The sequence below is a fragment of the Rattus norvegicus genome, chromosome 8 (genome assembly GCF_036323735.1).
Source record: "Rattus norvegicus strain BN/NHsdMcwi chromosome 8, GRCr8, whole genome shotgun sequence".
Taxonomy (NCBI): Eukaryota; Metazoa; Chordata; class Mammalia; order Rodentia; family Muridae; genus Rattus; species Rattus norvegicus.
This window is the reverse complement of record NC_086026.1, coordinates 43,618,518-43,679,465: the sequence shown is the minus strand read 5'-3', so window position 1 is coordinate 43,679,465 and position 60,948 is coordinate 43,618,518. Positions and strand designations below refer to the sequence as shown.

The window sequence follows — 60,948 nt, the reverse complement described above, 5'->3', positions numbered from 1 at the left end:
GTTCACCAGGCAGCTTTCTTGCAGCAGAAAGGTTGGTCTTACCTGTGGTCCCAAGGCTCAAGTTCGCTCGTGGGGTGCTGCCCACGGGCTCTCTGCAGCGGCAGCAACCAGGAAGATATGCGCCGCCCCTTCCGGGAACTTCAGTGCACCAGGGTTCCAGATGGCCTTTGTTGTTTTCCTCTGGCGTCCGAGATGTGTATGCAGAGTGCAGTCTCTTCTGGTTTCCCAGGCGTGTCTGCCACTGTGAGGGTTTAGCTCTCCCTCTCACGGGATTTGGGTGCAGAGAACTGTTTATCCGGTCTGTTTCCTTAGGTTCCGGCAGTGTCTCAGGCAGGGGTCCTGCCGCTCCTGGGCCCTCCCCCACGGGAGCCCAGAGGCCTTATACAGTTTCCTCTTGGGCCAGGGATGTGGGCAGGGGTGGGCAGTGTTGGTGGTCTCTTCTGCTCTGCAACATTAGGAGTGCCCACCTGACCAGGCGGTGAGGTCTCTTTCCCACGGGGTCTGGGAGCAGAGGGCTGCTGCAGGCCGGGATCCGCAGGTGTGGGCCTTCGGTAAACACAGGAAGTGCCGGGTCCTAGAGGAATTCTGCCTCTGTGTCCCAATTCCACCAGGCAGCTTTCTTGCAGCAGACAAGTTGGTCTTACCTGTGGTCCCGAGGCTCAAGTTTGCTCGCGGGGTGCTGCCCACTGGCTCTCTGCGGCGGCAGCAACCAGGCTATATTTCTTTTATATCTGCCTCTCCTTATTTATCTGTCTCTGGTTCCCTCTCTCTCCTCTCCCTCTCAAACTATTCTTCCACATCTAGATGCTTTATTAAATCTTAGGATTATTCTTGTCAAGTTAATTGTCTTTTCCTTGTACCAGAACAACACATCATTCCTAGTACAATACCTATACCTCTGAATTGGACTTTTCTATTTTTAAAGAATATCTTGTTGATTTTGTCACTCATGGTAATCTCAAATCCAGATATTCTCCACCCAAGGATCACTGTCTAATAAACTATCAAGTAGACTGTAGTTTCCACCTCCTTTTTCTGCTCACTTATTGTAGGTGTGTGGTATTATTCCTTGATTCCTGGTCTCTAAAAAACATTCATTAGCCTTTCCCTTCTGAAATTTGTCACGAAATCAACTTGCGTATACTTTTGAATTAAAAAAAATCACAACAGAATTTTGAATCTTGTTTCTGGAATCTTCAGGTATAAGGGGATATCTCGCCAGATTGACAATTGCGTTTATAATCTGGGTGTGCTGCCTTGTGCTAAATTTCAGCCAGAGACATTATAGTACACAACTGTTAGAACAAAATTTGAGTCCCACAGCATCTTCTTACCTGTTGTAGCTTAAGAATAAATCACGTTGCTTTTTAAGAGCTTTGAACAATGCCAAACACTTTAAATATGTATGATTATGTTGATGTAGATGAATGTGCATATATATGTATATATATATATATATTTAATGATATGACTTCCATTACATCTTCAAATCCCAAATAACATAAATAATGAAAAGTATAAAATTTTTGACCTTCTGAAAAATAACTCGGAATAAAAATTAGGGCACTGTACTGTTTATTTAACATTCATTAGGAACTATGCTGTGCAAAAGATATTGAAATGACAGGTTTCAAGTGCTGATATAAAAAAAACCATCACACACACACACACACACACACACACACACACACCTACCTTGCACATATGTCCGCATGCACGCACACACATACAACACCACACCACACACCTTCAAGGACTAAAATTGAAAGCTAGTAAATATAGTTTAGGCAAATTAAAATTTTACTAAAGAATCAGAAAATGAGATTATAAATTCAGTGTTTTTGAGTACTATAAAAATGTTAAAGAAATTCAAAATATAGGATACATGTAATATAACACCAGATCTTAATTGAACCTAAAACATAAATGGAGAGAACAAAGTATGATGATAAAATGATAATGAATGTATAAAACACTCTTTCCCTCATATTTATTTGCCCCAGCTGATAAATTCTTTTACAAAGGTAGTGAGGACTTAATAAGAGATTTGTTGCACAAAAGTTAAACACATGTCCGTTGCAGAAATAATAGAGGGGAGGAGTCAACAAGTTTGCTTCATAAGCATTTATTCCCTATGAATCATGTAATAATTAAAGGAAATTTGTAATAGTTTAAAATTTCATATAGTAAACCCCAAGTATACTGAAATATAATTTGTTAAATGGGTATATTTAGTTTACACAGTACTGGAAATGAAATAGAATCACAAAACCTTTATACCTGATACTAAATAAGACACTAAAAGTATCTATATTATTCTACAGAAAATGGCAAAGTGTTGTAAAGGTGGTGGATTTTACTTTTTTTATAAATATTATTAACTTATTCTTTTATCTGTGTACCATCTCTCTTGATCTTACCTACCCCAGTTTCCCACACACTTAACCTGGAAACCTCAAACAAGTCATTATCTAAGTTCAATGTACCTTCACTGACTCATGATCTCCTTGTCCTTGTCATGTTCAGAAGACAGCAGCCTCCAGCACCCATTTCACTTCTTTCATTTTATCTCTCTTTCTCTGGTTTTCCTGAACCTTACAAGGGATTTATAGATACCTTACTTATGGATGAGCATTGAACATTCAATCTGAGCATTTGGACCAGTTATGAGACATTGCATGTATTGATGCCCACTGCACATAGAAGTTTTTATATCCAAAGTGGAGAACACTAATGTACATGTACAAACATAAATATTTAAAAAACAGATTGACAGCATGTCCTTAAAAAATCAAACTCCACTTAGATACTCCCAAACCTTCAGCTCTAACAGCTTCTCAGCCAATTTTTTTTTACCAAGTTTACATTTCCAGCCATGAATTCTTTTACTCTTGTGGTACAAGGTTCAAAGCTACTATAAATGGAGATTTTTGCTCCCAGAACATTTTTGCAATGATTGCACACGTATACAAATCCTGCCTGGCAAATACGCATTACAGCATTCAATATACCTTGCTGGGTAAAACTACTGATAACTTTTCTCCCACAGTAGACTGCACATCATGTTCTAAGACAATGAAAAGTGCCCAGCAGGAAGGAAATTTTCTAGGTCATTTCCAACATGCTTTCTCCATATGCTACAGCCACAATGAAATTTGTCTTCAGATATAGTGTCTTCTTCTTTGGTTCAGGGAGACAACCAAGAGCAGTGGAGATATTCTTTATGTTTTAGGATCCCCTCTGGCATCCTTGAGTCATAGGAAAATATCTCACATTTGGCATTGAGTTTTCAGTTATCATCCCATATCTTATTGGTGAAACATTGTCTTCCATGTATGGTACATGTCACTAAAGACTTCTTTCTCATAAATATACCTTTTAAATATTTGATTTGATTTTAATGTCCTTGTCCAGGTATGTAGTTAAGCACATGGATTCAAGTGCCCTCTGAGGCTAAGGCATCAGATTCCTTGATCCTGAACATACAGGCAGTTTTATGTCACACACATGGATGGTGGAAACCAAACTTTCATCTGCTATGAGAGCACTATGAGACTTTAACCACTACGCCTTCTAAATAGCCACTACTACACTTTTAAATTAGTGTGCAATGTAGTAAGGTCTGAAAATGATAGATTTTTTTTTATTTTTTTTTGATTATTCAAACCTGACACATCCTTATATATCATCATTCCTTTCTGTGCTTAGACTTTTATCCCCTACTTTCATAGCACATGTATTCTATTAATACTCTCACCCCATAAGACCTCTGACCTTCCTATTCTCATAGACTATTTCTAGCTTTCTAAATTTGACAGATGCTCCAAATTAAATTGTTGAGTCTAAAAAGTTAGAAAGAGATGAAAAGTGGTAACTTTTAATCAAATAATATTGATATATACATTGAAATATGGCATATTCCATTCATAAGCAGAAACTAACAGGTTGTGTTAAAACTATGATTGTGTATATAAGTTAAAATTAATTATATATATATATACACACACACACACACACACACAGAGAGAGAGAGAGAGAGAGAGAGAGCTTATCATGACATTGACCTTTAAAATGCAGAGTTCTACATTAGCTTAAGAACATTAAAACTGTCTCAGAAAATGAAAGTTAATACATGGAGTCCCATCCCTAGAAACAGAACTGTAAACAAGTAATAAGTACTCAGAGGAGGAGAATTAGCATCTTCCAGGAATGAATTCCCATACAGTTGTACTATGTAGAACAGTAAGCTCTCAAATCCTATATATACAAACAAAATAGCCTCAGCAAGTTGTGCACTTTATTTAAGATTTATTTTATTTCCTCTACCTTAATAATTTCTTTAATATATGTATATATACACATAAGAATTTAATTTCCAAGTCATCTAGTAACATTTTCTTTACATTTATTTATTTATTTATTTATTTATTCATTTATTTATTTATTTACACATATGCATATCCCCACTTGGTACTTTTTGTAAAAGGCACATTTAGATGCCTTCTGAACCATAAAGAGGTACTTAATGACAAATACACTTGATCTGTAGTTATAGGTGGTTGTGATTTCCCTGAAGTAGATCTTGTGATCTAAATTATATCCTTTATCAGAATGTTGCATGACCTTAATAACTAAACTAACTTTCTAACTCATAATATATTCAAGTTACCTGTCACTTTTTCTTAGAACTACTGAGGAAGGCCTTTTCAAATGTGTGGTCATTAATTACTTACCTTCTTTAAATTCAATAACAGTTTTCTCAATAATTTTTAGTAGAAGTTAATAAAATGTTTTGATATTTTACCAGTTCAGATTCCAACACAGGGATCCTCTGAAACCAGGTTTGAGAAATTCCAACCATCCAGACTACTGGTTCACAGCAGAGTTCTTCATATTTCTATAATTGCTTTCTTATAGGTTAACAAAAACTGCTTCCTCTAATAGTTAGCATATATAATAAAAGAAAAACATATAGCATTTGGAACTTGCCGAAGCAGCCTCAGCCTTTAATGCAAAAACTTGCATCTGAGAGGGAAGGCATGAGGTAGAGATGTAGCAAGATAGCTTCTGCAGAGGTGGTGGTTAGACTTGGTCAGAAAGACAGATGTGGAACCCTTTACCATGCTGTAATCTCAAGAGAAGCACTTGCCCCCGCCAGCGGGGAACCAGTTATTTGTGGGGGTAGAGGGGGGCCCATACCTGCGGGAGAACGGGTGAGAAAGCGGAGCTAGACCAAGCAGTGTCCTTGTCAAGGTCTGTTTATTGAGAGTAATATACAGCATTTAAAGCTCTGAAGCAGGAATTGAAGCAGGAACTGAAGCTTAGGGCGGGGGGAGTACTGGGAAGTGCACAAGGACATAAGGTGAATCATTAAACCGCAAGACATTCTCCTTAGACAATGAGACAACAGTCTTCCGGGGACATGTTCTCTCTTTAAAAAGGTCAAGCCCTTCTCAGGCTTTGCCTAGTCAAGCAGTCCTGTCCCCAACAAGAAAGCACATAGTTGAGTCTGTCATGGATTCATTCTGGCGCCTCCTTTAGATTTCTGTGGAAGAACCAGAAAATAAGCAAACCCTCCAATCTCTCCTATATCCCTGATGTGATAGCAGCATTTTATGTCTCAAATATGCTGAAGATATGAGGATTCCTTGGAAAGAAAATTGAGCTGGAGAGGGCCTTTAATATGTAGACAAGGTAATAGGAGATTAAAAGGCCTAAAATTCATCATGTACATTATCAAGCTTAAAAGAAAAAATAAATTAATGGGGCTGCAGAAATTATTCAGCTTTTCTTTCAAAGACCATGACTCAAGTCTTAGAATCCATGAGGTGGCTGATTCTAATTAGATAACTAATTCTAGTTACAGGGAATAAAATAATAATGGTGCTGAGGTTACCTAGAAGGGAATGGGGAACAAGAGACATGAGGAAGGATGCCAAGATAAGAGTCTGATCAAGGCAACAATTTTATTTTTTCTTAAGGCTGAATTTATACCATAACGGGGGTAACAGAGGGAGAGGGGAAGTATGAAACATTTAATCAGGCCAAGGACACGGTATTCATGTGGTTAGGGAATTGGCTGATGTTGATAGGATGTTAGAAAGGCCACAGGTTTGTCATATCTATTGGTCAGCAGGATGTTGTTTGTTCAGAAAAGTTGCAGGTCATCACATTGGGTATCTTGACGTCAGATGTATTTCTCAGCAAGGTCACAAGGTCATATCATTATTCATCTTGACCACCATATTTCTATTAGTGTTCTGCAGTTGGCTGGGGATTTTTCATGAACCCAGTCATACTTAACTAGCCATAATAATAGCTTCAATATTGGAGGGTTTCAAGACATCGCTTCCAGCATCTCCCCCTTTCTTATAATCATGTGAAAAGGTGACCAAATGGCTGTGCTGTCCTGGAATGAGCCCCTCAGGAACTGCTTCTGTCTTAGGTTGGAGTGATATTTGTCACATGGCCAAGAGAACCTTGTGGCCAGGGTCTGTCATGGGATAAGGCAGCAGCTAATGGGAGCCTTCCTGTCTTAGGACCTTTATTCGTGTATATATCACTCTCTTACCCATCATTGACTGTCCAGTTCAGCACGCAAGGGTGACAATTCATTGACTTTTCAGCAAAAGCATCAGGACATCAGGTAGAAAAGAATGTTGGCCTCATTTGGCTGAAGGACAAAAGTGTCCTTGCCTGGGCTAGGAGGGGATGTGTAGGTGAGCTTGACCCTCATCAAAGGCATCCTCAATAGTTAGCCTATGATAATATACCTGAATAGGTTTTGCTGCCATATTATCTACCTGTTGTTTAATAAAGCTGGTCAAATGATTAAATGTTCAATGGCCAAAAGATATAAGCAAAAGAAGGCCTATTAGGGGGTCCAACAGAGAGGGAAGCAGGGTGGAAAACCAAGGGGAGGTGGCAAACCAATTTTGATACCGGTTCTCAGCTTTTTCTCTTTGTTGTTTTCTCTTTTCTAATCATTTTATGACCTATTTCATGCTCTCTTTAACCATATTCTAACACACATGAAGTATACATTCACTGCCTTTCTCTTACAAACCAGAATTCAGTGTGATTGCTCAAAGTTGGGAAATTAAAAGTCAAAAGCCAATCAGAAAGAAGTAGATTTGTTAGCCTGTATGTTTTATGTAAAAGAGGGACCAGACAACTGTTCTTTCTGATCAACCTCTGCCCCTTAAAGACAGTATAGTTCAAAATTAAAATAGTCAGATATACTTAAAACTCTGCTCTCTTTTAGATAGATGTGGAAATTTAAAAATTGAGTGAATTTATATGATTGTAAATGTTTACCATGAACTATCATAGAAGGGATGCCACCAGGCAGAGAATTACAATTTTAACTGATATTAAACATCTCAAATAATTTGGATAAACCTCAGCATTGAAGTATAAACATATAATAAAAAATAAAGACATGCATAGGTATCCCGTGCATGTCATATAAGAAATAAGCAAACCCCATGTAAGTACAGTACAGCATCAATGACTGAAAGTTAATAATATGTTGATACATAGAAGGAAAAGATAACATATTGAGTGCCATTGTTGAAATTCCGAAAATGATGTTAATACCCAATTCAATTTGGGTTCCTACAACAACCATAATTGCATTATCTAAAAATCCAAACCCTATGAAAGGTATCTCATTATGGAAGAATACATATCTCATCTGTCCTGGACTGGGTGGTAGAGCTTTCAATTCTTCTTGTGCAATGGCAGTGGACTCGAAGTGGTGCAGTTCTTCGAGAAAGTACCTCGTCTCAGTGGAGTGCAGGCTGTAGATGAAGTTGCCTGTGTGCTCTGTGCTGTGTTCAGTGCCTCCATGGGCTTCTTCTTGGGATGAGTGCCAGGAGCCAAGGAGTAGGAATGTACAGACTCTTTTAACAATTTTATGGTAAATATAATCCCTGTGTTGGCACCCGATTGAAACATTTTATGGCCCCAAGTATATCCACGTGTCCAATCCTGGTTTCAAATCGTAGAGGTAAATTTAATATTTAGGGGGAGGTACCATCCCCTTGTTTTAGAATTAGAACTTTCATAACAGGAATCTGGGACATGTATATTAGCAGGGCAGGTGATATTGTAAGTCAAACAACAGTGTATTTGGTGACAAAATTCTTAAGAACAGAGGAAAGGGGCCAGGCAAGAAAGCTAGGGGTTGACCTGCTGAGAGCTGGTGGAACAAACAGATCAGGTGACAAGTAGCATTCAGTCACACAGCTAAATGAGGAAGCTTTCTTGGGACAAAAAGACCATTGCAAACATAAGTGCAAGCCTTGTGCCTATAAAACAGAAAGGCAAGCAGAGGGGCAGGTTATCGGCCGTCTCTCTGGACTTAGACTTTCCCTTAAGGAGTACCTCCATTCAGTGTCAGGTTAGTGGCTCTGCCTTTCAAGAGACTCAGCCTCAGAATGACCCTAGGATTCCAGTAAGAGTTACAAAAGGATGGAGAGATGGTTAGGACCTGCGTGCTAGATGCCAACAGACTGACAAAAGTATTGTATGGCTTGTTCACTTTGGGGGAGGGTCGTCCGGGCTGTCAGACATGCCTGGTGACCTTGTGTCAAAAGACCAGGAGAAGATAGTTTCTGAGTATTGAAGGAGGCTCACCCAGGGGGGTATGATCTGATTGAAGCCTTGGGTATCAGAGTGCAAGCTATAGTTAAAGATAACTGGTTATAAGGACTCTTTCTACTGACATACCTGAGTCAGGGGTCACAATTCATTGGGCTTCCTGCCTCTTACAACCAATAAAGAGGTTGCTAACACTGGAATACTGACCTTTAATAGAACTACAGCCCTCCCCCATACCTCTGAATTCCAGGACTTCAATATTTGCCCTTCATCAAGCTGTCTCACTGGGTTGGAGGGCCATGGAAAAGAAAACATTGATCCTGACCTTGGGCACAGCCTCCAGTTGGAGTAAGCTGAAGAGCTGGTGCCAAGAATTTCTCCTGTAATCATCCTAGAATAAAGCCTGTTCTGTCTGGCAAATCAAAGTTCCTCGCAGTGTGCTGCAGAGTTTCTGAAACTATTTTAGGGGCTCCTGCCCCTCAACCTGTGGCATTTTGACCACAGGGGCAGGAACTAATTATTTCATGGATAGGATCAGAGGCACTCTCTACTTCAATGATGACTAACAGGGAATGTACTTAATGTTGGAGACTGACTCTTCTCTTGGAATAGGTCTAGCAGATAAGGCAGGCTCCCTCAAAAAAACTTCATTTAATGAATGATCTCCTTCTGTGAGCAAGTGTTGAAATTCTGGCTACTGAAGATAGCAGTTGGAATTTCTTTCATGGCTCATAATAATCTTTAAAACAACCACTAACTCTCTATTATCCTTTTGTTGTCAAAGCGCTAGCCCCAACCAGCAGCCCCTTTGCCTTGAGAGTCCTCTTTTGCCAGCTTGGCCTGAGCTGTGCCACTGCCCATGAGCAGCCTGCAACTTGCTTGCTAGTAGGCCTGCTCACCTGCCACCCTTAGCCCCACACTTCCCTACTCTGTGCTGTCCCTTCCTTAGAAGCTGTGAAGGCCTAAGCAAAAGGGACATCCTTTCATCAGGATTCAAGGCAAAGCTTTCAGATTCTTGTAAATGCCTTCTTCAGACATGATCACTCGATAACCTGGAGTCCATACACATGTGTCATGAACTGTTAAAATTAGCTAGACTGGACCAGGGAAGCAAAGGGAGAGGCATTTCTCCTTGGGGAGGAGGCTCAAGAGAGAAAGACAAAACTCCCAGGTTGAAAATAATTGCTCTCAAGCAAATCATTCCCAAGTTAAGCACCAAGAGGACCAAGTAAAACTCATTGGCAAACAACACAAACAGTTCCATGATTTCAAACACAGTCTTAATTCCATGATTTTAAACACAGTCGTCAGTGCATGATTTCAAACACAGTTGTCAGTCCAAGTCCAAAAGTGAAACAAAAGCCAAAAGATTCTCGACTATATCACAGAAATCATACTAGACAAACAAGATGAAGACAATGCATCCTATATGCAATTTCCACAGATGCCTGATGCATTCAGTTCATGGCCCAAATATCAGCTTAACCTTAGCTGCTTCTGGAATGAGGTGGACTGTCTGATCCCACCTCCCAAAGGGATTCTATAGTTTTCTCTAGATTCCTTTCTCCTCCTAGAGCATCCTTTAGGGCCTGTGGCCTGTGACAACTAACATGTCCTCCTGTCACAGCCGTAAGCCCGTCACAGGACCCACAGCATCCACTGAGGGGACACTAACCCCTCTACAGTAGAGGACTCAAGCACCCCTCTGAAGGGCCTCAAACACTCCAGACAGCAGACACAGACAACATAAGACAACATGAAACAATGAGGAGACAACATGACACAGAGACAAAACAGAAATTAACACAGAACACAGACCACAGATTTGCTCGAGCTTACCTCTGATCTCTTGGCCAATTGTGGTCTGGGGGAGCCCAGTTCCAAGCTGATGCAACAAAATGTTGTAAGAACCCATTGTGGCCTTACACCAGGAGCACCACCCACAGAGCACAGATTGACAAAGTGACTGCTGCAGTAGCATGAGTGTATAAGGTTTTCAATCCACGTATGTGGGGTTGCTCACCAATGCAGGGAGAGGCAACCTTGAACCCAAAAAGCATGCAACTTTTATTCATTACAAAGGGCAGACTTCAGCAACAGGATTAGCTGGCCCATAAAACAGTAACTAACTCTGCACTATCTTTTGTGTCAATTGTTCCCTCCTGGGGTAACTATGGACAAATATTTCCTACAAAGTATAATAATTTCTTTAAATCTTTTTCTTAACCATATTCTTCGTGTCCTGAGTGACTCCCTGAGTCCTGTCACAAAAGGTGACTGTAGAATGCTTGTCTCATCTCTCACCACTAAGATCTGTGTTGTCCGTGGAGAAACACACTAAGCTTCTTTTTTTTTGTTCTTTTTTTTGGAGCTGGGGACCGAACCCAGGGCCTTGCGCTTCCTAGGTAAGCGCTCTACCACTGCGCTAAATCCCCAGCCCCCACACTAAGCTTCTTAACCAAGGTCGGGCACTCCATGGTTTCCACAAGCAGGGGAGCAAAGGCTCCAAGGTGGGAAGCAAAGTCTCTGAGGGGAGCAAAACCTCCTAGGGGTCAAAAGCTCCGAGGGGGAGCAAAGGCTCAACCAAACAAGGAAGACAGGCCTGTCTACTCATGGGGGACAATGTTCCTCTCCAGGAGACCTCCAAACAGCCTCATGCTGGGCGCCATTGATCAACAATGGTGCTGAGGGTACCTGGAAGAGAATGTGGGGAAAAGAGACATGAAGAAGGAAGCCAAGACAAGAGTTCGATCAAGGCAACAATTTTATTTTTTCCCAAGGCTGAATTCATACCATAAGGGGGTAATGGAGTGAGGGGGGAAGTTTGAAACATTTAGTCAGGCTAAGGACACAGTATTTGTGTGGTCAGAAAATTGGCTGGTGTTGACATGATGTTAGAAAGGTCACAGGTTTGTCATATCTATTGATCAGCAGGATGTTGTTTTTTCAGAAAGGTTGCAGGTCATCACACTGGGTATCTTGATGTCAGATGTATTTCTCAGCAAGGTCACAACTTTATCATATCATTATTCATCTTGACCATAAGATTTGTATTAGTGTTCTGCAGCTGGCCAGGGATTTTCATTTAACCCAGTCATACTTAATCAACCATCATAATAATATCAATAATGGAGGATTTGAAGGGCATTACTACCAACACTTCTGGACTCTAAATCCAGTAGGTTTACACATGTTACACAGAACATGGTTTTTGGTAAAATACCCATATGCATTTAAAATACTTTTTTGAAATAATAAAAAGTAAAGTTATGAAAGAAATTAATTAAAAATTCTAAGCATAGTGGCTTTGCAGTATAATTTCAGTCCTTGTAAGGCAGAGACAGACAAGATTTGTGAGTGATCGATAAGCCATGTCTATATGAGAAAATGCAGGTTACCAAAGGATACAGTATGAAGTCTTGTCCAAAATTTCAAAAAGGAAATAACAGAATTTGCCTGAGGTGAAAAGAATGGTAGGATGAGAAAGTTAAAAACCAATGAAAGTGCTTGGATAGATATGGAAGCTGATCATGGGCATATTTATGAAATGCCCCTCCTTTATTCTAGTCACTTCTGCAAACACCAGAGAGGAATGATTCTATTCCTCAGACTGTAGGACTTTTCTATCCTAGTAAATTACAACAGATTATAGTTCATTTAGATTCAGAAACCAAGCAGTGGAGTAACACTTAATGAGAAAGGCAACTACTTTCTGTGTGGCTAAGACCTATATGTAGCCCTAAAACTCAAGAGGGTGCCATACTTAAGATATTTAGAAGATTTCCCATCCCTGATTCTTTTCTCCATCTGAACTTCTCTAAAGAAGAAATTCCTATGTTTAGTCCCTAGCAGAAAATATAAGAAAAACAAAATGTCTGTAGCTCTAGGCAGAAACTGGTCAGAAGTGGGCAACTTTGGAATAATCACAGAGAATTATTTTGGTCAAGGATGATCACAGCTGCAAAAGTTAATATTAAGAATTACCTTTCCTATCCCATAACCTAGAAGACCACAGTCTCTACTAAAGATGTACAAACAACGCCTCAGCTCTTGACAGAAATGGTCCTCCAAAACAAGAAAAACCCTAGATAACCTTTCTGCAGAAGTCAGACCTGTATATGCCCTTATTAATGAAACTTTTTTGTTTCTGCATCAATAATTCAAAAGAAATAGGGGGAAAAATCTCGGAAAAATCAAACAAAAAGATTAAACCTGACAGTGTATAACTCGGGAATTAGTACAGATCTTGTTAGGACAGCTTTTGGGTACCTTTTCTCTGTTAGTTTAGGCTCTCTTTCTTCTTATTGCTTCTTTTTTCTTAATCCTATTTTTCACCTTCAACTTACTTAATGTTCAAGTACAACTACTTAACAATGAACATGGACCACATGTTGATCACTGCTGCTTGAAATTTTCCAGCCTATCAACATCACTGATTCTAGATCACATCATAATTTTACTTTCATCTTTGATGATTCACTATGTGTTTTGAGAGTTTCCTAATCCCTCTGGCAAATTTTGTATGGGCCTTGGTAGACCATGTGAGTATATACAACAGCTATCTCTATAATCAAAATAATTCATTGGAAAAAACTTCACCATTGTGCGACCATATAGTACTATATCTCTGTCTACTCCTACACTAGAATCCCCAAAACACACCCTTGTTTGCACCAAGAATAGAGAAGGTAAAGATTTATTAACTGAAAGATGGTTTCAGGAAACTTTAAGCATCTGCTGGCAAGGATGAAAGAATATAATCAAGAGAAACAATGAGCCCAGACCCAGAATGTGGGGCCTTGACAGTTGAGGACAAAAGTTCAGTCAATATGTATACAATAGTACCTGTCATTAATTTCCTGTGTAAGTGACTTTCAGGATGAATGGCAAGAACTGATATATCCTACAAGATGCAGATTCTGTTAAAAAGTCTTTCATATACAAGAACATACATTGAAGGATAAGATGGTATGGCATTTGCTTGCCTCAGCAGTACATATACTAAAATTGGAATGATACATCATGGACCCTCCACAAGGATGACACACAAATTCATGATGTGTTTCATATTTTTGAGTTAAGAAGTGCATGCTGAGAGGAGCCTATTACAGTTCTTTCCCCAGAGGCTTAGCCAGAGCATGTCAAATACAGAGGAGAATGCTAGCAGCAAACCATTGAACTGAGAATGGGGTCCCCATTGGAGGGATTAGAGAAAGTATTTGAGGAACTGAAGGTACATGCAACCCAATAAGAAGAGCAATAGCAACAAGCCATAGTTCCCAGGGACTAAACCACTACCCAAAGACTATGCATGGACAGATTCATGGTTCCAGCTGCATATGTAGCAGATGATGGCACGGTTGGACATGAATTGAAGGGGAAGCCCTTGATACTGACACAGCTAAACCCCCCCAGTGTAGGGCAATGTTGTGGTGGGAGTGGGAGGGGGAACACTCTTATAGAAGAAGCAGAGTTGGATGGGATGGGGCCTTATGGCTGGGAAACCAGAAAAGGGAATAAGAATTGAAGGGCAAATAAAAAAATATCCAATAAAAAAAGAAGGTATGGCATATTAGAAAAAAAATAAGGTATCAGGACATTACCTTAGGGAAGGGAATGTAAGAGTAAGGCCCATATTTTAAGACTAAGGCACAATGGAAGGTAATTAGAAAACTACCTAATGCTTATTATGCCACATGGCAGAAAAACACTGCAAAAACACTTGAGATGATGAAAATTTTCTTTATGGGTTTGTTTCTCCGGACTCAATGTTCACTATCTCTGAGCACAGAGACTGACCACAGTGGTGCAGAACTTGTAGGAGGAAGGGTAAAGGGGCACTTTACAGGTTTATTGAACCCTTGAGAACAATTTGAAATTAGATGCTGGCTCAACTTATTGCTTTTCCTTTAAAGAAAAATACTAAAACAGATTTGATTGCCTCCTACATTCTTCATGTTGACAACTGGGGCTAAAATTGATTAAGAGCAGTATGTGGAACGATAGTAGTCTTCATGAAACCATTAAGTCTTCCTTCCATATTACCTATGGCTAATTGTACAAATATAGAATACAAATGTTTAGATTTTTAAATAAACTCCCAACTATCATGATTCACCCTCAGATCATGTCAGTTTTCTTCTTTCACTGACTCCAAACCTCCTCTGTTGGCCGTGAGCCACACTGTAGCTGGACTCAGGCAAATAAGTTACTAAACCTCTTTATGGTGTTCTCTTGTGGATATCAGGCATTGCCAGCAGCATCAGTTAATGACTACTGAGGACTTCTGGACTTCTAATAACAGATCCTGAATACTTGGAGACTGACATTGTGACTTCTAACACTTTCTCTGAATACCTAGGGTCTAACTCCTCATGGCGACAGATGTTTCATCACAAATGGCCAACCTCAGGGAAAGATGAATGATGCTATAAAATATAATACAGAAGAAAGTGATGAGCTACTCATGTCTAGTAAAATCACCATCCCTCATAAAGGACAATCTACATAAGAACAGTAACTTTCCCTTAATGTTAATGAAGGATCACATTTACTCTCATGGGATGACTCATTCATATTCTCTCTCTTTCTCTCTCTCTCTCCCTCTCTCTCTCTTTTCTCTATCTCTCTCTCCCCTTTCTCCTTCCTCAACCTGTCACTGTCCCTCTCACTTTCTCTCTGCCTCTCCTTCTCTTTCTCTGGTCCCTTTCTCTCCTCTCTATCTCACACTGCTCTTCCACATATAGATGTTTTATTAAATCTTATGAAAATTCTTGTCAAGTTAATTGTCTTTTCTTTGTACCAGAACAACATATCGTTCCAGGTACAATACCTATACCTCTGAATTGGACTTTTCTATTTTTTAAGAATATCTAGCTGATTTTGCCAACCATGGGAATCTCAAATGCAGATATTGTCCTCCCAAGGATCAATGTCTAAGAAGCTATCGAGGACACTGTAGTTTCCACCTGCTCTTTCTAATCACTTATTATAGGTATGTGGTATTATTCCTTGATTCCTTGTCTCTCAAAAAGGTTCATTAACTTTTCACTTCTGAAATGTGTCATGAAATTAACTAGCCTACACTATGATTTTCAAAAAAATTCATGACTTATAGCAGAATTTTGAAATTCATTTCTGAATTCATCAGGTCTGTGGGGATATCTCAGCAGATTGAGAATTGTGATTATACTCTGGGTATGTTGCCTTGTGCTAAATTTGAGCCAGAGACATTATAGTACACAATTGTTAGAACAAAATTTGAGGCCCACATCATCTTCCTACATGAGGTAATTTATGAATAAATCACTTTGCCTCCAAGAGTTGTGAACAATGCCAAACATTTTAAATATTTATGATTATTTTGCTGTATATAATATATTTAAAGATATGACATCCATTACGTCTTCAAATGCCAAATAACATAAATAATGAAACTATAACACCTTTGACCTTCTGAAAAATAACTCAGCATAAAGAAAATAGGGCACTATACTGTTTATTTAACGTTCATTAGGAACTATGCTGTGCAAAAGATATTGAGATGCCAGCTTACAAATGCTGACAAAAAATAGCATTCTACAAACACACAAGCACACACATACAAACACACACCACAACCACCACCAGCACCACCACACCCCTTCAAGGACTAAATTTGATAGCTCACAAATGTAGTTAAGTAAAGTTACATATTTTTCTAAAGAATCAGAAAAAAAGATTATAAATTCAGTGTTTTTGAGTACTATAAAATGTTAAAGGAATTCAAAATATAGGATACATGTAATGTAACAACCGATGTTAATTGAACCTAAAATATAAATGTAGAGAACAAGATATGATGATAATGATAATGATAATGAATGCAGAGAACACTCTTTCCCTCATTTTAATTGGCCGAGCTGATAAATTCCTTTAAAATAAGAAAAAGCAGTGAGGACATAATAAGGGATTTGTTGCACAAGAAGTAAAACACATGTTAGTTGCAGAAATAATAGAGGGGATGAGTCAAAATGTTTGCTTCCTAAGCATTTATTCCCTATGAATCATGTAATACTTAAAGGAAATTTGTAGTAGTTTAAAATGTTATACAGGAAACCCCAAGTATACTTAAATATAATTTGTTAAACAGGTATATTTAGTTGACACAGTAGTGGAAATGAAATAGAGCGAAGAATCGTTTATAAACGATTTATAAACGTTTATAAAAAATAAGACACTAAAAGCGCCTATATTATTGGGCAGAAAATGTCAAAGTTTTAGAAAGGTGGTGGATTTTATTTTTTTATAAATATTATTAACTTATTCTTTAACCGTGTACCATCTCTCTTGATCTTACCTACCCCAGTTCCCCACACACTTCACCTGGGAACTTTGAACAAGTCATTATCTAAGTTCAATGTACCTTCTCTGATTTCATGATCAGCTTGTCCATGTCATGTTCAGAAGACAGCATCTTCTAGCACTCATTTCAATTCATTCATTCAATCTCTTTTTCTCTAGTTTACAAGAAACTTGTAAGGGATTTATAGATACCTCATTAGGGATGAGCATTGAACATTCATTCTGAGCACTTGGACAAGTTATGAGTCATGCATGTTCTGATGTCCACTGCACATAGAAGTTTTTATGTGCAAAGTGAAGAACACGAATGTATATGTACAAACATATATATTTAAAAAATAGTTTGATAGCATATCCTTAACAAACCAAACTGCAGTTGGATACTCCCAAACCTTTGGCTCTAACAGCTTCTCAGCCAATTTTTTTTACCAAGTTTACATTTCCAGCCATGAATTCTTTTCTCTTGTGGTACAAGCTTTAAAGCTACTATAAAGGGAATTGGTTGCTCCAAGAACTTTTGTGCAATGATTGCACCAGTACACACATTTTGCCTGCCAAATAGTCATTATAGCATTCAATATAAGTTGCTGGGTAAAACTACCGATAACTTTCCTTTCACAGAAGGCTGCACATCAGGTACAAAGACAATGAAAAGTACCCAGCAGGAAGGAAATTTCCTAGGTCAATTCCAACATAATTTCTCCATTTGCTACAGCCAGAATCAAATTTGTCTTCAGATACAGTGTCATACTCTTTGGTTCAGGGAGACAACTAAGAGCAGTGGAGATGTTCTTTTTGTGTTAGGACCCTCTGGAGCCTCCTTTAGTCATAGGGAAATATCTCACATTTGGCACTGAGATTTTCAGTTAACAACCCTTGTCTTATAGGAGAAACATTGTTTATGTATGTATGGTACATGACATTAAAGTATTCTTTCTTATAAATTATACTTTTAAAATATTTGATTTGATTTTAATGTCCATGTCCATGTATGTAGTGCATGAGGATTCAAGTGCCCTCTGAGTATAGAGGCATCAGATTCCTTGATGCTGGAGTTACAGACAATTTTGGGTCACACACATGGGTACTGGAAACAAAACTTTCATATGCTACAAGAGCACTGCATTACTTTAATCACTCCACCTTCTAAATAGCCACTACTACATTCTTAAATCAGTATGCAAAGTAGTTAGATCAAAATAGATATTTATTTATCTTTTTGTTTTCGTTATCCAAACCCTACAATTCCTTATATATCACCATTCCTTACTGTGCTTACACTTCTATCCCCTACTTTCATAGCACATGTATTCTATTCATATTCTCACTCAATAAGGCCTCTGACCTTCCCATTCTGATAGACTGTTTCTAGCTTTCAAAAATTGACAGATGCTCAAAATTAAACTGTTGAGTCTAAATGTTAGAAAAAGATGAAAAGTGGTAACTTGTAATCAAATAATATTGATATATAAATCGAAATGTAGCATATTCAATTTAAAAGCAGAAACTAACAAATCGTGTTAAAACTAATATGTGTATATAGGTTAAAATTAATTATGTACATGAATAAAAGAGGAGAATAGGCTTACCATGACATTGACATTTAAAATGCAGAGTTCTACATTAGCTTAAGGACATTAAAACTGTCTCGGAAAGTGAATTCATGGAGTCCCATCCCTAGAAAAGGAATTGTAAATATGTAATAACTACTCGGAGGAGGAGAATTAGCATCTTCCAGAGATGAATTCACATACAGTTGTACAATGCAGAGTGGTCATCTCTCAAATCCTATATATACAAACACCAAAACCCTCAGTGGGTTGTACATCTTATTTAAGATTTATTTACCTTTATCTTAGTAAGTTGTCATATGTATATATACATGTATATATTCATATATATATAATATTCATATATGTGTTTATATATGAATTTAATTTCCAATTCATCTAGTAATATTTTCTTTACATTTACTTATTTATTAAATTATATATTTACATATATGCATATCCTCTTGTTACTCTTTTTAATAGGCAAATTTAGATGCCTTCTGAACCGAAAAGAGGTACTTAACTATAAATACACTCGATATGTAGTTATCAGTGGTTGTGATTTCTCTGAAGTGGATGTTGTGAACTAAATTATGTCCTTTAAGAGAATGTTACATGACCTTAACAACTAAGCAAATTTCTACCTCATAATATATTAAAGTTTCCAGCGACTTCTAAGAATTCCTGAGGAAGGCCTTTACAAATGTGTGCTCATTAATCTACTTACCTTCTTTAAACTGAAAAACAATTTTCTCAATAATCTTTAGTAGAAATTAATAAAATGATTTGCCATTTCCCATGGCAAAACAAAAGACTTAAATCCTTCAAAATCATTTTAAAATGGACAAAATTAGAAGACACATTCCTCATATCCATATTCGATAGCTACTGTTGTCCTTGTTCAGTACATGTTTAAACAGTCAAGTTGATAAGACATCATGGGTGTAGGTTCTGACATTGACAGCTCACACAATTTCATAGCAAACTCCAGGATCCTCTGGCTCTTATCCTCTTTCAATTACACCTACAAGATGCCAAATCCTTATGCCCAGTGGTTCTTTTGTAGGTATATCTGTTGTGACTTGACTCTATAACCCCTTTTGGTCTGTTGTTGTTTTATGAAATTGCCTCTGACTTGAACAAAAGAAAATTTTCTCATGTACCCGAAGTTTAGGAAGTATTGCATAAAGTTGGTGAAGATTCAATGGCCTGGTAGGCCATTTTCTGATTCCTAATTGACCCTCTTCTGTGTATTCACACAGAGGAGAAGAAACCAGGAGTCCCTTTGTATTTTTCCTTAATAGAAACATGAGTCGTATCTGTAATAGTTCTATTCTCATGACCTAATGATCTCCCAAAAACCTCACATCCAAGTTTTATTACCTCCAATCCAACACCAGTGATTCACACATCTGGTTCATAAGACTCATAAGTGAAGCTGAAAGTGAACAGTAGTCCATAAGTCACATAAACAGTCTCAACACTAAGTCATTTTCCATCACAATGTTTTATTCAACCAACAAAATGAAACAAGGAAAGATATTACAATTAGTATCTGTTGTTTTGGGAAGAAATTATTGAACACCTAAAAGATTAATGACTAAAGGAAAATATTAACAACATAAACAATGAACTTAAATGAGATAGAGATTGGGAATAGTAGGACCCAGGTTATACAAAGAATAAATCTGGAAAAATTGGAGAGGTTGTTTTTTGGAAATGGTAAAGTCAATGTACTGCTAAGGGAGATGTAAGAAAGTATAAAATAGTGTTGAGGATTTAGCTCAGTGGTAGAGCACTTGCCTAGGAAGCTCAAGGCTCTGGGTTCGGTCCTCAGCTCTGGAAAAAAAAAGAATGTATAAAATAAATCTCTTCCACTGTTTTGGGAGGTAATCCCACTAAGTAGAACAATCTATTTTCAAAATCACAGAAATCCATCAGCTTCTTCTTCTCATGAGCTGGGATTTAAGCTGTGAATCACCATGCCTTGTTATCAATTATGTTGTTCATGTCACACCACAATAGTACCAACATCACGTGAAATGCATGGAATAAGACTGAAAGAATATGCTAGAGGTGTAATTTGATGGAAATACCATTGGAAAATGCACCATAGAAGTAGTCATCAAGTACAGGTGTCAGCTCTTCCATAGTCAATGTTGGAGAACCATCATCTGACTACAGTATCAATTTAAGTCTTCTTGCATTTGTGAAAAAAAAGGTCAATATGAATCCCAGAGTAAAAAGTGTATGTAATCTGTCAATCATGGGGGCATAGAAGGAAGGAAGGAAATCAGTATCTACAAAAGGGTAGGAGCACAGAGGTTGGTGTAGAACACAAAGTTTTTCTCTATTCCCAGCTGAGCTCTCCAACTACCCACACCAGATGCAGAGTACAAGGTGTTGTTAAAACTTGGGCAGTGCTGGAATAGAGACTGAATTGTTGTAAGGGTCCAGGAGGAAGATGAAGTGCTAAGGACTGTCCTTGGAACAGGTAAAGATAAGCTAGGCTAGTAAAAGTTGTTTCACAACAATTTGTCCTTTCAAATTTTCCTTTAATTTGTCTTATTTCCCAAGATCAATGTTTCATTAAGGCACATGTGAGAACATTCTTGGAACACATACTGGATACAGCCACCTGGTGAAGAAGTAAGACAAGGGTCAAAATGTGTGTGTGTGTGTGTGTGTTTGTGTGTGTGTGTGTGTGTGTGTGTGTGTGTGTGTGAATTCAGTGACTCAGAAAATGAGGAGTCAGTCTCCAGTGAGATTGGTCATAGTCAGAAAGAATACTAAGATCACATCTGTAGACATCATCCCTCATACCATAATCTTCTTACAGCCAGGACACCAATCCCAAATTTCCTAAGTAGAGTTTTAGGGAACAAATTTCGTCTACCTGATTATGTCTTCCTAGCAATCCTCTGCAAACCCTTCAGGGACTTACCAAATGTGAAATTTCTCCTTGAGGTTTGCTCCTCTAAGAACCAGTGATTGCCGTAGAACACAGAGAGATATTTCCTCCTTTAACAGGAAAGCTCATTCCCCAAGTTTCCACTCCTATTCCCCAGGGATAGAGAAGTGCACAGCACTTGAGGGAAAGTATAATCCATCATCTTGAGACTTCCTGTCTCACATTCCATAAGAAGCTTCCCTCAAGGTTCAAGGAACACATTTCTTCATTTTTAGTATCACAGAAACTATCCAGTTGGAGCTGAATGTAGTGGACTGGAAGCATATCAGAGATAAAAAAGGAAAATCAAATTTAAGAGGTTCCTTTGAGGGCAGGCTCAAGCATCAGACAAGAACTGGGACAGTGGCTCTGATAAATAAATAAAAAAGAATGTTGCTGAAGGTCTTACCCTTCTGAGGTGCGCCAAGACATTGGAATCATAAAATCAAGAATTGAGGAGAGCTGAAATGATTCCCAAACCCAAATCCTACATATAGAGTAGGTAGTGGGAGGAACCACAAAGTTCTCATGCAGAGGATTGGGCCCTCCATGTCTGTACATCTGTCCCCAAAATTTCAGTGTCTTCATACCATCAACCCATCATCATGATACACTGATGTGTCAATGCCCACACCTGCACGGCACTGAGAACTGGGAGTAAGCCTGCGGGATATAAAAGACACATATGCAGGTTATTTGTGTTATGAAGGATGTGAATTCTGTAGCTTTGTTCACTGAATACATACCCCAAATTGACCTAAACCTAGGAAGCACAGTGGGAAAACCCAGCTCTAGACCAGTAACAAAAGACTGAATACATGCTCCAAATTTACTGGGGAGAAATCCAGGAAGACAAGCCTAAACCCCAGGATAAAGACTGAGAAAAAAAGACATGAATGAACTGACCATCTCCAAGGTGGTTGCAACCAGGCCAGTGCATTCCTTTGTTAGGAACAAAAGGCTTCCACAAGCATCAGCAGGGCTCTGAAGAGGTAAAACCCTGAAGGGGATCCACGAGTCTCTGACAAGTCCCCCTATTTTATTTTTTATTTAGAAGTCATCCCTATTTTATTTTTTATTAAGCAGTGCTTGTCTTAGGTCATTTTGGGGTGGCAACCGCTTTCTTATCTCTGGAAAAACTCTGCCAGTTTCAGAGTTTCCTGTCTTAGGTGAGGATTGGTTCCAAAGAGATGCCCTTCCTTGGCTAATTGCTCCTATGGAAGGCCTATAATCTGCCTGGCAATAAATTTATTGTGGCATTGCCCTCACTGAGGGGTCCAGGCAATGCAGTTTGAGTTCTTAAATGGCCTATAAACATACAGCACATTCTCTGAAAGAGTGGTAAGTGCTCCTACACAAGCTTTATTAACATAAACATTAAACATTAGAGATGCCTATTTCTGTAAATATTGTCCAGATTCAGCCTTACATAGAAATATCCGAGCTGGCAGCTTGAGACCGGGAGTTGAGAGTAAGCAAATGGAGTCTTCCTCATTTTGTGAGGGTGTACTATCAACTCCATTACCATTTCCAAAGATACGGGTGTAAGTCTATGGCTTTGTCAGTCAGTTGCCTGAGCCAGAGCTCTGAAAGGACAGCGAGTTGTCAGACATTCTTGCTGAAATTATCACTCACTGATTTCGTGTAGAAAACTTGCCTCCAATCAGTTGTATAGCATAAATAATTGTAAAGTTTGAGGGTTCACAATATCTGAAAAAGGAAAAAAAATAATTAATTGTAAACCATAAGCCACACATTGACTATCAGTATATAAATTGAAAGCTTGATTTTTCAACATGAAAAAACAGTGGCTACAGCATGTAATTCAATAATCTGTGCTGAACCAAAGGGAAACTCAGGAGAATAAACTTGTGATCCAATTATACATGTTGCCTTTTCATTAGATGAACCATCTATAAATAAGGTAAGCTCATTTTCTATGGGCTGTATGCACAAATTAACAGGAAATACAAAAGCATGCATAGAGTAAAATTATCAATTTTGTCTGAAAAATTTGTATATATAATAGGCCAAATATCAGTATTTTGTAATAACCAATTTAGTTGCTGTTTGAAATAAGGCATGTTTCACAAGGCTTCTTTTTAAAATACTTCCATGACTCTATCCTACAATTCTCTATTAATACAACAGCTTTATCTCCCCTGAGGATATCAAACAAAAGCTTAAGTCCTCTGGTAAGGTGAGGAACTTAGAAGCTTAAGATTAATTTCAAATATTGAATAGTAATATCGAATCTTTTCTGGAACAACTACTCCCCAAAATATAAAGCTCACTGTGAGAGTAAAGGTTTGTAGTAAAAATTTCCACTACACTGAAAGATTCAAAATCCTAACTTCTTATATTGAAGCAGTGACAAAATTACTAATATATGGGGCTGTTAGCCCTTATTTTATAAAACTCTTCAATGATATTACTTCATGGGCTCTCCAAAATTATAGGCGAGTTCATGAAATGAAACCCTTTCACAATCACCAGAATGTAAAGAAATGGCATCAAAATAATCCTCTATATCTATCTTGAAATGGCAGTTGGAGTAAACAAACAGGCTATAATGCTCTCGCAAGTTCCATAACAATCCCTACCTGTTTGATTTTTTCTTAATTAAAAAGAAGTGTGAGTTAGCCAATGTAACACTGGCAATCCTTAACCACAAATGTTAAGTTCCCCTTGCCACACCAGAGCACAACCACAACTTCTTAAAGCAAAGCTCAACCTCCAATGAATAAATTGGTCTCCAAAATCCAGTATCTCCAAAACACACAGTCTATCCCTCATGCTATAAAGATTGATTACCAATTCCTGTATGTGAATGCATGATGGTGCAGCCTTCAATACCTTAACAAAGAGTCCTAAATTCTTTTATAAGCCTTGTTTTGAGGATAAGAATTCCATGAAAATATTATCTCAATTTAGACCTATTTCCCTGGGTTGTCTTATGACACATATTGTCTAGAATGACTCCATCAAAATTACCAATTTTAAGCCAATTTTCTGTTACCAATGCTACAGTTTTTTAACCATATCCACTAACTAAAAGCCAATAGTCTATAACCAAGTCATGTAGAGCATATTTATACCTCTAAAACCAATCAGAAACAAAAAGTAAGTGTCTACACATAGCTTTAATATTTAGAGTAAAGATCATTTTTATTTTTTCTAGCTGTAATTTTAAGAGAAGGAACTTTTTACGTGCTAAGTCCAATAATCCCAGTCAGGGATTTTCCACTGTGAAACAATTATCAGCTGAGAAGCTGAGAAGCTCTGATGCCTTTAAGATCAGTTGCTACAGACTCTCAGCCCCTGGGGAGCTTCTCCAGCTGACTTAGGCTCCTAGCTATAGGTGCAGGACTCCAAAGCACAATGGAAACTGCTTTTTATTTATTTGTTCCTTTTTTGAAACAAGTTAAATCCAAATCAAGGCATGAACAACCAGCAGATAAAGTTTTTTAACCATTTTTATCATTTTACCTTTTCTTTGAACATGAAACATTAAACATTTAAGCAGCAAGAAACCACAGACATAAACTGACAGACCTGGACAGCTTGGCGCACCTAGGAGAGATAATAGACATAACTAGATGGTGTCCCACCAAAGGGACCCATTTATCCTACCTATGGAACCCAGAACCAGAAATAAGCATTTCTCCAATAGGAGCCAGCAAAGAGGCAGGTTGTCTGCTGCCTTCCTTCTGTCCCTAGGAGAGTTCTGAAGAAGCTTAAGCTCATTTTCCTTCTCTTTCTTCAAAGCTTCTGCAGGGAGTCTGGGCGGTCTGTTTTCTCCAAACCTATTCTCTCTCATATATAGGGCATAAACTATCTCTAGTCAGGGTCCAAAGACTAAAACATAAGTAAAAAAGAACATATAGGCAAAAATGCTTTACCTGTACCTTGAACCCCCCCCCCCTTTTTTTATACAAGTTTTACTCATGCTAGTCCAAATCACTGAGGCCTTTTCTCGCACATCTTACCCCAATACATCCCTCCTTCTTTGCCAGCCAGCTTCCCAGGATGCCCCGTCAGAAAACCTCTTTCTCAATCTCGGTGAGACCTCCATTTGTCGATCCCCACACCAATACTGCACTGAGAACCAAGCATAAGCTTGTGGGATTAAAAAACACACATTTGTGGGTTATTTGTGTTAAGAAGCAATGTCAATTCTGGAGCTTTATACACCGAATATATACCACAAGTTGACCAAGTAGAAAAATCTACGAAGCACAGTGGGAAACCCTGACTTAAGACTTCAGTAATGAAAGACTGAATATGTGCCCCAAATTTACTAGGGAGAAATCCAGGAAGACCAGACTAAATCCTAGGGACAAAGACTGAGAACAAAAGACAGGAACAAATTGACCAACGCCCAGGTATATTACCAGGTGTGTTAATACCAGGCATTTCTTTGTTAAGAACAAAAGGCTTCCACGTGCATCAGCAGGGGTAAAAGACTGCAGGGCAACCAAAAGGGTCTGAAGAGGGGTGAAACACTGCAGTGGACACAGAAATCTCTGACAAGTCCCCCTATGTTTTTTTTACTAAGCACTGATGAGATTAGAAATATTAGAAAAAGAAAGATGGAAGAAGAAAGCTATAGGGTAAATGTAGTCCAGAATGGTTATGAGATCATGGAGATTAGTGATTTAAAGTGCATCTTTAAAAGAATTTGATCCTTCCACCAAACCTAATCTCCACAATGTCCACACATCTGTGCTGACCAGAGTGCCTGACATAGGTACCAGACCCTACCACATGTAAGGATCTTACTTTTTTGGAAACCCACCCACAAAGAGAGGTCCAGTTGGGGTTAGAGGTAATGCTTCTCAGTGCTGTGAGATCTAGAATCAGAGAACAAGACAGAGCACACAGGTTCCCCCATCAACAAGACCCATTTGTATGTAAATCTGAGTTGGAAGGGTGACCAGTGGCATTCTTCTCCATGGACCTAGTATATATCTGGAGAGAGCTCATTCTGTTCATGAACCGTGCTCATCTCTCCTTCTATCCCTTGTTAGACAGGTACTTGCAATGACTTTATGCATTTTTATCAACTTTCAAATTGGAGTTCATAACTCTATGTGCAGTAAGTGACATTGTAGTCCTCTCAAGAAAACTGATAATTAAAGCTCTGTATTCTGAGCATTCAATACAACTAAAACCAGCTTAAAGAACAGTCATAATCAACTGACACATAAAGAAAAAAACAAAATTATAAAAGGTTTATAGATGATGAAAGATGAGGCACTAAACCTTAGTATGTTATTTGACTAGGGAAATGTCTAAAGAAGAGAAACAAAGTATTTTATTTTATTTTTAAACCTCTTTTATTCATTCTTTGATAATTTTATAAATATAAACAACATATCTTGATCTAACCCATACCTGCTGGGTTCCAGAGTCAACACAGGATCAGAGTTCTCAACTGGAAGCAATGATATCTACACAGCACATAATAAATATACACAGAAAACAATTAGGATAAAAACTGACAGGCAATTTCAAGACTTAAAGTCTCTCCCTCTCTGTATATCTCTGTCTCTCTCTCTGTCTCTCTGTCTCTGTCTCTTTCTCCTCTCTCTTGCTCTCTCTCTTCTCTCTCTCTTCTCCTTTTTCTTCTCCTTTTTCTTCTCCTTTTTCTTCTTCTTCTTCTTCTTCTTCTTCTTCTTCTTCTTCTTCTTCTTCTTCTTCTTCTTCTTCTTTTCTCTTCTTTTCTCTTTCTCTGTTGATTGCTTGCTTGCATCTTGAGGATAAATACACTCTGCATTCTCTTGCACATTCTGCTCTTTTAATTGTGCTTTTCTTTTCTGGAACGCCCACACTCATGCAAACCTCTTTAAATTACCATTTCATTCTCACACACACTCTTCATACACACCTCACATATATATCACAGACACACCACATGCGCTCTCATTTTACTCACACACATAAACTTCATACACACCTCACATTCTTTCTTCCCTCACTCTTCACATGCTCTCCTCGTGCTCTCTTATTCACTCTCACATTCCCCTCTCACATTCACTCTCAGAATTGCTCTCACATTTGCTCCATTCTGTGCTTGCTCGTTTATTCTCTGGCCTTTCTCTTAACACAGGCTTTCATTGATAATCCAAAAGCAGGAAGAGAAAAGCCATCGTGTAATCATTTCCAAATCAAATTCAAAAGAATAACCACATCCCACAACGAATTATGTATTACAATTGTTCCCCAAAGTTTCAAACTTCCCATATTCCCAGGCCTATGTTCATAATAATAATAATAATTGTAAAGTTATTATTATTTAAACATTAACTTTTGACTTATTATATTTCAGAGCTCAAACCTCTGAGATCAGCTACTTGCATTTCCTGTGAAGCTCTAATGATAAAAGACATGGGCAAAGCTGCCATGCAGTGGCCACAAAGTATCAAGTTAACACTTATCTCAGTAGTCCTGCTAGCTTTCTGTTCCTTGCACACAATGACTCTTGTAAGAGTCCATTTTTACTTAGTTCTACTAGTATATAATTTTATATATTCTATACTTCCTTATCCACAAACCACTTCTAAATATTAGGTAAAACTTATTTCCTAAATTCAGTAACATTTTACTTTCTTGAGATCCCAATTTTGGCTCTAATTCATGTTTTAATAATTTCTTTAAAGTTTCTTTGCTCGTCAAGTATTAATCTGGGACTACTATTGTGCAGTTATTAAATTATATCCAAGATGAGAACACACAGAATGCACTGCGGCCTTTAGGACTGTGCTATTCTGTGTCCCTATGCCTCAATTTCAAATTGTTTAAGAATCATTACATCAAGGAACATCTAGTTTTAAAGTATTCAATAGAGCAGAAGGATAATGAAGTGGGAAAGTCAAATGTAATAGAATAATTATGCACACCAAAGCCAACTGAAAAGCAGTCACTCACAAATGAAATCTATACAGCTGTTCTCTAGGGCTAAATTTAGGAGAAATGGGAACAACCTTTTATTACAGAGAGCTGCTGTGGGCTACTGAGATGTTGCCATCATGACCTATTGCATGCAGACTCTTATTTCAAAAGACATATCCCCTGGAGGGAGTGTCTCCTGCTTTTCATGGTTCTAGATGCCTCCATTTTTTACTAAAGTTTGCCATGGGCTTATGAGATGTCTCCATCCCAGCCTAGTGTTGGCAGTCCCTGCCATTGTATGCTGTCCTCAGAACATACCCAACATCTCCTTTTTCTCCCCTTGAACTTCCTTTTTCAAACTATGTTACCAAAAATTTAGAAAAATATGAATTAAAAAAACTCCATATAAATACATATAAGACACAGTAAAGTATACATGATAGGAAATAACTATTAGTAAAATCAATGAGTTATCAGCAATTTTCTTAGTTATCAATAAGCTGATTTGAAAAAAAATATAAGAACATAAATTACCTAAAATATCCTAACTTAACTTTAAGAAAGTGTAAAGTTAGGTGACACACATTGTTTGATTTCAATGTTTCTAAATACCTGTAGTCACTAGTTTATATAGTCAATGAGAAAAGGGACATCGCTGAAATAGACTTACTTGACTGTGGTCCCTAAATAATGCTAATGGCACGAAGATAATTCTAAATTAAGGATGGTGTCTCAAGCATATGTAACAGAAAAAAAACTAGGTATTCATACGTGAAATTTTAATAAATAAAACTCACCCTTAAAAGTTTACAATCCCAGACATGAATTCTTTCACTCCTGATGTACAAGCATCAAAGCTACTAAAAAAAAGTTGGTTGTTCCCAGACCATTTGTGCAAGGGTTGCAGCAGTATACTTATCTTGTCTGGCAAATAGGCATTACAGCATTCAAGTACCTTGTTGGGTGAAACTACTGATAACTTTTTTCCCACAGTAGGCTGTGCATCAAGTTCTAAGACAAAGAATATTACCCAGCAAAAAGGATATTTTCCAGGACTTTACCAACATGATTTCTCCTTATGCTACAGGCAGAATAAAATTTGTCTTCTGATACAGTGTCTTACTCTTTGGTTCAGGGAGAAAACCAAGAGCAGTGGAGATGTTCTTTCTGTTTTAGGACCCTCTGGGGCCTTCTTGAATCATAGGAAAATATTTCACATTTGGCACTGAGATTTTCAGTTAACAACCCTTGTCTTATGGGAGAAACATGGTCTATGTATGTATGGTACATGTCATTAAAGTCTTCTTTCTTATAAATTATACTTTTGAAATATTTGATTTGAATTTAATGTCGATGTCTGTGAATATACTTATGTCCACTTGGGTTCAAGTGCACTCCAAAGCTAGAACCATCAGATTCCTTGATCCTAGAGATACAGGCAGCTTTATGTCATTCATAGGAGTGCTGGAAAACAAACTTTCATCCTCTATAAGAGTACTACATGACTTTAACCACTCAGCCTTCTAAGCAGCCACTAATAAACTTTTAAATTAATATGCATAGTAGTTATATCCAAAATTGTTAGATCTTTATTTCCTTTTTGTTTATATTATTCAAACCTTGACCTGTCCAGCAGGTCCATTTATTCAGAGTCCCGAAGAGGCGATACTTGAGTGTCAAGGGGAGGGGGAGAAAAAAGGAGACCAAGCAAGGTTCTGTTTTCAATGTCTCGTTTGTTGAGGGGAATGTACAGCATTTAAAGCTCTGAAGCAGGAATTGAAGCAGGAACTGAAGCTTAGGGCAGGGGAGTACTGAGAAGTGCCCAAGGACATAATGTAAATCATTAAACTGCAGGATATTCTCCTTAGACACTGAGGCAACTGTCGTCCGGGGATAAGTTCTTTGAAAAGGTCAAGCCCTTCTCAGAAATCTGCTCTTTAGCTTTGCTTAGTTCAGGCATTCGGTCTCCGACATCTCCACCTTTCCTTAACTATCAGTAGGAGGAAGTTCTGTCTATATGGTGTGCATCCACAACCATCAACTGGTTGATGTCTTAGTCTAGACAGGTTTCCCCATGTCTGGCACTCTCACTTAGGTTTCATTATTTCTGCCAGGGTGGAAGTAGTGGTCTGAGATAGATCAGACATGCCTCACAAAGTGTCCAGCTCAGCCATGGTGAGCCATTTTTGCAGTTAGGACTGCACCCCAATGGCTAGGAATGATCTTATGCTTTAACACACCATTCTGGGCTATACGTGTGTGTTTTGTAAGAGTGGGCGACCCAGATCATGGACCCGTGCTAATCCCATCATAGGGTTTCTTCACAGAGGTGAGGTGTGTGCCTGGTATGTGGCACCATAATTGTTCCCGTCATTGACGCTTTCACCAGCCACTGATTTTCCAGCCTGAGATATAGGCTGTATTTAGGGTGGAGAAGTTGAGGCCAACTGCAGGTGACCCAAGGGGAGTATCACACTCCCCGGTTGTCTCAGCCTCCTCACAATGGAGGTGGTGGTAATGGACTGAGACCTGCTTGGTAGCTGAATTCACCTGGGCCTTGATAAAATCAGTTAACTTTCTAAGCACCCATGGACCAAGGGAGACAAGTAGCAGGAGTCCTATAAAGGGACCCAGGATACTGGGTAGAAGAGTGGTGATCAGGGGAGAGGCAGAAAACCAAATTTTTATACCAGGCTTCACTCTTTTCTCTTTCTTTTTGTCTCTTCTGTAGACTTTCTCCTACTTTTTGTAGGCTGTTTACTACTAATTCTGTCTTATCAGCATAAAAGCAACACTCCTCCTTGAGGGCCACACAGAGCCATCCCTGTTGGAGAAAGGGAAGATCTAATCTATCCCTTCTATATTGTAGAGCAACCTCAGCCAAGGAAGCGACTGAATATTTAAGATAGGTTATTCCTTGTTGAAGCTCACTGATATCCCTGTCTATGGTGGCATTGAGCTGATGATAACTCTGTTGGGAGGTGATAAGGGAGGCAACCCCAGTTCCTGTCCCCACAAGTGACAGGCCTAGGAGTACTGCAAGAGTCACAGCAGTGATGGGTTCTCTCTTTGTACGAGTGGAGGTGCCTCTTTCCCAGAACTTCAGGAACTCAAGATTGGGCCAAGGAACTTGTGCAGCGGTGGTGGAGTTGGCAGACACCACATCTCTGGCGCCATTAAGAATCACCCAGGTATAGTTGAAGGTCTGACGAGGCAATGTAGCAAGGGCAGACCTGATGATGTTTCCAGGGATCCAGATGAAGGGAAACATGGTCAGCATGATCTGTAATTAAGCACAGTTAGACTTTTCCTCAGGGTTGTCCCCTGGGTGGGTTAAAGGCCTTAACAAGGCACTTGGTTAGCCAACAGGCGCCCCCAGTCTTTGAATCATAAATGCAGGCTGATCCCTGTCCCCAAATGAGGACCAGATCAGGGGCATGTCATTGGGATGTTAATGGGCCCTTCCATAGGGCTGGTGCATAACCATAAGAATTATGGGGGTGCCATAGGCGGTCTGCTGCAGTTTTTCTATCCTTCTCCATGACAAGTTAGTTAAGGACAAAGAGTGCATGATTTATTAAATTTTTGTGATTACCAGGGAGGGGGAATAATATTCCCCCATTTGACTGTAATTTATGGATCATATTTTTAAGGGTGTGGTGAGTTCTTTCAACTATACCCTGTTGCTGGGATTATAAGGAATGCCCGTGACATGTTTAATTCCGAGTTGGGAACAAGAGTCTTTAAAATTAGAACTAGTATATTCAGGTCCATTATCTGTTTTAACAATCTTAGGTTGAGGTAAAACTGTGAGGCAAGCCAGAACATGATTTATAACATCTTTGGTGGCCTCCCCTCTCTGCAGGGATGCATAGATAAAGCCACTAAAGCTATCAATGGTGACATGAATATATTTTAATTTACCAAAGGAGGGAAGATGGGTGACAACCATTTGCCAGAACTCTCCAGGAACCAGCCCATGGGGGTTGACCCCTAGGTGGGGGTCAGGCAGTAGGGTCACACAGCCTTTGCAATTACGGACTATTTGGCAAGCCTGTTCACGGGTGATCTTATATTTAATCCTAAGTGTGTGTGCATTAAGGTGCTGTAAGTTATGTGCTTTTTGGGCAAGTGTAAGGGGCATAGAGAAGGCCAAGGCCACGAGCCAGGTGAGGCGTTCAACGGCATCATTACCATCAGCCAAGGGGCTTGGCAATCCAGTATGTGCTCGGATGTGTCCCAGAAAGAAGGGGCAAGGATGCCTCTGAATATTCTTTTGTAAGCTGGAAAACAGGGGTAAGAATTGGTGGTAGGCCGAATATAGGGCACTGTTTCTAACTGGGGGATAGAAAAGGCAAGATATCAGCTATCCGTATATAGGTTAAAGGGTGCATCAGGCAGCGCACGAAATACTTCGAGGATAGCTTGAAGCTCTACCAGCTGAGCGGAATCTAAAGGAATAGAGAACTGTTTTATTTGACCATCAATGGAAAATGCAGCTTGTCCATTAGAGGAGCCGTCTGTAAAACAAGGTGGACTCCTGACATAGGGTGATCACATGTTACCTTTGGAAAACTGTATCAACTTATCTGAGGAGTAATGATTATCTATCTTACCCTGAAAGGCAATGCAGCTAATTGACCACTCATCTACATGTTGACTGAGACAAGAGAGCTGGGAGGGGCTATAGGGTAATATTAAAGCATCGGGGTCCCTTCCAAAGAGCTTATGGGACTGTTCTCTTCCAAGACATATGATTTGTGCCACGAGCAAGGGATAGGTGGGAAGGACCCTAGTAGAAGAGGCAGGTAAATATATCCAGTAAAGAGGATATTGCTGCCAAAAACCTGCTGTTGGAGAAGAGGGTGTAGGAAGGACCTCATTGGAAAATGTCGAGAATACCAGTGAAAAATCACAAGGAGGAGCTTCCTGTTTCTCAAGATTGTTTAACTTTATGGTCTGCTAATTCCTGAGAGAAGCTTCCTGCATCTAAAGATTGTTCTCTAAGATTTTAATCTAAATTTATGGTCAGCTAGTTCCTGGGAGAGAGTTGTCAAACCAGCCAATGTAATTACACATTCTATAATCCTAGAAGAAGCTTCCTGGAACATACAATTCTGGGGCCTAAGCTGTTTCTTCTGCTCTAAACTTTGTGTCTAGGGGGGACAACTTTAAAACTTTTACCTTTCATCCCCCACTTCTTCTAGTGGCTAGTTCTAATCATAGAACTAAATTAAAGCATGATGTTGCTGACGTAACATCAAACTCTGAACAGCACTTACTCTTTCTCTAATGAAGGTAACTAGCTTATTTAACACACATGGACCTATATCAAGAAGCAGAAGCAAAATTAAGAAGGGTCCTATAAGGGAAGATGTCAGAGTAGTCATCCAAGGAGATATACTAAATAAGCTCTTGAACCATCCCTGATGCACTTTTGTCTCTCTGTCTTTTGTCTAACCTTGTCTTAGGTTTACTTATGGAGTCTTTAATTAGTTCTGAATGGTCTACATAGAAGCAACATTTTTCTTTTAGTGTAGCACACAGACCTCCTTCTTTAAGGTTATCAGGTATAATCTTCTTTTATTCTGAAGGACTATCTCTGAGAGGGGGTTTAGGGATTCTTGGAGGTCAGCTAAAAAGTCTTTTTTATTTATATCTAAGTCAATGGCAGTCCTGAATTCTCCATAAGCCTTGTGATGCAGGGCAACAGCAGATGTCCTTGTAGCTGCCCTCGCAGCACCTAGATTCAGCCTAAAGATAGCCCTAAGTAATTCTCAACTCTCTTTTGTGTCTTGGTAAATCTTTAGCATCAGGATTCCAATCTGGATACTATCTGAAACTACACACAAAGGTCATGACTGCCTTTTAGAACTTCTAAACTTATACAGGTTGTGATCCCTGAGGCACAGTCCCAAGAAGTGTAAGGAGTACTAACATATGCAATGTGACATCATTTGCAATAGAGATCAAGCTTATCCCCACACCTATCCTGATGGAACCCAGAGCAAACATGAAATTCTTGTTTCTAAAGCACACTCCTCAAGTGAGCATTATAGATTTCCTGTAACAGGTACCAACAAGAATCTCAAGTGGGATGGTGAGAAAACAAGAAGAGGGTCAGGAAATAGAGGTCCACTGAAGAGGGCAAAAGCATTCAGTCACCCAGAAAGACAATCAAAAGATTAACAAACAAAAAAACCAAAAGTGCAGATAAAAACAAAAACAAAGCGGCTGCTGCAAGATTGCCACAAAACCTGAACTGATTCAGATGGGAGCTTCCATGAGCTCACCAAGGAGAGATTAAGGGGAGCAGATTCCACAGCACTCCTCCTTCCTAACCAGAATCTTCCCATTGTCAAAGTCACAAGTAACACAAAACAAAGATCTAAGACACGCAGGCAAAGACCACTATGTAAATACAGACAGCGGGAAAGACGGGCCTTTTCTCCAATCCATGAGAATCATCTAATCCTCACTGGCACCAAGATGGGAATCTCCCAGGCATCCCTGGGGTCCCTTCTCACCTCCTGGGACATCACCCAGGGCAGCAATCGGTGAGCCCCTGGCACATCTACCGCTCACATTTGCATCTCTCCTGAGACATGAGCCTCCCTCTCAGCCCGAGATGGGAGCAATTGCTAAACCAGAACTCCAGAACTCACAAGCAAATACAGACCCAGAGTAGCAAATACAGACCCAGAGTTTAGCCAGCAAAAAACACAAAAACAGAAAGACACAGATGCTATTTCCTGAATCGGAACGGCTTCGGATCCTTTTTCTTACAATAAGTCATTTCAACACTTTCCAACCTTGTCCCAACTATAGGAGCTAATTTCTGGTCCTTCAATAATAAATCAAAGACAAGTTTCTGACACAACGACAAAAAAATTTAATGAGATCCTTTTTTCTTAACTCTTATTCCTCTCTCCTTGAGTGAGCACTTGATCTCTTCTATGAAACAAGCTTCTGTAGATAATTGCTTCCCCATGATAATCGGACGACAATTATTTGGCTGGCATTTTTACCTCCCTCTCCAGCGACGCATGAGCGATGCGGCCTGAAGAGTCCTCAACTTCTCCTCTGTGGATCCTTTGTCTCTGTCGTCCGGTAGTTGGCTCTGCTTCAGGTCCCTGTTTGGCCGCCACGAGACCCGTCCAGCAGGTCCATTTATTCAGGGTCCCAAAGAGGTGCTACCTGAGGGTCAAGGGGGAAAAAAGAAGGAGACCAAGCAAGGTTCTGTTGTCAACATCTCGTTAATTGAGAGGAATGTACAGATTTAAAGCTCTGAAGCAGGAATTGAAGCAAGAACTGAAGCTTAGGGCGGGGGAATACTGGGAAGTACCCAAGAACATAAGGTAAATCATTAAACTGAAAGATATTCTCCATAGACACTGAGGCAACAGTCTACCAGGGACAAGTTCTTTGAAAAGGTCAAGCCCTTCTCAAGAATCTGATCAGGGCAGGGATTTAGCTTTGTTTAGTTCAGAAGTCCGGTCCCCGACAAAACCTAATACTTCCTTATATCTCCCGATGCATTCACGTGCTTACACATTTATCCCCTACTTTATCTTTTTTTTAAAGAAGACACATTTATTTAGTGTCATGATCAGACTTTTACATTTAGCTATCAACAGCATGGTTGAAAAAGGTCTACAGTAAAACCCTTCATTGGAATTCTTTACACTTTCCACAGAACAGAAACTTAAAATAACCTGTTATACAATTAGTCACAGATACAGTCCTGGAGTTTTTGCCCACACACATGAGTATTGTCTAAAACATGTCTTCTTTGTAGCAGCTAGGCCCTGCCACCACTGTGCTTGGCTGAGTTCACAAATCTGTTGTAACCTGGAGCTTCCCTGTCTCTTCTCTGGCTCTCCTCTCCTGCTAAGCTTTGCTTCCTGGTTGTAATTAGAACCTCCTGCCACTGCCATAGCTATTGCTGCTGCCGGACCCTCCATAGCCACCTTGGTTTCATGGTTTAGCAAAGTACTGGCCTCCACGACCATAAGGGCCAAAGCTCCCGCCTCCAAAGTTTCCTCCTTTCATTGGTCCAAAATTTGATGACTGGTTGTTGTAATTGCCAAAATCATTGTACTTCCACCACCTCCAAAATTGCTTCCATCATTGTCAATTCCATTATAGCCATCCCCACTGCCACCATATCCACCACCACCACGGCTGCCACCAAAGCCACCACGACCACTGAAGTTCCCTCCTCAACCAAAATTGTTATTGCCACCGAAACCACCTCCACGACCACCACCAAAGTTTCCGGAACCACTTCGACCTCTCTGGCTGGATGAAGCACTAGCCATCTCTTGTTTCGACGGAGCCTTTCTTACTTCACAGTTGTGGCCATTCACAGTATGGTATTTCTGAATAACAATCTTATCCACAGAGTCACGGTCATCAAAGGTGACAAACGCAAATCCCCTCTTTTTTCCACTGCCTCTGTCAGTCACAATTTCAATCACTTCAGTTTTCCCATACTGCCCAAAATAATCTCGTAGGTGATGTTCTTCAGTGTCTTCTTTAATAGCACCAACAAAGATTTTCATATTTAAGTAGGCACCTGGTCTCTGAGAATCTTCTATTGACACAGCTCTCTTAGGTTCCACAACTCTTCCATCCACCTTGTGTGGTCTTGCATTCATGGCAGCATCCACTTCCTCCACAGTGGCATATGTGACAAACCCAAAGCCTCTGGATCTTTTGGTGTTTGGATCTCTCATTACCACACAGTCGGTGAGTGTTCCCCATTGCTCAAAATGGCTCCTCAGACTCTCGTCGGTTGTTTCGAAGCTCAGCCCTCCAATGAAGAGCTTCCGCACCTGTTCCGGTTCCATGGAATCTCTGACTTAGACATGACGATAGGATGATGAGAGCGTTCAGCGATGCTTCCTCACCAGCGTCAAAGAGCAGAAAGGAATAAGATAACAAACGTGTCCCTTATCCCCTACTTTATTAGCACATGTATTCTACTAGTACTCTCACCTTGTAAGGCTGAGGACCTGCACATTCTCAAAGACTCTTTCCTGATTTCTAAATTTGATAGATGCCCAAAATTAAACTTTGAGTCTAAAAAGTTAGAATAAGATGAAAAATCCTGAGTGAGCTAACCCAATCACAGAAAGACATACATGGTATGCACTCATTGATAAGTGGCTATTAGCCCAAATGCTTGAATTACCCTAGATCCCTAGAACAAATGAAACTCAAGACGGATGATCAAAATGTGAATGCTTCACTCTTTCTTTAAATGAGGAAAAAGAATACCCTTGGCAGGGAAGGGAGAGGCAAAGATTAAAACAGAGACTGAAGGAACACCCATTCAGAGCCTGCCCCACATGTGGCCCATACATATGCAGCCACCCAATTAGACAAGATGGATGAAGCAAAGAAGTGCAGACCGACAGGAGCCGGATGTAGATCGCTCCTGAGAGACACAGCCAGAATACAGCAAATACAGAGGCGAATGCCAGCAGCAAACCACTGAACTGAGAATGGTAAACACCTTAACAAAGTGGATGGGTATAAAATTAACTCATATAAATCAGTAGCCTTCCTCCATACAAAAGAGAAACAAGCCGAGAAATAAATTATGGATACGACAGCCTTCATAACAGTCCCAAATGATATAAAACACCTCGTTGTGAATTTAACTAAGCAAGGGAAAAATCTGTATGATAAGACCTTTAAGCCTCTGAAGATAGAAATTGAAGAAGATCTCAGAAGATGGACAGATCTTCCATGCTCATGCATTGGCAGGAATAATATAGTAAAAATGGCTATTTTACAAAAAGCAATCTACAGATTCAATGTATTTCCCATTAAAATTTCACCTCAATTCTTTACAGAGTTAGACAGAACAATTTGCAAATTCATCTGGATAATCCAGGATAGCTAAAACTATCCTCAACAATAAAAGGACTTCTGGGGGAATAAGTATCCCTTAACTCAAGCAGTATTTCACAGCAATAGTGAGTAAAACTGCATGGTATTGGTACAGAGACAGACAGATAGAGCAGGGAAAAGAATTGAAGACCCAGAAATGAACCCACACAACTGTGGTCATTTAATTTTTGAAAAAGGAGCTGAAACCATCCAATGGAAAAAGATAGCATTTTCAGCAAATGGTGCTGGTTCAACTGGAGGTCAGCATGTAGAAGAATGCTGATCTATCCATTCATATCACCCTGTACAAAGCTAATGTCCAAATGGATCAAGGACTTACACATCAAACCAGATACACTCAAACTAATAGATGAAAATGTGGGGAAGAATCTTGAACACCTGGGCACTGGAGAAAATTTGCTGAACAAAGCACCAAAAGCTTAGGCTCTAAGATCATAAACGACAAATGGTATCTCATAAAACTGCAAAGCTTCCGTAAGGCAAAAAACACTGTTGTTAGGACAAAATGGCAACCAACAGATTGGGAAAAGATCTTTACCAATCCTCCAACTGATAGAGGGCTTATATTTAAAATATACAAAGAACTCAAGAACTTAGACTGCAGGGAGACAAATAACCCTATCAAAAAATCGGGTTCAGAGCTAAACAAGGAATTCACAGTTGAGGAATGCCGAATGGCTGAGAAACACCTAAAAAAATCTTGAACATCTTTATTCATAAGGGAAATGCAAATCAAAATAACCCTGTGTCTCACCTCACACCAGTGAGAATGGCTAAGATCAAAAACTCGTGTGACAGCAGATGCTGTCTAGGAGGTGGAGAAAGAGGAACACTCCTCCATTGTTGGTGGGATTGCAGACTGGTACAACCATTCCGGAAATCAGTCTGGAGGTTCTTCAGAAAATTGGACATTGCATTACCTGAGGATCCAGCTATACTACTCTTGGGCATATACCCAAAAGATGCCCAAACATATAACAAAGACACATGCTCCACTATGTTCATAGCAGCCTTATTTATAGTTGCCAGAAGGTGGGAAGAACCCAGAGACACTTCGAAAGAGGAATGGATACAGAAAATATGTTATATCTGCACAATGGAATACTACTCAGCTATCAAAAACAATGACTTTATGAAATTCATAAGCAAATGGATGGAACTGGAAAATATTGTCCTGAGTGTGCTAATCCAATCACAGAAGAACACACCTGGTATGAACTCATTGATAAACGGATATTACCCCAAATTCTCTAATTACCCTAGATTCACAGAACACATGAATCTCAAGAAGGATGACTAAAATGCAAATGCTTCACTCCTTCTTTAAAAGCGGAACAAGATTACCCTTGGCAGGGAATAGGGAGGCAAAGATTAAAACAGAGGCAGAAGGAACACCCATTCAGAGCCTACCCTATGTGTCACCCATACATATACAGCCACCAAACTAGATAAGATGGATGAAGCAAAGAAGTGCAGGCTGATAGGAAGCAGATGTAGATCTCTCCTTAGAGACACAGCCAGAATACAGCAAATACATAGGCAAATGCCAGCAGCAAACCACTGAACTGAGAACGGGACCCCCGTTTAAGGATTCAGAGAAAGGACTGAAAGAGCTTGAAGGGGCTCGAGACCCCATATGAACAACAACTCCAACAAACCAGAGTTTCCAGGGACTAAGCTCCTACACCAAGACTGTACATGGACTGACCCTGGGCTCCAAACACATAGGTAGCAATGAATAGCCTAGTAAGATCACCAGTGGAAGGGTAAGCCCTTGGTCCTGCCAAAACTGAACCCCCAGTGAACGTGTTTGTTCGGGGGAGAGCGGTAAGGGGGATAGGATGGCGATGGAAACACCCACATAGAAGGGGAGGGCTAGGGTTTAGGGGGATGTTGGCTCAGAAACTTGGAAAGAAAACTACAATTGAAATGTAAATAAGAAATACCCAAGTTAATGAAGATGGAGAAAAAAATAAAAAAGAAATAGTAAAACTACTCAGAAGAGTAGAATAAGCCTCTTCCGGTGATGAATTCCCATAATGTTGTAAAACACAGAGTGGTCATCTCTCAAGTCGCATATACACAAACAACAAAAACAGCCTCAGCACACTGTGCATCTTATGTTAAAATTTGATTCATTGCTCTTTCGTAATGAGTATACACACACACACACACACACACACACACACACACATACATACATAATTGGATCTAATTTCCAATTCATCTAGTAATAACTCCTTTACATTTATTTATTTACAAAAGTTTGCATTGAGTATATATTTATATGCATATCTGCACTTGTTTCTATTTGTATTAGGGGCTGGAGAGATGGCTCAGCCGTTAAAGGCTAGGCTCACAACCAAAAATATTTGTATTAGGCACATTTTGGAGCCTTCTGAGTCCTAAAGAAGTGTTTCAGTGCAAATACCCTTGATCTGTAGGTATGGATGGTTGTAATTACCCTGAGGTGGACATTGTGAACAAAACTAGGTCCTTTACTAGAATATTAAATAACCTTGTCCACTAAGCAATCTTTGTATCTCATAATATAATAATGTTTAGAGTGTCCTGTTCTTACAACTACTGAGGAAGGCCTTTTCAAATGTATGATCATCAATCTCCTTACCTTCTTCAACCTCAATAACAGTCTTCTCAACAATTTTAATAGAAATTTAAAAAATGGTTTAAATGACGATGGAAATAAAAAGGACCAACAATTTTCCATAAAAAGTTTAAAATGGACAAATAAGAAGATACATCCTTCACAATCATATTAGCATAGCTATTGTTGTCCTTGTTCAGTGCATGTTTAAACAGTCATGTTGATAAGACATCATGGCTGTAGCTTCTGATATTTCCAAGTGACACAATCTCACAGCAAACCCCAGAATACTCTGGCCTTTATAACTTTTCAAACATACCCTTAAAATGCCCAATACTTTTCTTTTTTCGGGGAGGATAGGGTTTATTTCACTTACAGGTCATAGTTCATCGTGAAGGGAAGTCAGGGCAGGAACTCAAGCAGGACCAAAGGCAGGAACTAACAGAGGAACTCTGCTTATTGGCTTGATTCCATAGATGCCCAATACTTATGCCTAGTGGTTGTCTTGTAGGTATATCTGTTGTGACTGGGAGACTGGGATCCGCAACAAATTTTGAACTGTTGTGGCTTTCTGAAGTGGTCTCTGTCTTGAGGGAAAAAATTCTCATGTATCTGAAGGCAAGGGTATACAGCACAGTGGTTGCACAATTTCAGTGGCCTGGTGAGGCTATTTCCTGGTTCCTAAATGATTCTCTTCTGTGTATTCACACACAAGAGAAGAAACTAGATTTCTTTTTGTCTTTTTTTTTAATAAGGACATGAGTCTCATTCCTAAGAGTTTTCTATCATGACCTAATTATCTCCCAAAAGCCTCACCCCCAAATTCCACCACCTCAGATTCCAACACAGGGATCGTTGGTGATTTACATATCTGGTTCATAAGACTCATGAGAGAAGCTGACAGTGGAGAGTAGCATATAAGGCGATATAAACAGTCTCACCACTTAGTCAGTTTCCATCACAATGTTTTATCTAACCAAAATAAGGAAACCAAATAAAGATATTAAAATCGGTATCTGTTGCTCTTGGAAAGACCTTATTGAACACCTAAAAGATTATTGCCTAGAGGAATATATTCACAACATAATCGAAATGCTTAAATAAGAAAGAGACAGAGAAAAATAGTAGGACCCGGGTGTTATAAAGCAGAAAACTGTAAAAGTTTGACAGGGTATATTGTTTGGGAGAATGGAGTGTAAAGGAACTTAAATTGCTGAGGGAGATGGTATAAAGAATAAATAATTTTTCTCCTGCATGTCCTACAGAGGAAATCTCACTGAGTAGAACAATCTAGCTTCAAATTCATAAAAAACCTACTGCTTATACTGCTGAAATATTGGGAATTAATGTATGCACCACCATGCCTTAGTATCATATATGTTGCCTTACTCACACCAGAGAAGTAAAAAACATGTGTAATTTTCAAAAAGACTGAGGAAGATGGTAGAGTTATTGTTTGATGGATGAACAAACCATTGTAAAATGTCTCACCGAACTGCTCATCAAGGGCAGGTGTCAGCTCTGTTATAGTCACTGCTGAAGATGCAGCATCTAGTAACAGTGCTAGTTTCAGTCTTCTTGGATTTGTGTAAGAAAGGTCAGGATGAACCTGAGGAAGAAGAGTATTTATTCTGTTATTCTCAAAGGGATAGAAGAAGGTAAGGAAGGAAATCAGGATCTCAAAAAGGGTAGGATATACAGAGGGTGGTGGGGAGCACTGAGCATTTCTCTATGCCCAGGTGAGCCATCCAACTATGTATAGCTGATGCAGAGTCTAAGCTGGTTTCAGGGCTTGGGAAGTGTTGGGAAAGAGCGTGAAGGTTTACAATGACACAGGAGGAGGTTCAGTGGCTAAGGACTATTCTTGGAATAGGCCAAGATTGGCTAGGCTTCTAACATTTGTTGCAGAAAGGTTTGACCTTGCAGCCTTTACTTTCATTGGCCTTATTTCCCAAGATCAGTCTTTGATTAAAGCACATATGAGAACATTGCTGGATCCTGTACAGAATCCAGCCACACAGCGAGAAATTAATCAAGGGCCAAAATGTGAGTGCTGGTCACATCTATGGTTCAGTAAATGAGGATTCAGACTCCAGTGAGATCACACCTATAGCCATTATTCCTCATATTCTGATCTGCTCACAGCAAGACTCCAATTCCAATTTTGTGAATTGGAAATTTTAGGCCCCAAATTTTGTCTACTGGAGGACTATGTACACCTAGAAATTCCTTGGAAACCATGCAGGGTACCACCAAATGAATACTCTTTCTTCTGAGGCATTTTCTTCTGAGAAAGACACATTAATAACTAGTAGAGAAACTGAGAGAATGTTACTACATTAAATGGAAAGCATATTCTTCTAGTTTCCACCACTATTCCCCGGGGACAGGGAAGTGCGTACCACTTGAGAGAAAGCAAAATCCATCACCTCGAGACTTTGTGCCTTATATTCCAGAAGAAGCTGCCCTCAAGTTAAATGGAACACATTTGTTCGTTTTTGGTGTCACAGGCACTGTCAGTTCAGAGCTGAACATAGTGAACTGGACACATGCCAGAGATAAAACTGGAAAAGCAAATGTAAGAGGTTCGGATGGGGTCCAGACTCAAGCATCTTATGAGAGCTGAGGCAGTAGCTCTGATGAATGAATAAAAAAGAATTCTGCTAAACATGTAACCTCTGTGAGTTGAGCCATGACATTACACTCATAAAAGGAAGAATTGAGGAGAGCTAAAAGATCTCCCAGCCCCAAATTTTGGTAAAGAAGGGGAATTAAGAAGGAAGCACACAGGTCTCATACAGAAACTTGAGCCCACCATGTGTATACATCTCTCCCAAACCCCTCGTTGTCTTTGTGATAACAAACTCATACACTGATGAGATCAGGAATATCTGAAAAATATGGAGGGAAGAAAACATCTACCTGGCAAGTGTACTTCCAAATGGGAACATATGGATTAGTGATTTAACGTTCACGTTTAAGAGAATTTGATCCTTTCACCATCCCTAAGCTCTACAAAGTACAAGAATCTATGCTGTTCAAAATGTCTGACACAGGTACCAACCAGGCCTTACCACATGTAAGGCTGTTATTTTTATTTTGACATACAAAGATAGGTCCAGCAAGGGATAGAGGGTATCTTTCTCATTTCACTGAGATTTAGAATGCAAAGACAAGATAGAATATACAGCCCCCCAGTCAAAAAGACCCATTTATATGTAAATCTGGTCTGGGGGTTGACCTGCTGAATACTTAACCAGCAACATAGGATACTTCTCCAGAGATCTCCTGCTTTCCCTAGTTAGGCAAGCCCTTATAACATTTTCATACATTTTTACCAATTTTCCAATTGAAATTCATGACTGTATGCCCAGTGAGTGATATTATAGTGCTGTCAAGAAAAATCATAATTAGAGTTCTGTACCCTGAACCTTCATAAAAGTAGAACCAGCTTAAAAACAGGTATAATCACATGGCACAGCAGGTAACAAACAAAATTATAAAATGTTTGCAGATAAAGAAAAATGAGCCACTAAATATTCCTATGTTATTTTACTGTAGAAATGTCAAAAGAACACCAACAAAGTAATTTATTTTATTTTTAAACCAGTTTAACTCATTCATTTATAATTCTATAAACATAAACAACATATTTTTATATTATCCATATCCAACATCTCGGTTCTACTCTCCTTTAACTTCATTTTCATCACAAATGCACAAAATTTAAATATTATTTAAATATATATATATATATATATATGCAATAATATCCAAATTAACTTTACGAAAGTATAAAGGTAGGTGCCACACATTGTTATATTTGAAGGATTCTAAATACCTATAGTCATTAGATTATGTAGTCAATTAAAAAATGGACATCTCTGAAATAGACCTACTTGACTGTGATTACTATTTTAATGGCACCTAGATAATTTTAAATTAAGCGTGGTGTCTCAAACATATTCAGTTGAAAAAATGGATATTCATTGGCAAAAGTTTCCTAAATAAAAGATTACTGATTCACCCTTTGAAGATTATAACTCCATTCTTGAATTCTTTTTCTCCTGTGGTATAAGATTCACAGCTACTGTAAAAGGAGGTGGTTGCTCCCAGAACTTTTGTGCAAAGATATCACCAGCATACACATGTTGCCTGGAAAATAGGCTTCATAGCATTAAATGTACATTGCTGGGTAGAACTACAGGTAACTTATCTCCCAGAATAGGCTTTACATCAGGTTCTAAGAAAATGAAAAGTACCCAGCAGGAAAAAAAATGTCCACATCATTTCCAACATGATTTCTGCATATACTATAGCCAGAATAAAATTTTTTCTCAGATACAGTTTCTTACTCTTTTTTGGGAGACACCTAAGAAGAGAGTCGATGTTCCTTTTATTTTAGGACCCTCTGGGGCCTTCTTGAATCTTAGGAAAATATCTCACATTTGCTGCTAAGTTTTCAGTTATCAACCCTTTTCTTATTTTAGGAACATTGTCTATGCATGAATGATACACTTCTTTAAATTCTTCTTATAAATTATATTTTTGAAATATTTGATTTAATTTTAATGTCCATGTCTGTACCTGAAGTTATGTACATGTAGGTTCTTGTGCCTTCTGAGTCTACAGGTATCTGATTTCTTGATGTCGGAGTTACAGGGAGTACTGTATCAGCCATGTGGATGCTGGAAATAAATCTTTCATGCTGTATGAGAGCACTCCATGACTTTAAACACTCAGCCTTCTAAACAATCACTACTACATTTTAGATTAGTATGCAACATAGTTAAATCCAAAAATGATAGATTTTTATTAATCTTTTTGTTTTTGACATCTAAACCTCACACTTCCTTATATCTCACTATGCCTTTCTGTCCTTACACTTTTGCCCTCTACTTTCATTGCACATGTATTCTGCTAATACTCTCACCTTATATGTCTTCTGACTTTTACATTCTCATAGACCCTTTCTAGCTTTCTAAATTTGACAGATACTCAAAAATTATCCATTCAAGTCTAAAAAGTGAGAGTAAGATGAAATGTGGTAATTTTAAGTAAATAATATTGATATACGGATGGATATAAGGCATATTCCATTTAAAACCAGAATCTAATGAATTGTATTAAAACGAAACTGTGTTTAGATATTAAAATCATATATATATATATATATGATTTTATATATATATATGATTTATATATATATGGATAAAAAGGGGAATGGGCATAACACACCATTGACCTTAGAAAAAGCTGAGTTCTACATTAGTGTATTGATATTTAAACTGTCTAGGGAAATGATAGTTAATACATGGAGTCACACTCCTAGAGAAAGAATTAAAAGCAACTCAGAAAAGAAGAATTAGCCTCTTCCAGAAATGAATTCACATAAGGTTGTCCAACACAGACCCTCCTCTCTCAAATCATATATACAGAAACAGCAAATACAGCCTCAGGACATTGTGCATGTTACTTTACCATTTAGATTACTTTGCTCTTTGCTCTTTCTTAATAAGATTGATCTTTCTTAATATATTTACACATAACCTAGTGATTGTTTTTTTAGGTACATCTATTGTGACTGGGATCAATAACTAATTTTGATCGATTGTGGTTTTCTGAATTGTTCTCTGTCTTGAGGGAAAAAAATTTCTCATGTATCTGAAGGCAAGGGAGTACAGCATATTGGTTGCCCGGATTCAGTGGCCTGGTGAGGCTCTTTCCTGGTTCCTAAATGAATCTCTTCTGTGTATTCACACACAGGAGAGGAAACTAGATGTCCTTTTGTCTTTTTCTTTAATAAGTCATTAGTCTCATTTGTAAGGGTTTTATTCTCATGACCTAATAATCTCCTAAAAGCCTCATCTCCACACTCCACCACCTCAGATTCTAACACAAGGATCCTTGGTGATTAATGCATCAGGTTCATAAGCCTCATAAACGAACCTGACAGTGCACTGTACCACATAAGGAGGCATAAAGAGTCTTACCACTAAGTAATTTTGCATCACAATGCTAATATATACATATATTAGCATATATACAAATATGGATTTATTTTCCAATTCATCTAGTAAGAACTCCTTTACATTTATTTATTTACTTACTTATGTATTTATGTATCTAAGTATTGATTTATATGCATATCTGCACTTGTTTCTATTTGTAATAGGTACATGTTTGTGCCTTCTGATTTCTAAACAGGTACTTAACTACCTTTGATCTGTATTTATAGTGATTCCGCTGAGTTGGTTGTTGTGAAGTAAATTAAGTCCTTTACCAGAATATTAAATTATCTTAAGCACTAAACAATTTTTGTAACTCATAATATAATAATGTTTACAGTGACCTATCTAGCAACTACCAAGGAAACCCTTTTCAACTGTGTGCTCATTAATCTCCTTACCTTCTTCATCTTCAATAATAGTCTTCTAAAAATTTTTAGTAGAAATTAATAAAACAGTTGAAATGACCATGACAATAAAAAGAACCTACAATCTTATAAAATAAGTTTTAAGGGACAAAATTAGAAGACACATTCTTTACATCCAAATTAGCATAATTCTTGTTGTCCTTATTCAGCACATGTTTCAACAGTCATGTTGATAAGACAATATGGCTGTAGCTTCTGATAGTTCCACATGACAAAATATCACAGCAGACCCCAGGATCCTCTGGCCTTTAAGGCTTTTCACACAAACCCTCAAGGTACCCAATCCTTATGCCTATTGGTTGTTTTTGAGGTATATCTATTGTGACTGGGATCAATTACTAATTTTGATCTGTTGTGGTTTTCTGAAGTGGTCTCTGTCTTAAGCTGAAGAAAAAATTTCTCATGTATCTGAAGGCAAGGGAGTACAGCATAAAGTTTGCCCAGATTCAGTGGCCTGGTGAGGCCATTTCCTGGTTCCTACATGTCCTTTTGTCTTTTTCTTTAATAAAGACATCAGTCTCATTTGTAAGTGTTTTCCCCTAATGACCTAATTATCTCCCAAAGGCCTTACCTCCAAACTCCGCCACCTCCGATTCTAACCCAGGGATCCTTGGTAATTAACACAACTGGTTCATAAGACTCGTGAGCGAAGCTGACAGCACTGTATCACATATGGTGACATAAACAACCTCACGAGTAAGTCACTTTCCATCACAATGCAATATCTAAGCAAAATAATGAAAGCAAGTGAAGATATTAAAATCAGTATCTGTTGCTCTTGGAAAGACATTAAGGAATACCTAAAAGGATATTGACTGGAAGAATATTTTCCCAACTTAAGAAAAGAGAAGAGATTGAGAGGGGAATAGTAGGACCCAGGTGATAAAAAGAGAAAACTGGAAAAGTTGGAGAGCGTGGTTATTTTGGGGGGGGTGGGTGTTGAAAAGGGAATATACTACTGAGGGAGATGCTAGAAAGTATAAAATAAATCTTCTCTTTCATTGCCTAGGGACAAATTTCAATAAATAGAACAATCTAGCTTCAAATTCATAAAAATTTTCTTGCTCATGCCTCCCAAGTGCTGAGATTTAAGGTATGCATCACCATGCCTTGGTATCACTTATGTTGCTCTACTCACACCAGAGCAGTACAAAACACACATGAAATTCTTTGAATAAGACTGCAGGAAGATGGTCGAGCTATGGTTAGATGGATGAATAAACCAATGGAAAATGTATCACAGAACTGATCATCAGGAGCAGGGTGTCAGCTCTGTCATAGTCACTGTTGAAGATCCAGCATCTAATAATAGTGCTAGTTTCAGTCTTCTTGCAGTTGTGGATAAAAGGTCAGTATGAAGTTGAGGAAGAAGAGTATGTAATCTGTCATTCCCACAGGGTTAATGAAAGAATAAAAAAATGCCACAAAGAAATCAGAAGTTTAAAAATGCTAAAATGATATCTCATACCTAAGGAGTCCTAAATACCTCAAATTCCACACCCTGTTCTCTGCCTGTAAGTAGGTAAAAGGTCACATTTCCTGAGCCTGCTCTCCCAGGAGCTAGATAAAAGGGCTTAAGATAAGACCTTAAGTGCATGATCCAGACCTAGTAAAGATAACAGGAAGCTTCACCCAGGAACTAGCTGACCATAAAGTTACATTACTATCTTAAAATCAATCTTGGGAGACAGGAAGCTGCTCCTCATCATTTTTCACTGGCATTCTTGACATTTTCCAATGACACCATCCATACCCCTTGGGACAGTAGAGTCACTGAGAGTACCTTCCTGCTTTAACCAGAAAGCATATTCTCTTTATTTCTACCCCTCTTCCCCGGGGACAGGGAAGTGCATAGCACTTGAAAGAAAGCAAATTCCATCACCTTGAGACTTTGTGCCCTTATTCCAGAAGAAGCTGCCATCAAGTTAAACAGAAGGCCTTTGTTCATTTTTGATATCACAGGAACTATCATCTCAGAGCTGAACATAGTGGACTGGAAGCATGCCAGAGATAAAACTGGAAAAGCAAATGTAACAGGTTCCTTTGGGGTCCAGAATCAAGCATCATATGCGATCTGAGGGATGGCTCTGATGAATGAATAGAAATGAATACTGCTGATCATCTGATCTACAGTATGGTGAGTCATTTCATTTCACTAAAAAAAGGAAGAATTGAGGAGAGCTCAAAGGACTCCTACCCCAGAATTTGGGCATTCAAGAGGTATTGAGAAGGAAGCATACTGTTCTTTTGCAGAAGCATGAGCCCACCTTGTCTATACATCTCTCCCCAAACTTTCATTTTCTTTTTAATACCAACATCATCCTCTGAGGAGTTTAGGGATGTCTGAAGAAAAAGGATGGAGGAAAAGAGCTACTGGACAGTTGAATTTCTGGATGAGTCAAGCAACAAGGGGATTAGTGCTTTAAATTTCAACTTTGAGAGAATTTGATCCTTCTACCACCCATGACCTCCACAAAGTACAAGAATGTGTGCTTATCAGAATGTCTGACATAGGTAGCAATCCTTATCTCTGTAAGGCTCTTACTTTGCTGAAATTCCACCCACAATGAGAGTTACAGCATGGGTAGATGAGCTGTTTTCTCATTTCATTCTGATTTAGAATTAGAGAACAAGGTAGAACACACAGTCTATGCCCCGAACAAGACACTTTTTTATGTAAATCAGTGTTGGAAGGGGTGACCAGTGGGATACTTTACCTTGAACCTAGCATATATCCCAAGAGAGCCCATTCTCTAAATGTACCCTTCTTCTCTCCTCCTTTCCTTAGGTAGGCATGTACTTTCCACAACTTTATGCATTATTACTAAGTTTCAAATTGTAGCTCATTAATCTATGCACAGTAAGGGATATATCCCTGTCATATAACTGATAATTAAAGCTCTGTCCCTGAGCCTTCAATACAACTAGAACCAGGTTAAATAACAGATATAATCAAGTGACTCAGTAGGTAAAAAACAAAATCATAAAACATTTATGCAAGATGAAAGATGAGGCAGCAAACGTTAATATGTTTATTCTAGTGGGGTAATGTTAAGAGAATACCAAGAAAGTATTTTATTTTATTTTTAAAATCTTTTAACTCATTCTTTGGTAATTGTGTATACATAAACAACCTATCGTGATATAAACTATAGCCAGCATCTCCTTTTTTCCACTTGAACTTCCTTTTTCATACAAAGTAACCACAAATTCACAAAAATGTGAGGTAAAACAAAAACTGTGCATCTAAATATATGTAAGACACAGCAAATCATAGGTCATAGGAAATAAATATTAGTAAAATCAGTGACTTATCAGCAGTTTTCTTAGTCATCAGTAAGGTGATTTGAAAATATATAGCAACATAAAGAAAGTTTAATATCCAAACTTAACTTTAAGAAAAAAATTAAAAGTCAAGTGACATACATTGTTTGATTTCAAGGTTTCTAAATACCTGTAATCATTTATTCATGTAATCAATAAAAAAGGGACATCTATGAAGTATTTCTACAAGACTGTGTTCACTAGATAATTCTAATGACACTAACATAATTCTAAATTAATGATGGTGTCTCAATCATATTCAGTAGAAAAGAAAGTGTATATTCATAGGTGTATATTTAATAAAGTAAAGATGGCTGACTCACCCTTCAAACCCTATACACAAGTTCATTCAAAATTAATTCAAACGTGTCAAACACAACTATACGATTGAAAAGTGAATAATTTTGAGTAGTTAAAGAATATCAATATGCTTATAAATGATGTCAATAAATAATTCTCACATTACACACAAAATCATTGCCTTATTCCATCCTCTGGAGAAATCTCTGAAAGCTTCCTATGAATATAATCCCACATTAACATGGTATTAGACATGCATCAGTAATCTTCCTAGGGAGCTGGAAACATGTTCCAGGAAGTATTGCAGATATGCCTTAATTTTGGATGGAGAATATACCACATTTATGCCATATAGACTGAGAAGTACCATGGTTGAACACTAAATAAAAGGGCGTGAATCACATCCATCAATCATTGATAAAATTGTGGAATACAAAGACCATTTGTTGAACAGTAAAGTTCATGAGATAGTACAGCTAACTAGGAGCAGGGTCCACCATAGGGACCCCGCTGTTCAGCATCCCAAATGAAAATCATCGAACTACTTATTCTAGGATTTACCAGGGAGACTTAACTGAGGAGATTCACTCAAAATGTTCATGAGAAAATCCATGAGTGGGAGTATTGGTCTAAATAGAAAAGGGATGAGTGATGCAGAGAGAAAACTTGCATTCATCTTTGTCTGCTTTCTGGCTATAAGTATAACATGACCGATTTCTTCACACACCTGTCATAATACCTTTCTACTATGGTCTACTGTATCCCACAAAGTATACTTCCAAATAAACCATTCTTTCCCAAAATTGTGTTTGACTAGAGTTTGATTATGGAAATAAGAAAAGTAATTAGCATATGCTTTTATTGAATGAGAATCACATTTGCAGAACAGGAAGTCAAAAATTAAATTAAACCACTGTTACGTTCTGAAATAACTTGTACCCAGGACCATTTGAATGTTGCAGAACATTTTAAAACGTGTGCTATGTTTAATGTTTTTTTTTTCAATTACACGCAATCTGAGTCATTTGAGAAGAGGGACACTTAATTGGGATAAAATCTCCCCTATATTGGTCTGTGGTAAATTTTGTTGATTAATGTTTAATGTGAGACTACCTAGCCAAGCATGGCCATTGACAGACCTAGGCTGGTGGTCATAGTGGTGAAAAACATCAAATGATGCAAGCCATGTAAATCAAAGTCCAGAAAACATTGTTCTGGCTCCTACTTTAGTTCATGCCTCCAGATACCTGCCCTGCTTCAGACTCTGAACTCATTTCCTCAGAAATGAACCATTACCTGGAACTGTAAGATTCACAGCAATAGAAAGCCTAAGAGATCACTCAAATACCCATCAAGTAACAAATGCTTAAATTTTGTTCTAATCATAATGTGTTATTGAGCTATAAGTAGGAATCCACTTATATGCAGCAACACACATAAATGTAAACAGGTCTGGCCTAATTGAAATAGCATAGATGCTGGAAACTTAGCTCAAATGACATGAGGATTGTCTGCTATTAAGAAACTGTTCAAGCTACCACAATATAATTCATAATACCCAAAGTTCATTCAGATAGCTTTCAAGTTGGCTCTGTAATATCGTATACCCAAAACAAGCACAGGAAATTGTGTTTAGCATTAGCCTCGAAAAGAAAAAAATAAAATGAAAAAGAGAGGAGACAGCATTTTTTATATCAATACAAGAACATAGAATAATGGAAAAGTAATATATCAGACTCTGATATGAGGAAATAATCAATAAAGCACCAAAGGGATTTATGGAAATGATACAAATATTCTGAATCTTTAAATTGGTGATCAGGAGTCAGTAAATCTGAGCTATTTAACAAAACATGGCATATTTAAGAAAGGACAAGTGTAACAGCATGGAAATGGTACTATAATTATTTGATTTTTTATGTATTTCATTTATTTTTATGCTTTTAAATAAATATTTCTTTTATTTACATTATTTATTTAATACATGTATGAAAGTCAAAGGGCAAATTGCAGAAGATATGGACTCAATTCTCCAATAAAAAGACACAGATTAACAAACTGGATATGCAATGAGGACCCAGAATTCTGCTGCCTACAGGAAACACACATCAGAAAAATAAAGACAGACTCTATCTCAGAGTGAAAGGCTAGAAAACAACTTTCCAAGCAAATGGTCTGAAGAATCAAGCTGCAGTAGCCATTCTAATATTGAATAAAATCTATTTTCAACCAAAAGTCATCAAAAAAGATAAGGAAGGACATTTTATATTCATCAAAGGAAAAATCCACCAAGATGAACTCTCAATGCTAAATATCTATACTCCAAATACAAGGACATAAAATAAACCTTACTAAAGCTCAAAGCACACATTGCATCTCACACAATAATAGTAGGAAATTTCAACACCCCACTCTCATCAATGGACAGATCATGGAAACAGAAATTAAACAGAGACATAGGCAGATTAAGAGAAGTCATGAACCAAATGGACTTAACAGATATTTGTAGAACATTATATCCTAAAATAGAATGGTATACCTTCTTATCACCACCTCATCGTACTTTCTCCAAAATTGCCCATGTAATCAGTAATAAAACGGACTTCAACAGATACAGAAGGATATAAATAATCCCATGCATCATATCAGAACACTACGGGCTACAGCTGGTCTTCAAAAACAATAAGGAAACAAAGCCCACATATACATGTAAGTTGAACAATGCTCTACTCAATGATAACCTGGGCAAGGAAGAAATAAAGAAATTAAAGACTTTTAGAAAATGAAGGTACACCATACCCAAACTTATGGGACACAATGAAAGGTGTGCTAAGAGGAAAACTCATAGCTCTGAGTGCCTGCAGAAAGAAACAGGAGAGAGCATATTGAGCAGTTTGACAGCACACCAAAAAGCTTCTAGAACAAAAAGAAGCAAATACCACCAGGATGAGTAGAAGGCAGGAAATATTCAAACTCAGAGCTGAAATAAAACTAGTAGAAACAAAAAGTCTGTGCAAAGAAACAAAAGAACCAAAGTCTGGTTCTTTAAGAAAATCAACAAGATAGGTAAACTTTAGCCAGACTAACCAGAGAACACAGAGAGTGTGTCCAAATTAGCAAAATCAGAAAAGAAAAGGGAGTTATAACTACAGAATCAGAGGAAATTAAAAAAAATCATCAGATCCTACTACAAAAGCCTATATTCAACAAAATTTGAAAATCTGTAGGAAATGGACAATTTCCAAGATACCAGGTACCAAAGATAAATCAGGAACCAATAAACCATTTAAACAACCCCATAACTCCTTAAGAAATAGAAGCAGCAAAAGTCTCCCAATCTTTAGTCATAAGGGAAATGAAAATCAAAAGAACCCTGAGATTCCACCTCACATCAGTGAGAATGGCTAAAATAAAAAAAAACTCCAGCAACAGCAGATACTGGTGAGTATGTGGAGAAAGAGGAACATTCCTCTACTCTTGGTGGGATTGCAGACTGGTACAACCATTCTGAAAATCAATCTCTAGGTTCCTCAGAAAACTGGACATTGCACTACCTGCAGACCCAAGTATATACCTCTCTTGGGCATATACCTAAAAGATGTCCCAACATATATCAAAGACACATGCTCCACTATTTAATAGCAGCCTTATTTGTAATAGCCAGAAGCTGGAAAGAACCCAAATGCCCTTCAACAGAGGAATGGATACAGAAAATGTGGTACATCTACACAATGGAATACTACTCAGCTATCAAAACAATGACTTTATGAAATTCACTGGCAAATGGATGAAACTGGAAAATATCATTCTGAGTGAGGTAACCCAATCACAGATTCAATCATTGATATGTAGATGTTAGCCCAAATGCTCGATTTACCCCCAATACACAGAACACAATCATTGATAAGTAGATATTAGCCCAAATGCTCGATTTACCCCCAATACACAGAACACATGAAACTCAAGAAGGATGACCAAAATGTGAATGCTTCATTCTTTCCTTAATAGGGGAACAAGAATACCCTTGGGAGGGAATAGGGAGGCAAAGTTTAGAACAGAGGTTGAAAGAACGTCCACTAAGAGCATTCCCCACATCTGGCCCATACTTATACAGCCACCAAAATAGATAAGATAGTTGAAACAAAGAAGTGCAGGCTGCCAGGAACTAGATGTACATCTCTTCTGAGAGATGCAGCCAGAATACATAAAAATACATAGGCAAATGCCAGCAGCAAACTACTGAACTGAGAACAGGACCCCCATTGAAGGAATCAGAGAAAGGACTGAAAGATCTTGAAGGGGCTTGAGACACTGTGTGAACAACAATGCCCACCAACCAGAGCTTCCAGGGAATAAGCCACTAACCAAAGACTATACATGGACTGACCCTAGTCTCCAAATGTGTAGGTAGCAATGGATGGCATAGTAAGGGCACCAGTGGAAGGGGAAGCCCTTTGTCCGAAACCCCAGTGAACGAGTTTCTTGTGGGAGGTTGGTAATTAAAGGAGATTGGGGAGGTGAACACCCATAAGGAGGGTAGGGGTAGGGGTTAGGGGTATGTTTGCCTGGAATCCAGGAAAGGTAACAACAATTGAAATGTAAATAAGAACTACCCAATTTAATAAAGATGGAGAAAAAAAGAAATAGTGAGAAAATTTAAAAAAATAAGTGTTATTTATTTTTCAAAAACAAAGAAGACAATTTTCTCCTCTCACTATGTGATCCTAAGCACCTTTACACACTATCGCATTTCCATGGCTCCCTACTTGCATAATTTTAAAAAAGAAGACAAGAACTTGAGAGATCATTCAAGGTTAAGAAGACTATTGTTTTGTGTGTGGCCAGATAGAGAACGAGTTTAGTTTCAGGGAATCTGGCTCTGCACATAGCCCTAAAATACTGTATTCGTATGGTATATGGACAGCAGGCAGATAATATCCTCATATAGACAATGTAAAAATAAATATTATTTTAAAAAGTTGGGGCTAGGTAAGATGAGATAAAGTAAGCAGGATATCTTAGATATATGATGTTGAAAGTAGGTGCAAGGCGACACAGACAGTCAGACCATGATTTTACAAATGGAACTATTAAAGAGGGTTATCATTATTTTAAACATTTAGCTGTATTAATATTTATGTTTAAATACCAATACATGTAACATATTCATTATTCTAAATACTTTGACATTCCCTTAAAACGGTAAACAGATTATGAGTCTTCGGGGTAACATAGGATATTAGCATGGCTTATCGAAAGAATTATTATCTAATTTTTTTGTTTGAGCTAAAATCCTTTAGAAAAAATACAGAAATACAAATTCCAGATAGCCATAGTTTCAGAATCAACAGAATTATTAAAAATCAAGCTAAACAGGAAATTTCCAGATGGATTAAAAATTCCCTTTTGTTTGTGAACACATACTGGCAAAGAACATTATGCTGAAGAAGCATCTTCAATCAGTGAAGGAGAATCCTAGTCTCTTGATAGTACTGAGGTATCTAAGAGATTCCACAGTATTGTTTCTGGTGTGTCTGTGAGGACATTTCCTAAGACAATTAGGTAGTGAGGTCTCTGATTTAATCAGTTGTCTAAGCCATTTATGGAATCACAGTTTGGACAGATTATTACCAGGTTGCAGAATCCTGGAAAGTAGCGTCCGATAAGAGGAAATAGGTGATTAGAATCACAGTTTGTATTGCTCCCTTCCTATTAAATTCAGCTATGCGTCCTGTATGAGAAGATGAGTTGAAATATTTGATTTTTCTGTGTTCCTGTCAGTGTGGGAAAACAAATCTCTTAATTAATTTACTAAAATAAATGCTATCCTCCTTTCCATTTTATTGATAATCTCAGATCGCTGCAGTTAGAAACTATCTTATAATATGCCCTGAACTCTGACTAGGGAAGAAGATTCTGAAGCTATTGTTTGCTTGTTAGCCTGGCAGAATAGTCATCACTTATCTGAAGGATAGTCATCAAATCTGTCATGTTTAACATTGAAGAACCTTCCTGAAAATTTCATGTTTTCAAACATGATGTGTTTCTTCAAAATGAATAAGAATAAAGAAAGGGGGTGGAGAACATGTTATGTGCTAAATGCTGTATAGATGTGTGGAGGGAAGGGAGGAAACCATATATATGAGAAATAGAGAAAATCTGAAAAAAAATGAAGAAAATCTTTGATGGAAAGAAGGAAAGAACATTTGTCTATCCCTAGTTTAGCCAGTGAAACATCAATACACATTCAGGAAGAGGACAAGAAGTTCCCAGAGCTTAGTAATAGATTGCCAAGTGTTTGGAGGCAAAAGAAGTACAGAAATGTTCTGAGGTCTTACATAAAGTAGAACAGCGCAAATATCCAGATATTATGAACCTATTACAGAATAATTTGTCTTAGTAATACATATCTTCCTTTCACATGTTTCAGAGAGAGAGAGTCTCACTGAATCCTCCATCAGCACAATTTTGTAATACAAACTCTATCCTGGAACTTAGTGAAGTTGGTCAGGTGACACAATAAAAAGTTCAGGGATCTGTAAAAAGAATCAGTTACTCAGTAAATGGATAGTACAAACTCTCAGATGCTACTCTGAGATGACTAATGAAATTTCTGTGCAACATTTCTCACCCCCCCAGTCTTTCCAAAAGGCACAACCCAAATTTCTAAGAGGTCTAAATGAATCTACAGAATATACATCTGGCTGTCTTTGTGTATGTTCATCCAAAATTTCCCCAAGAACCACCCAGAGACTCTTTTAAGGGCATCCTCTTCCTCTTCGTAGCATGTTGTTCTGACTAGAAGCCAATAGCTACCAATATAGACACGATGGAGTTTTTTCTATTCTAACACACTGAAACACTACCCCACATTCTCTGCTTTCCTCCTGCAATGTAGAAATGGTTGAGAGATTAAGGGGATCACCCTAAGAAGTTCCGTACTTTATAAACTTGCAAAGATTACCGAAAACACACTTTCTTCGGTACTTTTAATCTCACAGTACTTTTCCTTTTCTCACAAATTCCCTAAGATTAGACATAGATAATGAGGACATATCAGAGGATAAAAAGAATAAGTAAGTGCAAGTCAGTTATTAAGAGTTGTTATTTAAATATTAGACAGAAGTGAGCCAATCATTCTGATAAATGAGTATGAAAAAAATGACCATGGGGGAAAACAAATGAAGCCGAAGGAAGGAAACAAATGAATACTTAGCTGACACCTTGATGGAGGTTCAAGAACTTTGACTCATGAAAGGAATAATTTGAAGCAGGCAAGGAAACTTATTGAGCCTAGAATTTGAGTGTGGACAAGACAGTAATGACAAAGATAAAAGATGTCACACAGAGTTCTTGATCTTACCACATGGGATATCCAAAAACTCTTCAGATTCTTTCACCAACCTCATCATGTTAAGAAACCTCTTTGCCCTCATTGTCCTTCTGGTATGCACCTGTACCTGCACAGAGGATAGATTGGTATGCTTGCCCCACTGCTGACCCCACATCCTGAATGCCTGCCAGAATGTCTACCCTAACCAGGGACACAGGAAAAATGCACAGATCAGTTTGCCTGCCCCTATGCTGGACCCAACAGCCTGACTATACAGACTTACAGGAGTTCTTCCCTAACTGGGGACAATGGATAACTGCTCTAAAAAGGGACACAGGAGGCCTGCTGTAACCTGGAACAAAGGTGGTTTGATCTAACCAGGAACATAGAAGTTCTGACCTAATCAGAGAAAACACTGCCTATCTCTCAAAGGGCCTGATCATACTCAGGTCACACTGCTGTACTCACCAACAAGGAGACCTGTTCCAGTTCAAGATATCCAGACCAGATAACAACACATGGATCCAGATGGGGAATGGGAAGTGCAAGAACAGAAGCAATAGAATAGCATAATTTGGTACCACCAGAACACATTTCTGTTACACCAACATCCCAAACCCTCAATAGCCTGGCCTACCTGAAGAGCAACATTCTGACCTATAGGCCAATGAGGACGATATAAGTAACTCCCTTAAAGAAATATAAAAATCACAGGTAAACAGGTAGAAGCAGTTAAAGAAGAAACAAATGAATCCCTTAAAGAAATATAATCAAACAGGTGAAAGTATTGCACAAAATGTTCAGGGATCTAAAAACAGAAATAGAAAAATAATGAAATCACAAAGGCAGACAATTCTGGACATGGGAAACCTAGGATAGAGATAAGCAATCACAGATGCAAGTAGTACCAACAGAATACTAGATACTGAAGAGGTAATCTCAGACATAGAATATAGCATAAAACATATTGACACATTGGAGAAAAAAATATACGAAGTGTAAAAAGTTCCTAACCCAAATCATACAGTAAATTTAGGACACCATGAAAAGACCACACCTAAGAATTATAAAAATAGAAGTGTGTGAAGATTTCCAGTTCAAAGGGCCAGAAAATATCTTCAACACATCATAGAAGAAAACTTCCCTAATGCAGGGGAAGAGATGGCTATAAGTGCACTGCACTACAGAGGAATGGTGATTAGTACAGAGCAGGCAGGTGGAGCAACAGAGTAGAATTGAAGACCCATAAATGAACCCACACACCTGTGGTCATTTGATTTTTGACAAAGAGGCCAAAACCATACAATAGAAAAAAAAGATAGCATTTTCAAGAAATTGTGGTGGTTCAACTGGTGGTCAGCATGCAGAAGAATGCAAATTGATCCATTTTTATCTTCTTTTACAAATTTCAAAGCAAAGTGGATCAAGGACCTCCACATAAAACATATAATGTGAATCTAATAGAAGAGAAAGTAAGAAAGACCCTTGGAAACAACTGCACAGGGGAACATTTCCTGAACAAAACATTAATGGATTATGCTCTAAGGTCACAAATTGATAAATGGGACCTTATAAAATTCAAAACCTCTTTTAAGGTAAAGGACACTGTCAATAGGCAAATCGGCAAGCTGGAGTTTGGGAAATATCTTTAGCAATTCTACATCCAATAGAGGACTAATTTCCATGATATACAAAGAACTCAAGAAGTTAGACACCACAGTACTAAACAGCATAATTAAATTGGGATATAGAAATAGTCAAAGAATTCTCAACTGAGGAATCTCTAATTGCCTAGAAGCACCCAAAGAAATGTTTCTCATCCTTCGTGATCAAGGAAATGCAAACGAAAACAAACTGAGATTCTACCTTATGCCAATCAGAATGGCTGAGAATGAAAATTCGTTGACAGCAGATGCTGGTACAAATGTGTTAAATGAGAAACACTTCTCGATTGCTTTTGGGATTGGAAGCTGGTAAACCCACCTTGGAAAACAATGTGGCAGTTCTTCAGAAATTTGTAAATACATCTTCCTAAAGACTCAGCTATACCACTACTAGGCATAGACCACCAAAATACTGCAAAATATAAGAGAAACATGCTCCACCATGTTCACAGCAGCATCATTTGTAATAAAACTGGAAGCCATCCAGAAGTCCCTCAGTCAAAGAATGGATACAGAAAATGTGTTTCATGTACACAATGGAATAATATTTGGCTATTAAAAATAAGGGCATCACGAATTTTGCAGTCAAATGGATGGAACTAGAAAATATTATCCTGAGTGACATAACCCAAACCCAAAAGAACACAATATGTACACACTTATAAGTCTATATTAGCCAAAAAGTACAGAAAACCCATGATACAACCCATAGATGGTATGAAATATATGATGAAGGAAGTCCCAATTGTTAATTTTTCAATCCCTCTTAGAAGGTGGAATAAAATAATCATGGAAGTGAGAGGGAAAGAGGGATCTGGGTGGAGAGAAGAGGGAGAATGTGAAGAGAGACAAGATCAGCTATGGGGGAGAGAAGGAAGAAGCCCAGAGGGCCAGGAGAATAATGAAATATGCACCTTCTGGGGGTTGGGTGTAGTGGGAACCTCGAGAAAAATCCCAGAGACCTGAGACATTTAATGCTCCCAGGACTCAGTGGAGGTGACCTTAACCAAAATGCACAATGGTG

General features: G+C 38.4%; 1 long non-coding RNA gene and 2 pseudogenes across 9 annotated transcripts; 1 reads left to right on the top strand and 2 right to left on the bottom strand.

The window, feature by feature from the left end:
* Positions 1 to 1,508: 1,508 nt before the first annotated feature.
* LOC120094112 (uncharacterized) lies at positions 1,509 to 35,672 on the bottom strand. Of its 9 annotated transcripts, none has more exons than XR_010054129.1 (5): positions 26,845 to 35,665; positions 24,937 to 25,566; positions 21,857 to 23,157; positions 21,442 to 21,722; positions 1,509 to 20,336 (listed from the first exon to the last, which is right to left on the bottom strand). It is a non-coding gene; the product is annotated as an uncharacterized LOC120094112 (long non-coding RNA). The 9 variants fall into 9 exon arrangements; XR_010054128.1 differs by having other exon boundaries at positions 18,931 to 21,135; XR_005488047.2 differs by having other exon boundaries at positions 1,510 to 20,336; positions 21,442 to 23,157.
* Positions 13,582 to 13,678, top strand: LOC120094413 (U6 spliceosomal RNA; annotated as a pseudogene).
* Positions 35,673 to 36,032: 360 nt separating the features above from the next.
* Positions 36,033 to 37,213, bottom strand: Hnrnpa1-ps21 (heterogeneous nuclear ribonucleoprotein A1, pseudogene 21; annotated as a pseudogene).
* Positions 37,214 to 60,948: the final 23,735 nt, after the last annotated feature.